Here is a 72089-nt window from a genome sequence, read left to right on the forward strand (position 1 = left end):
ACAGGTACAAACTCAGATATTTGTCACCGAGTCACAGTTCTGTGACTTTGTTGTTTGGACGACCAAAAGCCTTACAACTGTGCGTGTCATGCCTGATGTAGGACTTTGGGAGACACTTTTGCCAGCTGCACAGGATTTTTTTTACAAGGTTGTCCTACCTGAACTTGTAGCCCATCACTACCCTAATCCCCCACTACCTGTGTCTTCAGCTGAGTTACCTGTTCCATCACATGATCCCCATCCCACAGACAAACCAAAAAAGCGAGCACAGAAGAGCACCATCAGAAAAACACCCAAGCACAAGGTTATCCCACCAGCCTCTACCAGCACCCCACCTTCAGATGACCTACCTGTGCCTCCAGCTGACCTACCTGTGCCATTAGTGGACTCACAGGCCAGAGACAAAAACAAAAAAAGAGCACGAAAAAGCACAATCAAAACACCATTGGCCACAGTACAGCCAGGTAACACCGCCCATCCCAAAAGAAGGGCACCTGAAAAGGCTGTGTTGTGGTGCTTTTGCAGACAGCCTGAAGAGCTTGATGACATGGTCGCTTGCGATAACCAGAACTGTCCTATTGAGTGGTTCCATTTAGGTTGCGTGGGACTCAGCAGCGCACCGGCCAGAGAAGAGACATGGCAATGTGATGCTTGCTTGTCGGTGACTTATCAAATCCAGCCTACCTCATACACTTCCTGTGATCTTTTATGTTGATTCTTTATAAAGCACTTTTTATAGCACTTTTTATAATGTAAATGCGTTCATCCAAAGTTATTTACATGTTAAATATGTAAGGAAACTGAAATTAAGTTGGCTGTTAGTTCTGCTGACTAAGTTATGTACTAGTGACTTATGTAATTGTGTTTGCAACAAAAAAAATGATTTTGCACAATCATTCCTTAATACAGATAAAGGATGCAGAATTTCTTTCAGTCTGTGTGTATTTCATTTACAGGGATGGCAAAAAATCATTACATGTGATATGTGACATTGCATTTGAAAACTATTAACACATTTACAATATTTACAACATTTACATATTTGCTTCTAACACGAGGGCTTCACAACTATACTTGGACACATATTGGTCAACGCACAGCACACAACAACAATTTTGTCCAGCCGAGTCTTTTCCTCTCCCTCACAAGGCACCACAAATCCCAGGCGTATGGTGTCATTTAAGATGTTGAACTTTGACCGCATACACCCTATCACTCGCTCCACGTGGATCCTGACATGTGCCAACTTCCTCGTTTCCTCCACATCTTGTGCATTCAGTTGGCTGTGAACTCTGGTGAAGGCAGGTGTTTTCAGGGTAGCACCCACAAGAGCTACACTTTCTTTGATGTCGAAGCCACGGTCTGCCAACACTACGTCTCCAGGGGACAGCATCTGAATAAAGCCACTGTTCTCAGTGACTTGCTTGTCACTGGCACGTCCCCCCCAACCTTTGGAAATGAAAGAGATAGTACCTTGAGGTGTTATGCCTATGAGATATTTCATTGTGTACCTGCTTTTGTAGTTAGAATATGTCTGTGCCTTTGCACGTAGATTTTGTGCCCTTCAATGAAAAGCTCAAAACAGTCAATAATAACAGTAACACGATTCCCAAACATCTCTACATACTGATGTGGCATGCTTGCCTGTATACAAAGTCGCTTTGGCCAGTACACCAAAGGGCTGAGGTGTGCATGCAGTACATTGATAGTCTCAATGAAGACATTGGATGCTGTTTGTCGGCTAATGTCAAAGAGGTGTGCAACATGCTCAACAGGAAGATCAAGTCTTAAACGCATGAGGGTCAGGAGGAGCATTTGAAAATGGGAGAGTTTTCTTTCTTTAGATGTTGGTAGACTGGGAATGATTTGCATCAAAACTCCCATCAATAGACTGAAAGATGGGAGGCCAGTGTAGTACTTCACTTTTGAGTCATTGTCTTTGAGAGAATTCTCATCCAAGGCCCTTTTGGAGAGCTCTTCCTTCAGTTTTTGATTCTCCTCCTGCAAACGCATTATTTCTTGGAGTCTGAGGCCACACATGGTGCACTGTTCATCTGCATTCCCCATTACAGCACCCTCCCCTGATGTTTCACTTTCCATATATTCCTCTGTCCCAGGATTGTCTGGAGCTGGTGGTAGGGGATGAGTCGCTTGTCTTTCCTTCTCAGCCATAGGTGCAGAGTAATCTGAAAGTATTAACAAGAAGAAGCATAAACTGTTAATCTTTGTACTTGCCTGATGTTCAGGACACACTTTTTTCTAAATGAGATTTATCAATCTGAATTACTTTGATCGCAATGACACTTTTCAGGAACTGGTCCCAGGGATGAGACTTTCACACCGTTCTTTTGTTACTGATAGCTGCTCCAAGTATTTCAAGACGGTTACATCTGCATTCCAAATGCCTAATGACCTCTATTCCTACGGAATACAGACTAAGTATACACAGGGGGCAACATATATTATATTCTTTTACTAAGATATATAGGTAAATATACTTAATTAATCCTAAAGGAAATGAAGGTGTCCAGTAGCACACATCACGGTGCAAACAAGTGACATCTATACAAATAAGCATAGGCTACACATACTACCCTAAAATACCTTATGACATTCATACAACATACATACATACTACCCTAAAGCAAAGGAAAATTTAGATAATAGATTATGTATCATTGTGATATGTTACATGACGAGTAGTGTGGACATTAAGCAGCCAGGTGGAAGGGAATCATAGTGGAATGGTGTACTGAAAAAAACATAGCCAGTGCAAACTTACCCGGGAATAAGGGGGCTGCATTATCCAGCTCAGCCTCAGGACTAGTGTGGTCCGGTTCTGGTGCTTGTTGTGGTTGTGGTTGTTGTTGTTGTTGTTGTTGTCTTCTCCTAAGCCGCTTGAAACGGTCTGTCGTGGTAGCTTTCACCTCAGTATGGCCGAGGTGGAGAGAAGGGGCCCAGTCAGGATCACACTGCAGCATTTCATAGGCAGGTTTGCCTGCAAACATAGTCACCAAATAAATTGCTATGTAGCCTAGATGTACAACATTTAAAACTGATTAATGTACCCTTCGTACATTGGTAACACTCATGTTAACAGTTAACATTGGCATAACGCCGCCAAATCTAAGTCTGGTTAAGTCCAACAAAATAGGCGGGTTATTAGCAAAGTACATAACATTTACAGAGTTACTTACCTTTGTGAAAGTGCTTCGAACACACCATCATGTGTGGTGGAGTGTAATCAAAGGTGAGCTTTGACCTCCTCACTGCCGCTATCCATGCCATTCTTCTTCTTTTCGTAACCTCAGAGACATGGCTACAACTATTTTTTTTCCATGCTGGTAAACAAAAAAACGAAAGTCCATTGCGGATCTTTTTGCCCTGTCTATCGTGCGAACGACTGTTGCAATTCACAACACAGCAGGTTGACGGCATCTTCAAACCAGAGCAGTAAAACTGGCGTTCTTGCCTCCACAAATTCAAAGTCTGGCGCGTTTGTTTGTGCCATAGATTCCCACAATGCTTTGCGTTCCCCGCCGGGAATACGTCATGATGACGACACGCTGGCAATCTCTATTGAGATTTTACTACAAAATATTCAGGCGAGCTTTCCAAAATGTCAATTTTTGGCACAGCTTGGAACCACCTGCCACTATAAACCATTGTTTAATCTTTATTATCACACAATTTGCATAAACTATTAACTGAAAAAGAATCAACTTAACCAACTCCTTTCTTCATTGCCTAAACCCAACCAATGGTGGGACCGAAGGACTGTGGGAACATAGGGCCTAATTTTCAGTGACAACAAAAGTTAGAAATGAGGGAACATAGGGCTGAGGGAACATAGGGCTGTGGGAACATAGGAATGACCCCCTTTCTAGGCCCTCTGTGTCCCTCCAACTGCACTGACCTGCTGCAGTTACGCCTGGCTCTATCTCGCGGATTGGTTGATTCGAGTGATTGATGTGATTGTTGATGTGATTGACAGCACTGGCAGCCAATCAGAATCTGAATCAGAATTCCTCTCATGAGCCAATCAGAATCAGCAGAATCCACGTGCAGGCTGTTGTATGCGCGCTAAGGTTCCCCTGCTCCTAAAGCCCGTCCGGACCGATTTGTGTGAAATAGATGACGATCAAAGTCACATGACAGCTCATGATCTGGAAGTTTTTATCATAACTCAGCTTCTGCAAACGGAGTTCTGCATGTGGATGCAGCAGCTGCTCTGCTCTCACCTGCGCTGCTGCTCCAGCAGCAGCTCGAGCTGCTCGGAGCAGAAACAGGAAACTCTCAGCCCACAGTCCCGCCCGGTCTTCATCTGGAGCAACACCATGTCCTCCCCAAAGTCCTCCCGCGGTAAAATCTGATGGTCTCTGGACCAAAGCAGACCGGCATCACCGACCCGTACCACAGACGGACCACGAGCCGCTGTGGCCGACAGACCCTCACGTTCTGCGGCGAGAGGCTGTGGCACGGCATGGTGCGTCTGTGTTATTGTTGTTTAGTGGCGCCCCCCCGCCCCCGATGGTGGTTTTGTGAATAGAACAACAATTGTTGTATATATTTATCTTATACGAGCCCTTTGATCCAGAAATGCGAGTGTCAGAAGAACGACAGACACAAACAGAGCGTCACCAGACAAGAAGTTGAGCCCTGGTTAACTTTAGGGTAATTATGACGCGGTTTGGCGGCAACCTGTCAGAATAGAGATGTCTGTCGGCTCCCTTTTTTTTCTTCTTTTTTTTGTATGTCAGCTCCCAATGACCAGTGCGATCGAACTTTGATGTCAGTCACGTGACGAGCGGCCAAAGCAGCAGAAAATATTGCCGTTTTGGGAGCTGTCTTGTCTGAAGCCCACCCTCGAGCGTTTTTGACGCTTTGGAAGCGTTTGGTGTGAACGCACAGTAACACGCACTAAGGCTCCTGTAGATGTGAGGTTACAGTGTGTGTGTGTGTGTGTCAGCGCTGCACACAGACACACAGCGTCGGAGTGGTGAAATGTAACAATAACTTGCAGATCACCTGGGTGATGTGAACTCCGCTCGTAGTTACTGTGAGTCAGAGCAATAAAACAGTGAGGTTGTTGATGAATATTTAGCTTTTTACTCTGCTTTCAGACTTTAAGACTGACTGTGAGTGAGAAGTCAGAGCAGAGGTTAGCGCATCGCTGTCTGGCAAACCTGGAGTCTGGGGGGTAGGGGAGGGGAAACAACGCACTGCTGTGTTTTGAATTTGACTGCAGCAACAATTTTGGCCACATTCTTACATACCACTCCTTTAAGTGTGACAAATATGCAAAAAAATTAAGAAATCAGGAAGGGGGCGAATACTTTTTCATGGCACTGTATATCACATTACAGCCCCTCTGAAAGCATCTGCATGTCAACAAACCTGCTTCATTGGCATTCAGTCACACTCTCAAGGCCATTTTTAGATTTCAACTGTTTTCACTGGACAGTTTGGTATCAAAGGGAGTGGGGGGCATATAATGGCGCTTTTCCACTACACTTTCATGGCATGGAACGGCACGGCTTGGCTCAGCTCGGTAAAGGTGCTTTTCCACTACAGCTGAGTTCTTCTAGTACCTCCTCAGCAGGGGCGGGGTCGGCACGGGGGTGATCGCGGGGCCGCATTGTCCTTGTCTCATTTTTCGATCCGCTCGTCAGCTCCAAACTCAGGTGAAGGAATAACAACAGTCTCGGTACAGATCAGCTGGCACTGTTGCCGCCGTGTTTTTGAAATTTCCGAGTTTGATTCTCATGTCGGACGTAGCGCTCGCACTCTTCCAGTGACGACGCTCAGTGGTACCTGGTACCAGGTACTAGGGCTAGTGGAAAAGCAAAAAAAGCGGGCCGTGCTGCGCTGTGCCAGTGGAAAAGCGCTATAACATGTACTAAAGGTGCCCTATAGGAAATTGGATACCAATTCAGGTATTTGTCCTTCAAATTTGGTGTTTACTAAACTTATATTTTCTATACTGAATCATTCATTCCAACAGGTTGACATTTTAGCCTTTTGTTAGCCACTTGGCATGGTCTCTCGCTCTGTGTTCAGACTCATTCAGCTCATACACTTTCTTCTCATGTTCAGTTCAGTTTAGTTTATATAAAGTGTAAAATCATCATAGTGCAACATGGTCATGATACACTTTACAAAATCAACGACAATAATAACACGAACAACAAGATCACTCTACACAGACAGATCACGGTAAATGATCAGAAAAATACAGGCCAAATCAACAAAAACATACCGAGGAAGACAGCACATGTTAATTGTTTCTCATTTCTCTGCCTTGTAGCTAGTGTAAAAACTACTGCTAGCATAAAGGTTTAGTTGGTGACATAACAAAGCATTTGCTGATGCCACTTACAAAAATATATTTGACTACCGTTTAAGTTAATTTCTTTGTTTTACTTTACTTCAAGTGCTTATCAACACATACAATATTGCTTTATAAGAACAAAACAAAAGAAAGGCACATTTTTGACCTCACCCACTGAGTCCACAGTGTTGTAGTCATATTGTAGCAGTGGTCTGCTGGGATCCTCTCTTCTGATATAACAGAGCAGCTCAGTAGGTGACGGCTCCTTCAACAGTCATTGAGGGTGGGGGTTTGATGATTGGGTGAGTTTATGCTGCGTGTGATACTGTGTATGGTTAAATAATAAGATGTCCATGAATCTGTCTCAGTTTCAACACAATGTCTGTCAGTGGGACAAATGATTTTTGTGTGAAGGAGAAACATATTTTCTACACTGTTGTTTAGTCTTGTTAAACCAGAATGATGCTGAATTCAACTTTATCTTATTTCATCCTCGGAGCTTATTTTCATGTTGGAAACATAAGATACTTGTATTTTGTGTTAACTGCTTTGCTTCACTTTGTAATTATTTTTGCCAACTCCTCTCTGATTGTGGTGATCTGCATGAACAGGAGTTTACATGAGCCCATGTACCTGTTTCTGTGCAGCCTGTTTGTAAATGAACTGTATGGTAGTACAGGGCTGTTTCCATTACTGCTGGTTCAGATCCTCTCTGACATTCACACTGTGTCAGTACCTCTGTGCTACCTGCAGATTTTCTGTATTTATTCTTATGCCACTGTTGAATTTTTAAACTTAGCTGTCATGTCATATGACAGATACCTTGCTATCTGTCATCCTCTACAATATAACACATATATGACATCTAACAAAGCAGTTCTTTTTATTTCTGTAATATGGTTGTACTCTTTTGTTAAAGTTTTAACCACAATATCCTTAAACATCCGTTTGCCTCTTTGTGGAAACATCATCAACAGTTTGTATTGTCATAACTACCTTGTAGTGAAGTTGGCCTGTTCTGACACTGAAGTGAATAATATATATGGACTGTTTGGCGTCGTTCTCACCATCATAGTTCCTCTGCTTCCAATTGTCTTTTCTTACTTGAAGATTCTCATAGTATGTTTTTCTGGCTCTAAACAGACCAGACAGAAAGCTGTCAGTACCTGCACACCTCACCTTGTTTCTCTGCTCAACTTTTCTTTTGGTTGCTTCTTTGAAATAGTGCAGAGCAGGTTTGATATGACCAGTGTTCCCAGTGTCCTGCGGATTATCCTGTCTCTGTACTTCCTCATCATTCAACCACTTCTGACTCCTATCATGTACGGACTGCAAATGTCTAAATTAAGACAAACATACAAACATCTCTTCTGTTATAAAAATGTCACCTGGTTGTAGAGACACTGTCTAGATAAATAAAGTATTACTGGCTCACCCTGAAATCTGATGATTAAAAACATGCAGCTGAGTATGAGAAATCCTGAATGTTGAAATGTTAAAACCGCCACTAAACAACAATAACACAGACGCACCGTGCTGTGTCACAGCCTCTCGCCGCGGAATGTGATGGTCTCTCGGCCAAAGCAGGTCGGGAACACCGGGAACACCGGTGGTCGCGGCCCTTCTGTGGTACGGGTCGGTGGTGCCAGCCTGCTTTGGCCGAGAGACACACATTAGACATCACATTCTACCGCGGGAGGACACGGTGTTGCTCGAGATGAAGACCGGGCGGGACTCGCGGGTGAGAGCAGAGCAGCTGCTGCATCCACATGCATAACTCGGTTTGCAAAAGCCGAGTTATGAGGAAAACTTCCAGATCGTGAGCTGTCATGAGTTTTTGATCGTCATCTATTTCAGTTCTGCTCGTCGTAGAGTTGTCAACTTGTCAAGGGATTTTTTTCGTCGTCGACACACACACACAGAGCAGCGCACATGCATGACAGTCGTGCCCGGTAACCCCCCCCCCCGGACGTTATGATCGCAACCCCTGCCACAGTGTCCTTGCAATAAACCTGTGGGAAACACTGACTTGGCTGCATATCATTTATCATTTTAAGCTCAATAAATTCAGATAATATTTGACCAGAATTTCAAACATTTGTCTGGTATATTGAAAACCTGCCGGTCATGTTGTCCGGTGCCATTTTTTTCTAGCGGAAACACTGGGCTCAACACAGAGGGCCAACTCCTCAGGTCCAGTCTCAGCTGTCTCTTCACATCTAAAGGAGAATGAACACTCCTTTGAAGACAGTAATGTTAAGATTCTGGACAGGGAGGACAGATGGTTTGAAAGAAGAGTAAAATAAGCCATCTATGTGAAAGTGGAGAAACCATCCCTGAACAGAGGAGGAGGTCTGAGACCAGGGGCGGCTGGCCCATAGTGGGCGATAGTGCACCGCCCTCCTTAAGCCAAACGAAAAAAAAAAGAGAGAAAAGAGTTTATTTTGCCGGTCTAAGTCTTAATAGTATAGTCCAAACAGCAGCCTGAATATCGCTGCGACAATCAGCAGCCTGGATGTCACTGTCCAACCAGTAGCCCCGCCCCCTTGGGGCAATATCAGTCAGATTGAAAATCGCCCCGGGCGCTCTCATAGATTTACATGTTGAGACTCTTTTTTTCAAAATTGGAACGATACAATGCATTTCTATGGGCTCCGGGGGGGCTTGCCCTAACGTGATTTCGTCATACGCACTGATGCGTGCTCTGACGTACAGCGCGCGCGTCCGGCGGAGACCGCTGAATCATCATGGCTGGCAACTGCAACTCCATCGTTTCCCTGAGGGAATTACCGTTCAGTCGTCGAAGCAATACGGATAAATTGGCTGTTAAAGAATTGGGACCACCCAGACCAAATTTAAACATCAAGCAGGTGTCAACAAAAGCGGGGAAAACATACAGTCGTGGATTTTCCCGGAGCTGGTACGAGCGGAAAACATGGCTAGCAGGTTGTGAAGTGGCTAACGCTCTGTTTTGCTACCCCTGTGTGCTAATCCACCCGGATGCCAACACTGACACCGCCTGGACAAAGACGGGTGTTACTGATATGCACCACCTCTCAGAAAAGGTGAAGAAACACGAAGCATCGAAGATGCATATGGACAGCTGCCTAAAACTGTCGGCATTTGGGAGAGTGAACATTGCCACACAGCTGGATGAGAGCTACAGGATAGCCGTGCGCCGTCACAACGATGAGGTGAGCAAGAACCGGCACATCCTAGGCCGCCTTATCGACTGTGTGAAATTCTGTGGCGTGTTTGAGTTAGCTCTGCGAGGCAAGGATGAGAGTGAGGGGTCCAGCAACCCGGGGATTTTTCGTGGACTGGTTGATTTAGTGGCGTCGCTGGACGAGGTGTTTGAGGAGCACTTAAGAACGGCCACAGTCTTTAAGGGCACATCAAAGACGGTGCAGAATGAGCTGCTGGATTGCATGGCATCTGTCATCAGAGAGTGTATCGTGGAGGAGGTGAGATCAGCAAGATTCGTGGCAATCCAAGCAGATGAAACCACAGACGTCTCTACACAGACTCAGTTGGTGCTGGTGCTGAGATACGTTGATGGAAAACACGCTGTGCAAGAACGGTTCTTTGAATTTGTCCCCATCTCGTCAGCAACGGCCAGCTCCATTGCCGATGCAATTTTGGAGAGACTGAACAGCGTTTTCACTGATGATAAGTGTAAACTCATTGCGCAAGCCTACGTCGGCGCCAGTGTGATGAGAGGAGAGAGAGCTGGTGTGCAGCAAAAGGTACGAGAAGAGTACAAAAATGCCCATTATTTGCATTGTTATGCACACCAGCTGAATTTGATCATGCAGCAGGCCACTTCACACATCTCAGCAGTGAGAGTTTTTTTCTCTGACCTTGGTGGGATTTTTTTCCCAGTTTTTTTTACCCGGTCACCCAAACGCACAGCCCTTCTCGAACAGATTGTTGCACGAAGGCTGCCTAGAGCATCATCCACAAGATGGAACTTCAACAGCAGGATCGTGAGCACTGTCTATGAGAACCTGGGCGACCTCATAGAGTGTTTTGAGACCATCAGGTCAGACAGCAGCTTTGACAGCACCACGGTGAGGGAGGCGTCTGGCTTCCTGAGGATGCTGCAGGATGAAGATTTTGTTTTTTTCCTGCAGCAGTTTCATCAAATCATGCCTCATGTTGACATGATGTACCAACAGCTGCAGAAGAGGGACATTGACATGGTGTTCATCAAACGTGCCCTGCAGAACTTCACTAGCAGTATTCAGGCCATCAGGTAAGATAATACAATAGAGTAATTATAATAATAATTATGCACATGTTCATTACTAAATGTCAGCATGCTGTGATGGCAATAATGTATAGGAACTCAAAAGTAATGAGCCAATTTAGTCATCTGCATTTGTGTGCATAAGTAAGTTTAGCACATCCAGAAATAGTGATATTTTTTTCAGCCATTTCCAAAAAGTTGTGCAACACAAACTGTTTTTTTTTTTATTACTTACTGTTTTTTTTTTTAAAGATAGTAATTATTGATAATGACACTGATATACTGTCTCATTCATATTCTAACACTTTTGATCTGTCTCCCTTCAGGGACCAAAGCTCCTCTCAACAGCAGCAGCAAGAAGCCCCAGGTACCACAAGATCAAGGAGAGCCTTGGGAGAACAAGAGAAGCAGAGGCTGTCAAAAGAGGTATCTGCATTCATTACTGACCAATGATGTAGGCATACTCAAGTGTTGGAACCAAGTGATAAAGTCACAATCTCTGTTTTTACAGATGGATTCAGTAATTACTCACCCATTACTTGTCCATTATACGCACACAAGGATACAGTAATAAGTCTGCATGAATAACAAAATAAATACTTTGGAACTGTGAGACAGTAGATACAGTAGATCATGGCCACATTCATGCCATCACTAGTAGATTTTTTTCCCTTTTTTTTTTGAAAGGACCGCTGGAGAGAGAGAGGGAGGGGGAGAGAGAGTGAGAGCGGGGGTTGATACCGAGCAAAGGAGCCGCCAGGATCGCTGCAGCAGGGGTGATATGAAGCTCGAAGCTCAGTGTTTTTAATCAGAGATTTCATCCGGAGTTTCAGTGACGTGAGCGGCCTGACGCTGCTTCATTAACGCTGCATCGCCGCCGCTGTTCAGAGTCGGGGCAAACGCACAGTAACCAATAGACATACGGTAACAGTCACCTGTTACCAGCGTTACCATAGCGAGGAGCTAACGTGTCCTTTTTTTTTAACCTCCTCTCCTTCAGCCTCAAGTTCTCACTGCTGCAGATGGTGCCGCAACCCAACTACACAGCTGTTAGCTGATTGGCTGTTTGCCTGTCACTCATAGCATCCAGGGATGTTTCAATGTTCCACATTCTTTGACTTTTGAATATAAAATATCAAATTAATATCTAAAACTACTTGGTATGAGTGCAGACTGAGAATGGTGTTGTCATATAATAGATTTTATATTCTATTCTATTGTCTTCACTTTATTTAGATCAGATTCTGCGGGTGAAATTGCAATAATAAGGTGACTTGACTTGGACTTGACTTGACCTATGCAGGACTTGACTTGGACTTGACTTGACATAACCTGTGACTTGACTTGCCCAAAGAAAAATTACTTGGGACTTACTTGAGACTTGAAGGTTAAGACTTGAGACTTACTTGAGACTTGCACATGTGTGACTTGGTCCCATCTCTGACAGAAAGCACTGTGTTTTTTGTGTTTTTTCTGGTGTGCAGCCTTTCTATGAAATGATGGTGCCCCACCACTTTTTTACATGTAAAAACGCCACTGCACACAGCAACACGGGCTACACACCTTGTAACTTACTGCTCGTTAGGCTAATGATGTGGCTAACACCAGGCTGCTACATTCATAGCCGTGTTGCTTCTAGCAGCGGAGCGCTCTCCTCCTCCTTGTTGACGGAAGTGCAGCACAGCTGTTGTTCGGTACTGTAACCAGTTAAATCAGACACCATTTGGGCCATAACACCGGTATTTTTGAAGCAGCAGGGAGCAGTGTGTGTTTTTCTGCTTTGTCCTAACCAGCGGACAGCGGGGAAGTGGATTGTTTTGACCGCCAGGGGGGCGTTCCATACGGGCCGTGACGTCACATGAAAGCTATCAATAGGGTTTGAATGGAAAGTAGACGCTCAGAGCGCTAAAAACGCGTCTGGTGAACACGGCCCCTATATTACTACAAACATTCCGCTTACTTCTGCTTTAACAATGGAGACACCAGGTGGAGCGGATTGAGGTCCGGCCACAGTCACACATTATACGGAGCGCAGTCACGGCGTGGCCGCTCTGCTGCTGCTCACATCAGAGACATTGTGTTCACACTGATACAAACGCACCGCAACTGTTCAACTGTGCCAACCTAAACACTGGCTACTGGCGAAGCAAGCGCTAACCGCGGCGATTTCTCCTCTTTCTTTTTCAACCGGGTTTACGCTGAAAATTATCCCTAATTAGACGGACCACGTCAGGTCCGGGTTTTAAAGTTCAGGTCAGTTTATAACTGTAGCAGGCAGCAGAGAGATGGGGCAGCTCCTGTATGGAGAGCGTGGCTCTGATTTAACTCCTGTCTGATGTAATGCTGAAGAACGCCTGAACAGTGGAGTGATAATGTCTATAAAAAAGTCCCTGTTATGATGTATATCAGCACTCAAATTACTTGGTTGGAAGTAACTGTTGTATAATACCAATTTTATTTATCTGAAACTGTAATTACTCATTGCTGTTATTAGGCTATATCAGGGGTGCCCAAATTCTTCTCAGTGAAGGGCCAAAAACGAATCGGGGTGGAGGGTCGCGGGCCAAAATTAAACATTCAAATTAAATATGCCTATAACATGTTAATTGTGCAAAATAAACACTCATACAAAGTATTTTTTAAATAACACTATTGATTATTGTGTTTCACTGTTAAACAGGGCTCCAGACTGCCCCTAAATGGGGGCACAGTGGGGAAAAAATAGAAATTTCAAAAATTAAAAATTCGAGCATTGGCAGCGGGCCAAAAATAATTGGTCCGCGGGCCCCAAATTGGGCAGCCCTGGGCTATATGTTCATCATTACATCTGCAATGTTCAATTTTTGACGGAAAATAAATATTTAAATCAGAAATAACCTTCTGATATTTTCAAATCTCATTTGTGAGTATGATGGAATTGACAAAAATAGTGACTTGATAGGGCTGCAGCTATCGATTCTTTTTGTAATCGATTAATCTAGCACTTTATCGATCGATTTATCGATTACCGTATTTTCCGGACTACGGTATATGTCGCACCTGAGTATTAGTCGCATCAGTCCAAAAATACGTCATGAAGAGGAAAAAAACATATATAAGTCGCACCAGACTATAAGTCGCATTTATTTTTGGAACATTTTTTTTTATTTCATAGGAATCCAAAAACGAACATTTATCTGAATCTGGAAGGATTATTCAATTGGCCTGCACAATAGCCTGAAGAACATAGGCAAAAAATATAAATTTAACAGGTGAACAAGTTCATAAAGTTCTCGATCTCATTCTGCATCACTGAATCCGTTGAATTCTTCATCCTCGGTGTCGCTTCTAAACAACTCCGCCAACTCGGGAGGAAGATGAAGCGCCGTCTCCTCTTCTGCTCGGCTGTCATCAGACTCACCCTCAGCATCAGCTGTTGTCAGTCCGGCCTTTCGGAATCCCGACAGGATCGTTTCGGTTGTCACTGTATTCCACGCTGTTTCTATCCATTCAACGACTTGCAGGAAGGTTGCATGGCGCATCCGGCCGGTTGCCGTGAAGCTGTGCTCTCCATCCACCATCCAGGTCTCCAACATGCGACGCAAGACTGCCTTAAAACTCCGGTTCACGGCGATGTCGAGTGGCTTGAGCATTTTAGTTAAGCCTCCAGGGATGATAGCGGGGATGGAGTTGCAGGCTTTGATTTTGTCTTTGATGCGTGCCGTTATATGCGCTCGCATACTGTCCATCACAAGCAGGGCTTTGCGTGTTTTAAAGAAGCCATCTGGACGTTTAGCATAGCACTTTGTGAGCCAAAAGCTCATCATTTCTTCATCCATCCACCCTTTCACGTTTGTGGTCACGACAACAGCGGGGGGGAATTCGGCCTTCGGCATCGTCTTCCGTTTGAAAATGACCATTGGGGGCAGTTTTGAGCCATCTCCACAGCATGCGAGCACCACCGTGAAGTGTGATTTCTCATGACCAGTTGTCACTATGCTCACACTTTTCTGCCCTTTCTCTGCGACACTACGGCCCATGGGGATGTCAAACGTGAGGGGGACCTCATCCATATTTAATACGTGGTCCGGTGACACATTGTGTCCCGTCACCTGCTTTTCAATGAATGCACGGAAACTGTCGATCTTGTCTTGGAAGTCTGCTGGCAGTTTCTGACACACCGTGGTCCGTGCTCTGATTGACAGGTGGTTGCGTTGCATGAAGCGATAGCACCAGGAAGGCCCGCCAGCAACATCATTTATTTTCATCTCTTTGGCAACTACCTGGGCATGGAGACGTAACTGTACAGTTGATAAGCCACGTCCAGCAGCACGCTGTTCAATAACCCATCTGTGGACTCGAGCTCCGGCCATCGCGCTTTCAGCCCGCGGTTTGCCTTTTTTGATTTTTTCATAGAAGTAAGAGTTACCTCTGCTTTTCGCCAGTCCCTGACAAGTTTTTCACTCACTCCAAACTTTCTCTCTGCTGCTCGATTACCGTTTTCGGCTGCATACTTTATAATTTGCAGTTTAAAATCTGCAGTATAGCTTTTTCTTTTTGGCGGCATTTTTTCTGTGTTCTTTATGGTTTCATAGACTGTATGGTTTATGGTTTTTTCGGTGGTGCAGTGGCAGCGCTCAGTTGTTACAAGTGTGGACAGTGCCCTCTTGTGGTCATAGATGACATAGCGTATATTTTTCTTATATAAGTCGCTTCTGAATATAGGTCACATGGCCAGTCAAACTAGGAAAAAAAACGCGACTTATAGTCCGGAAAATACGGTAATCAGATTTTCTTTTTTGCGTTTTTAAACAACCAAAACAACAAAAATCATGAGGCTTTGAATGATCAAGCATTTGGTTTTTTTTTATTGGCTCCAAAAAGCCCATTTATTGCAAGTGCCAGCAAGTAGGAGGTATATGTTAAAGCAGAAGTAAGCGATCCGGTCGTTTTGGCTAACTTCGTGTCAGCCGATGGAGTTAGCAGTCCCCGCCCTCGTCCCTACGTCGGCACAGTCACGTGCATCCCTTGGCTGCACACACAGAGAGGACCGCCCCTTTATGCCGTTCTCTCTCCTCATTGGATAAAGGTTGTAGGATACAAGGAAAGTTTTCTCCTCGGCTTACAGCAGAGCAGAGTGACTGACAGACCTGTGTTTCAGACCAAACACTCTATATGTGATTGCTGTCGGAGATTAACACAAATATTCCGCTTACTTCTGCTTTAACTTACTGTAAATTTAAACATACAATATTACAAATAAGGATTGCATATTTGCACCTTCTGAAAATTACCTGAGACCAAAGAATATAAAATGTCAAGCCAAACAGGTTAACAATATAAAATTTATAAAAAAAAAAAAAAAATGTACAGTAAATAATACAATTATAAGTCAAGACTTGGCATAAAAAACAAATGTTTTCTATTATTAAAATTCTGATGATGCTGATGATGCTGTGGTGCTTACTGTGGGGGGAAGCGGGGGGGGGGTTACGGGTGCCGGCGCCGCTGCAGTAGACACACTGCACCTTGTTCTCTTCCTTTTTGAGTATGTAATGATCCCAAACTTAGATGATCTCTGCCGTTCACGGACATCCCGAATCTCCGCCATCACGCCAAGTGTATCACGCGCTAGTGGTGTGTTTCCTTAACAACGGTCCGTATGGAACAATATCCCTGCGCGTCATATAACGAGGCTTTGAGGCAGAGTTTTTGCCTCGAGCTATTTTTGTAAACGAGTTAATCGAGTAACTCGATGAATCGTTTCAGCCCTATATCGTGATATACATCGATATTGACTGATATGAAAAGAATTATCGTGATAGGATTTTTTCTCTTATCGTCCAGCCCTAGCCAGGAGTCAGTCATGTCACCAGGCCACTCTGGCCTTGCCCACACACGCACGTTCACACACCCACACATACATGGGCATGCATGCGTATGCAGGTAATAAATTGGTCAATTTAAGGCATTTGGCCGCGTCATCCTCCAGCGCCTTTCTTTTTTTCTCTCTCTCCCTCTCGGCACCGCCTTTCCTCTTTTTTTTTTTTACCTGGGTTGGGGTCCATCATCGACGAAGCCTCGTCTCCTCTCCCGGTCCACTGGCTACACACACACACACACACTGCAGCAGGTACACACGTCACACAACCCTTCCTCCACACACTGTCTGTGTGGTTGATACTGACTGTTGGGGCGGGTGTTAATTGAAACAAACCAATTGTCTTGTTTTCCTCACATGCTACTGGCCTGAATGGCCTCTGATTGGCCTGTCCTGCCTCTCTGACTTAGAAAAAAAAAATCAGATAGCTGCGACGCCGGCTGACCGGCAGCCTGAAAAAAAAAGAGAGAGAGACGCAGGCCAGCAGGCCAATCATAGGCCGGCGCCTTGGGAATACTCATGGTTCTCCCTATATGGCCAGTCGGGGCCTGGCCTGTGTCAATTTTAGTCGCGTTTTGCTCCCCCCAACACTGGGTGACCATTGGGAAAACAATTTAGGGGTCAAAAATGGCAGAAATTCTCCTTTAATTAAAGAGGATATGGGAAAAGGATGATGAACTTGGCCATATTGTGATTTCAATAGTATTTTGGTGAATTGCTCTGCCCAGATTTGTGGCCTAAGTAAAACTTTGGCTATTTCCCATCAGGTATGTGTTAAAGCAGTGAGTGAAGTGAATTCTCAGCATTGCTATAGTGATGATGACAGTCATATTGTAGCAGCTCTGCTGGGATCCTCTCTTGTGATATATAACAGAGCAGCTGCTGAAGTGACGGGAGTCTGCAGCTCAGTATAGGTGACGGTTCCTTCAACAGTCATTGAGGGTGGGGGTTTGATGGTTGGGTTGGTTCATGCTATGTGTGATACTGTGTATGGTTATCTATTCAAAATAAGATGTCCATGAATCTGTCTCAGTTTCAACACAATGTCTGTCAGTGGGACAAATGATTTTTGTGTGGAGGAGAAACATATTTTCTACACTGTTGTTTAGTCTTGTTAAACCAGAATGATGCTGAATTCAACTTTATCTTATTTAATCTTCGGAGCTTATTTTCATGTTGGAAACTTAAGATACTTGTATTTTGTGATAACTGCTTTACTTTACTTTGTAATTATTTTTGCCAACTCCTCTCTGATTGTGGTGATCTGCATGAACAGGAGTTTACATGAGCCCATGTACCTGTTTCTGTGCAGCCTGTTTGTAAATGAACTGTATGGTAGTACAGGGCTGTTTCCATTACTGCTGGTTCAGATCCTCTCTGACATTCACACTGTGTCAGTACCTCTGTGCTACCTGCAGATTTTCTGCATTCATTCTTATGCCAATGTTGAATTTTTAAACTTAGCTGTCATGTCATATGACAGATACCTTGCTATCTGTCATCCTCTACAATATAACACATATATGACATCTAACAAAGCAGTTCTTTTTATTTCTGTAATATGGTTGTACTCTTTTGTTAAAGTTTTAACCACAATATCCTTAAACATCCGTTTGCCTCTTTGTGGAAACATCATCAACAGTTTGTATTGTCAGAATTACGTTGTAGTGAAGTTGGCTTGTTCTGACACTGAAGTGAATAATATCTATGGACTGTTTGGCGTTGTTCTCACCATCATAGTTCCTCTGCTTCCAATTGTCTTTTCTTACTTGAAGATTCTCATAGTGTGTTTTTCTGGCTCTAAACAGACCAGACAGAAAGCTGTCAGTACCTGCACACCTCACCTTGCTGCTCTGCTCAACTTTTCTTTTGGTTGCTTCTTTGAAATAGTGCAGAGCAGGTTTGATATGACCAGTGTTCCCAGTGTGCTGCGGATTATCCTGTCTCTGTATTTCCTCATCATTCAACCACTTCTGACTCCTATCATGTACGGACTGCAAATGTCTAAATTAAGACAAACATACAAACATCTCTTCTGTTACAAAATGTCACCTTGTTAATAAAGTATTATTGGCTCACCCTGAAGTCTGATGATTAAAAACATGCAGCTGAGTATGAGAAAACCTGAATGTTGAAATGTTAAAACCATCTTTTGTTTTTGACCTGAGTTTACAGACACGTCACTAACTTTATTTTGAAGGGACAGATTAGATGTTGATTTTGTTAACAGTGACTTTGTTGCACCCAAACATTAAGCATATCAGACCCGGCTTGAGACCGGCTTTTATTTGCTCAAACCTAGAGACAGACCCGACCCAGTGCAACCGGCATCTCGAGACTCACCTTTTTTTTTTGAGAATTTACAGTAGCCTGGGCTTTTGAAAACAGTAGCCCCCCGGCAAATCGCACCCTGCAGACGGGCGACGGGTATACATGCGAGTGGAGTCGATGTTTGACCGGCGCGGACAGCGCAGGAGAAGCAGCTCCTTGTGCAGCCAGCCAAGCGCCTGTGAGGACGAGCGCTCCCGCTCCGCTTCCGCGGGCAGTGTCCGGGCTGTGAGTCGCGTCCATGTCGGTCAGTCTGTTGTCACCCTGCTTTGACTAGCGACGCAGGTGGGAAGTGACCAACACGTCCGGACAAGTTCTTCGGTGCTATGCTACCGTTACGTTCTACTGCCAAGTAGCCAAGGTCATTCAATGGGCCAAATTTAAAGTGCTCGCGCATTGAATTGCGACTCAGAATTAATTGCGTTAATTGGCCATATTGTGATTTCAATAGTATTTTGATGAATTGCTCTGCCCAGATTAGTGGCCTAAGTAAAACTTTGGCTATTTCCCATCAGGTAGGCTATGTGTTAAAGCAGTGAGTGAAGTGAATTCTCAGCATTGCTATAGTGATGATGACAGTCATATTGTAGCAGCTCTGCTGGGATCCTCTCTTGTGATATATAACAGAGCAGCTGCTGAAGTGACGGGAGTCTGCAGCTCAGTATAGGTGACGGTTCCTTCAACAGTCATTGAGGGTGGGGGTTTGATGGTTGGGTTGGTTCAAGCTATGTGTGATACTGTGTATGGTTATCTATTCAAAATAAGATGTCCATGAATCTGTCTCAGTTTCAACACAATGTCTGTCAGTGGGACAAATGATTTTTGTGTGGAGGAGAAACATATTTTCTACACTGTTGTTTTGTCTTGTTAAACCAGAATGATGCTGAATTCAACTTTATCTTATTTCATCCTCGGAGCTTATTTTCATGTTGGAAACTTAAGATACTTGTATTTTGTGGTAACTGTTTTGCTTTACTTTGTAATTATTTTTGCCAACTCCTCTCTGATTGTGGTGATCTGCATGAACAGGAGTTTACATGAGCCCATGTACCTGTTTCTGTGCAGCCTGTTTGTAAATGAACTGTATGGTAGTACAGGGCTGTTTCCATTACTGTTGGTTCAGATCCTCTCTGACATTCACACTGTGTCAGTACCTCTGTGCTACCTGCAGATTTTCTGTATTTATTCTTATGCCAATGTTGAATTTTTAGACTTAGCTGTCATGTCATATGACAGATACCTTGCTATCTGTCATCCTCTACAATATAACACATATATGACATCTAACAAGGCAGTTCTTTTTATTTCTGTAATATGGTTGTACTCTTTTGTTAAAGTTATAACCACAATATCCTTAAACATCCGTTTGCCTCTTTGTGGAAACATTATCAACAGTTTGTATTGTCAGAACTACCTTGTAGTGAAGTTGACCTGTTCTGACACTGAAGTGAATAATATCTATGGACTGTTTGGCGTTGTTCTCACCATCATAGTTCCTCTGCTTCCAATTGTCTTTTCTTACTTGGAGATTCTCAGAGTGTGTTTTTCTGGCTCTAAACAGACCAGACAGAAAGCTGTCAGTACCTGCACACCTCACCTTGCTTCTCTGCTCAACTTTTCTTTTGGTTGCTTCTTTGAAATAGTGCAGAGCAGGTTTGATATGACCAGTGTTCCCAGTGTGCTGCGGATTATCCTGTCTCTGTACTTCCTCATCATTCAACCACTTCTGACTCCTATCATGTACGGACTGCAAATGTCTAAATTAAGACAAACATACAAACATCTCTTCTGTTACAAAATGTCACCTGGTTATATAGACACTGTGTAGATAAATAAAGTATTACTGGCTCACCCTGATATCTAATGATTAAAAACATGCAGCTGAGTATGAGAAAACCTGAATGTTGAAATGTTAAAACCATCTTTTGTTTTTGATCTGAGTTTATAGAAGAAATGAGGCAACAGATAAACAAGGCTGACAAACTTGTGGAAACACCAGTGCAAAGGCTCCTGAGGTTCTCCAGAAGAAAAATACTTCTTATACCCCTTTCCCACTGGCCACAAAAAAAAAAACAGTTTAAACCTGCTATCAGCTTTTGGTGGCAGTGGGAAAGGCGCACCGGCAAGCATCGACACGACTCGGCAAGCAACGCGGGTTAAAATCGCCTTCAATCGGCTTGGCTCTGATCAGCTTGCAGTGGGAACGCCAGACCCGGGTCAACCCACTCATTTATGTGATGACGTTGAGCGTTACGTGACGCCATGTCAGAACATCATGCCAGTCGCGTCTCATATCACGTACCAAAACAAAGCTCTGCTCGCATTCGAGACTGGGATTTGATCAACATGTCGCAGCACTGGCAAGAAAAAAGTACAAAACAAGAAAGAACACTATTTACCGCCTGACTCGCCTCAATGTTGCTCTCCATTGTTCACTTCCCTGAATTCTGTCACACTTATGATATCATCAACGCGATCCCAGTGTGAAGACGTCACCAGACGCGCAGCGGTGGAAGCGGAGGCCGCGCAGCGGTGGAAGCGGAGGCCACGCAGCTTGCTAGTGGGGGTCAGACCCGGCTCGTTTTGGTCAATGGGAAAGGAGCCAAATGCTGATTGTTAGCGCGTCGACCCGCGTTTAAAAAACCCGCGTCAACCCGCTAATTTTAGTGGGAAAGTGGCTTTAGTTGTCAGTGTGTGGATTTTGGGGTTAGACCAACTGGCCACAAATCACACGTAGACTCCTTTGAGCTCCCAGTATTCTAGTAATGATAAACAGACTGAAGGTCCCTCCTTATGTCCAGTCTGAACTTTATATCTCAGTTATTGCTTCTCTGAGTTTAAGGATCTACCATTTGTTTTTAAAGCACTCAGTGGATCAACATCCCCATCATTTGCCTCGAAAACAACTCTGTTATACTGTACACTATATGAGTTCAGTGGTGTCTCGTAAGGATTCGAGTCATGTACCATAGATATTTGATTGTTTTTTGAGTGTTTGTTATTAGGGATGTCTGATATTGGAAATTTGCCGATATCTGATTTTGTCCAGAATTAGAATTTCCGATTCCAATGATAACCGATACCGATATGCAGGCTTTTTTCCCCAATAAACTAATTAACAACATACCTCCTGTCAGGAATTTACTGTATGACTACATCTATTGTGATGCTTCACTGGATGCATTCCACAAATTAACATTGTTTATTTGTTTACAGACACTTTTATTTATTTTAGCAGGCTTCTAGTTAATGTGTTAAATTGTTTTATTCATTATATTTGTATGTTTTTACTGTTGTATTTTATTGTGAAGCACTTTGTGATTTCCTTTCCATGGAAAGTGCTATATAAATAAACCTTACTTACTCACACACACACACACACACACACACACACACACACACACACACACACACACACACACAGAGAGAGAGAGACACAAAGCCTCTGACAGACGGACCAAACCGCCATTGCATATGTTGTGCACTGTACCGCAGCACACGCTGATTGACTTGAATGGGGGTGATGCATTACAACGTGTGCAAAGGCGACGATCGGAGCAGGGATGGATTATGAGGAAATCTGGGAGTGACCGAACAGACACGTGTGCTCTCTGTCTGGCTCATTGAAACAGCTTATCTTATCACTGGATGCTACGAGTGACAGGCGAACAGCCAATCATGTAACAGCTGTGTAGCTCGGTTGCAGCACCATCGCCATGTGTGTTTGTTTACAACAGAACAGCTGTAGTAAGAACATGTGGACTATTATTGTGCGTCTGAATCAGTGATGGCAATAGTTAAGTAGCGAATTAAGTAGCAACGATCCACCGCTACTTAATTCACTAGGAAGGCATTACGTTATCGGGTTTTCCTTATTGGCTGAAAAACTGATAACGATATGGACAGATATTACGCTAATAAAAGCATTATCGTGATAAGGTGTCTTTTTCATCACCTGACAGCGTCACAACTTCATCGCGCATAACGGGACACGTCACGGACATCATGCTCATCAGACCGCTGCTTCACCAGCTGACAGAGAGGGGACTGCACCAAGCCCACGTTAACGTGAGCCGAGCTGTGGCTCCAAAAGGCTCGGCCAGCTGCTGTAGCGGCTGTTAGCTGTTAGCTGTTAGCACGTCGTCCCTGCAGTGTCAGAGCTCCGGACTCCTGTGAGTCGAGACGCTTTCACCAGATGTGAAAATGACTCATTGATTTATTTTTCAGCTCGTAAGATTCTCATTTACACATGTTTGTTTTCATTCTGGTCCAAACAGTAGGTAGATGAGTTGATCCGTGACTGTCTCGTTTCCATGACGACTGACCGGAAAAAGATGCGTGTTACATCACGTTTAAGTGACTCCAGATTGAAAAAATCTCTGAAAGAAAAAATATCTCTGAGAAATAATGCTAGACTTTAAAAATACAGATATCAGGCAGTTGGTTTTTAGTTTTTAGTGCAGACAGTTGATATTATTTATTTAAATTGTATTTTTTATTTTTATTATTTATTTATTTGTTATTTTTTATTATTTATTTATTCTTGTGGTTGGTTGAACAGCATTTCAAGAGTGCAATTTGTGAGACTCTGCTATAGCCTAGCTGGTGTTTAAATATGTTACATAAATGTCTTATAATAAGACATGATAATGGTAATATTTTCACGTTTCTAGTCAACTTTTAACATTGATCTTAAGGCCTTATGAAATCACATCTTCTAAATTCTATTACTCCATTAATGAATCTGATACCAATAGGGCCCTGCCATCTGTCAATGGTCAGGGTCAGGCGGGCCCCTGACACAAAAAAACACGCTTGGGCACCGATGTGTCGCCGGTGCCACCCTTCCACCGGGCTTAACGAGTTTTCTGGGGGAAACCCTCGTTGAAAGAATCGCCCCCATAGGTTAGCATTGTAGCTATCCCGAGCGCCGGGGTAGCCATGGTGTAACCCGGTTCTGCCTGTATCAATTTTAGTCGCGTTTTTTGCTCCCCCCCAACACTGGGTGACCATCGGGAAAACAATTTAGGGGTAAAAAATGGCAGAAATTTCCTTTAATTAAAGAGGATATGGGAAAAGGATGATGCACTTGGCCATATTGTGATTTCAATAGTATTTTGGTGAATTGCTCTGCCCAGATTAGTGGCCTAAGTAAAACTTTGGCTATTTCCCATCAGGTAGGCTATGTGTTAAAGCAGTGAGTGAAGTGAATTCTCAGCATTGCTATAGTGATGATGACAGTCATATTGTAGCAGCTCTGCTGGGATCCTCTCTTGTGATATATAACAGAGCAGCTGCTGAAGTGACGGGAGTCTGCAGCTCAGTAGGTGACGGCTCCTTCAACAGTCATTGAGGGTGGGGGTTTGATGGTTGGGTTGTTTCAAGCTATGTGTGATACTGTGTATGGTTATTCAAAATAAGATGTCCATGAATCTGTCTCAGTTTCAACACAATGTCTGTCAGTGGGACAAATGATTTTTGTGTGGAGGAGAAACATATTTTCTACACTGTTGTTTAGTCTTGTTAAACCAGAATGATGCTGAATTCAACTTTATCTTATTTCATCCTCGGAGCTTATTTTCATGTTGGAAACTTAAGATACTTGTATTTTGTGATAACTGTTTTGCTTTACTTTGTAATTATTTTTGCCAACTCCTCTCTGATTGTGGTTATCTGCATGAACAGGAGTTTACATGAGCCCATGTACCTGTTTCTGTGCAGCCTGTTTGTAAATGAACTGTATGGTAGTACAGCGCTGTTTCCATTACTGCTGGTTCAGATCCTCTCTGACATTCACACTGTGTCAGTACCTCTGTGCTACCTGCAGATTTATTGTATTTTCACATATGGAGGTGTAGAATTTTTAAACTTAGCCATCATGTCCTATGACAGATACCTTGCTATCTGTCATCCTCTACAATACAACACATATATGACATCTAACAAAGCAGTTCTTTTTATCTCTGTAATATGGTTGTACACTTTTCTGAAGCTTGTAGTCACTTTATCCTTAAACATCCGTTTGCCTCTTTGTGGAAACATCATCAACAGTTTGTATTGTCATAACTACCTTGTAGTGAAGTTGGCTTGTTCTGACACTGAAGTGAATAATATCTATGGACTGTTTGGCGTCGTTCTCACCATCATAGTTCCTCTGCTTCCAATTGTCTTTTCTTACTTGAAGATTCTCAGAGTGTGTTTTTCTGGCTCTAAACAGACCAGACAGAAAGCTGTCAGTACCTGCACACCTCACCTTGCTTCTCTGCTCAACTTTTCTTTTGGTTGCTGCTTTGAAATAGTGCAGAGCAGGTTTGATATGACCAGTGTTCCCAGTGTGCTGCGGATTATCCTGTCTCTGTATTTCCTCATCATTCAACCACTTCTGACTCCTATCATGTACGGACTGCAAATGTCTAAATTAAGACAAACATACAAACATCTCTTCTGTTATAAAATGTCACCTGGTTATAGAGACACTGTGTAGATAAATAAAGTATTACTGGCTCACCCTGAAATCGGATGATTAAAAACATGCAGTTGAGTATGGGAAAACCTTAATGTTGAAATGTTAAAACCATCTATTGTGTCTTATCTAAATGTACAGAAGAAATTAGGTAACAGGTAAATAAGTCTGGCAGACTTGTGGAAACATCAGCGCAAAGTTTCCTAAAGTTCTCTTTTGACTTTTGGATTGGATTTGGATTTTGGAGTTAGGTTTCAGAGATCCCAGCTTGTTCTTGTAATAGAAGTGACATTATTACTGACACATGTCAGCTGTGAGAGCGGTAAAGAAGAAGTTAAAAGCAGAAGTAAGCGGAATGTTTGTGTTGGTTACACCCCGCCTTTCCGAAGCCCCGCCTTTCCGACAATAGACTTCCATTCATCGTAAAAGCGGGGTTTTCTATTTTTTCTAAAGACCCCGCTACTCCGAAAAGGCTATTGGGGGAAACCCCCAGTGCGCAGTGCGCATTGATCCTTTTTTCCTTTTTGGGGTCAAACGGATCATGTGCATAATTAATTGCAAAACAAGCAAATACTTCATATTAATGACATATAATGTTCATTATGCTTCTAGCCTGTCTAGCCTCTACCTGGTCTTTTTACTAAACTTAACCAACTCCTTTCTTCATTGCCTAAGCCCGACCAAAGCATCTCCCTCAGTCAGCTGTCAGCACGAGCGGCGGCTGCAGCAGCCTCGCGCCCGTGTGAGCTCAAAACGGGTTCAGCCGCGCTCGAGCGGGGGAGAAAAAAAGTGTATAAATATTACTGTGTGGAGATCTCCAACAACGGAGTAGGCTAGTGGAGAAAGCAAGTGGGACAGATCTGCCCAGTCCCTGAGCAGCGCACGTTTCACAGACAAGCCGCAACACAGAGTGTAAACAACGTCACGCGGTTCAGCACCTTGGACAGCTGTGGGCGGGGAGGGTATTTCGGAACAGCGGGGTGTCGAAGTGGAGGTGTGTCGGAATGGAGAGCTGTCCCCGTTTGTGTTAATATAAGTCTTAAATAGTTATATCTTCCGATCTATAGATCGATAGATAGATGCCTGCCTGCAGCAGGCAGGCACGGACGGATGGACGGACGGCGCACACACACACTCATCACACTCATTATTAATAATAGCTACTGCAGCGCAACTGAAAATATTGTAGCGACCCCGCAGTAATATTCTTGTTATGATGTTTAAGTTCTGTGATTTCCGACTGACTGTGAATGTGTCCGGGCAGGTATGGTGGTTGGATGAGAAGCTGAGGGGCCGGGGTGACTGTGAGGAAGACAGAGTCCTGTGTGTGTGTGTGTGTGTGTGTGTGTATGTAGGTGAGTGAGTGAGGAGGAGCAGAGGAAGAAGTGAGAGCTGTTAGATAAGTTTGTGTTATGTTGTTGTGTAGTAGTTGTAGTTACGTTGGGTCGGACGCTACAATATCAAAAGAAACGTGTGCTTAACATAGACGTCAGACGCGAAATAGCCGCGGAGCGAAGCCAGTTTCCTTTCGCGCTCAGCGATTTGTGTTCATTCATCATTTTAACAGAGCGCGAGAGAGATTAACACACACATTCACACAGGCTACACACACATATGGGCTACACATGATACACATACCCACAGACACACAGCTGAGGGGCCGAGGCGCGGCACGGAGAAATGCGCATCTGGTGGCGTGACCCCCAGGGTGCTCAACCTGGTCAGTGGGTGCTCGTGCACCGGAGCACCCACGGAATCAGCGCTGCACGGAAGACGGACAGACACACACACAGACACAAAGCCTCTGACTGCTGGATCAAACCACCACTGCATACGTTGTGCGTTGTGTCGCAGCGCACGCTGATTGACTTGAATGGGGCTGCTGCATTGCTACAACGTGCATGCCTGTTTGTTTACAACAGAAGGTGACAGGTTGGAGTTTTTCCTCAGTGGATGTGAGGGTCTAAGGACAGAGGATGTTGTTACGATGCCATGTAAAGCCCTTTGAGACAAACTGTTTGTAAAAACGGGCTATACAAATAAAATTGGCTTGCCTTGCCTTAACTTGACAAACAAACTGCAGCATAGTTCTGTTTGTTTATCATGTGTGTCAGTTTTGTGTGTGACTTGATAGTTTAGTTGTTGAGATTAAGAACATCGCTCCCTCATCAAACCGGTGATAGGCGGAAAGAAAAAAAGACACTTCTTCCTCTACCCCTCCTCCCTCCCTCACTCACCTACACACACACACACACACACACACAGGACATACAGTAGGCTACAGCGATGAAATCACATAACGGAATCATTAATCAGAAATATTTCATTTTGTTTGGGGGGGGGCTTCACATAATACAGAACTATAGTCTATGGAGGTTTTAATGGGTCGAAATACAGACGTTATGACGTGAACCCTATGTTGCGGTACAAAAAAAAGAAAAAAGATCGTTGACTCAAGGTTTATGTGTTTGCCTCTTTATTTTCTTTTTGCCACCGGCTTTCCTGTTTGTGTACAATTTAGTCCTCCCGTTTATGAGAGTGGCAGAGTTTGCCTAGAAATCTAGACGCACCCAAGCGGCAGCAAATATATTTGCTCCGTAGGTCAGTCTAGAAACGAGCCATAGAAACTTTTTGAGTCTCGAACACCGTTTGTGTTCACCAATCACAGCGCTCTTATCTGTTTAGAGAGTCGTTGGGCGGGTTTAACGATGACGACATACATTTTAATTGGCTTGTCAGGCTAACGCCATCCTGCTCTTTGCTCTTATTAGTCGTAGCGCTACCCTATTGCGTGCAGAGGCAGTTTGAAAGACAGCCTTCATCCCGCCCCCTGGATTGAGCTGAGGTCTACCGGTCGTTGCCAGACTATGCATTTTAATGATATAGTCTGGCTTGTCAGGCTATGGCAGAGTTGCATCGGACTTGAGAATTAGTGGGCGTAATGCATAACTGTGGTTACTATTGCACATTTCCTTTGGCTGCTGTAATACATATTTGCTTAGGATTGTGATACAAACAGGATGGAAACTGGTAAAAACAAACGTGTATCAAAATTACAGAAAGAAGTGGCAGGCAGGGAAGTAAGTTTTGCTCGGTGGCAGAGGGAGAGAGCGTGAGAGCGACATGAGCAGAGACATTTACTGCTCCACAAAATGTACACAAACAGGAAAGCCGGTGGCAAAAAGAGAAGATATAGGCAAACACATGAGCCGTGAGTCTCTTTCGCCCCGAGCCTTTCCAAGATGACCCAGTGCCGGTCGCCATGCATCATCGTGTAGGAAATGCATCCGCCGCGGGCAATCAGCACCAGGGAGAGCTCCCCACTAGCGCTATAGCCATGCTATGTTGCAGTTTGTTTGTCAAATTAACCTGTCACCTTCAGCACCATGGACAGCGCCACGGATAAGTCGTGGAGAAGCTGCAGCTGTGAGCGTCTGGGCTCTGGGCTTAGGGCCTGATGCGCAGCACCTGGATGACGCCACTGAGAGACAGCCACTCTCTCATCAGAGAGTAACTTTATTCCACCTCCCTTTTCCCCTGGTTTTAGAATTGTTAACTTATAAGTCTTTTTTTTTTTACTTGCAAAACCGACTCCTCCTGATATCTGCACCTCACATGCTCCACTGCCCGTAACATGACACTTACCTTCTTTTTGAAGAATACCAGTTGCTGCCATCCAATGGGAGATATAGTCCCTATAGCTAGATTAAAACTGAGGAACTCATTTATTCCTTAGTCAGTTAAAATGTTGAATCAGCGGGGCTCGCCAGGGCACTTAAGCGCTGTTTGTGGTACACATATTGCACTTTATATGTCTGATGTTTTGTTTTTACCTCTCTCTAATAGGCCTATGTATTTGTTTATATGTATTCTATGAGATACAGTGTCTAAGATGCCCCCCAAAAAAAAATCAGAAGGAAACGTCTGACAACAACTTAATCAGTCAATGTCAGAAAAGCAGAATGTTTGAAAAATAGTAAAGTGCCGCTACACCGACAATAAAATTTAAAAAAAGTCAAAATAGTGGGACGCTTGAAAAATAATGTTAATGCCGCTATTCCGACAATTAGAGTTCAATGTCTAAATAGCGGCATGTCGGAATAGCAGCATGTAACCAAATGAGGAGTTCTTTTCCAAAACACTATAAATCCATTTTAATCGTTTTCAAGAAAACAACATTTTTTACCTAGACCCACCCATTTTGGTAATATTCAATTTATCCTGTGATAATGATTTGTTGGGTCAGTCTGAACATGTTGAACAATGAATATTAAATAAAACAACAATATTGTTGATTATAAATTCAAAGTTTTTTTTTTTTTTCAAAACGCTATAAATCCACATTTTTTTTAAGAAACTGATGGTTTATGTCTTAAAAACAAACAAACAAGAGAAAATGCAACATATTATATAAGGGACTCATACTTAAACTGTATATAAATCAAATAAGTGCAAATGCATAAAATAAATAAAAGCCAAATAATAATATAAACTAAATAGTAATGAATTACATGTTTCAATATTGTCCACCACAAAAAGATAATTTAAAAATAGCATACAAAACCATTAATTAAATACAACAATATAAAAAATACATTTAAATACATTACTTAAAAACACATTTAGGCTAATAGACATTTAGTGCTGAACCTGTAAAGTAATGATAGTAATGATAACAATCTTCAATAGGCAGGTTAATTATTAATACATTCAAAGTCATTTTTTTAGTAAAGTGTCTAACGTGTAACAAGTAGGCCTAATTTGTCCACAACATACAGTATGTCTGAATAATTTTAAAAATTCAATAACACATTCATTATGTCATTCAGTAAAATGTAAATCGTAAAAAGTAGGACCAATGTCCGCTATTATACAAGTCACGTGTATGAGATGTACTTTGAGTGTGTGAGGACAGAGAGAGAGATAGTGAGACAGTCAGTGAGTGTGTGTATGTGTGTGTGTGTGTGTGTGTGTGTGTGTGTGAGTGAGAGAGAGACAGAGAGAGATCTTCACACTTTAGTATAAAAAGTAATGATAAAAATGATAACAATAAAGGCAAGTCATTCAGTTATACATTCAAAGTAATTTTAGTCAATCCAAAAACAGGTGTGGTTTGAGTGTGTGAGAGGACAGAGAGAGAGAGTGTGTGAGCGTGTGTGTGTGTGTGTGTGATACTACTGATGCAGGTGTGGCGAGGTGGAGTGGTGAGTAGTGGTGAGTGGTTGCCAACAACGCCACCTGGGGAGTTTCGCCCCAGGAAATAGTTACTGTTTGTTTATAAAAATGAAAAAGGTCACGCAGGCTCGAATCACCACAGGGGAGAGTTCATGTATCAAAAGGATAATAATTTATTGTCACAATATTGTTTTTATAAAACTTCAATAGTTGCCAAAAATATTTCACATTCACAACAGACTGGGCCAAAGAAAGGGGAATGGACAGGGCTGGGCCAGCCACGGCGACCCTAAATCAAACCAAGGGGAAGGAGAAACAAACCAAGAAAATAATATCACCCGTGACACTGCACACACACGCAATGGAGGAGTGAAGAAGCCACCACCAGGGATTGGGCCGCCGCGCTGGACTACAGCACCTGTCCACAGGGAGAGAGGGAAAAATTAAGATGGCCGCAGTCTAGCTGACCTCGCACACACACCACAAACAATTAAATACTATTTATAATACAAAACCAAATTAAACATAATATCTTCTTAAAATATTCAAATGCAAATTAGAAGAAAACAAACAATTATCAAACCCGCCCCCCCCCCACAAAAGAAAAAGGAAAACAAGAAAAAAAGAAATAAATTGTTAAATATCTCCGAGGTCACTGTCGTCGGCAACAACAATCATTTAATCAAAACCATGTAATCGAGCCAAACAAAACAGCAGCAAACATCATGGTGGCCGATGACCGGAACACACCAGGACGCAGGATAGTGTGCAGAACTAGGAGAGTGGGGGCCGCTGGTTACAGCGCCCCGCTGTAAAGCAAGAGAGAGACAGTGTCACAACTAGCGCAATGATGTAAAACTGCAACAGCAGACAATTAGAGCAGCCTACCTCTGAGCTCTACTGCACCCAACACGCGCCCACCAGAACCGCTCGCTCCCTCCGGCTCACTGCCGCTCCGAGCACTGCAACGGAGCGGGAGGATGAAGCCCCAGGGCCAATAAAAGTAAAACACCAAACAATAACTACACGGCATGCTTACCTTAGTGATATGACGGGGAGACTCGGGCATGCACGCCAGCCCGCTCACCGAACGCGCCGCACAGCAGAGGCAGAGAGGGAGAACAGCGACCAAACACACCTGTCCCAATCACACACACACAGCGTCGCTCCACCAGCTCGCCGTTGCTCCAACACTGCAACGGAGCGAAAGGATGAGGCCTCAGGCTCAATAACAGCAAACACAAACCAGCAAATATGCAGAATTCCTACCTTAATGATACGACGGGAGGACACAAACAAGCACGCCGGCCAGCTCACCGGACGCACCGCACAGCAGAAGCAGAGAGGGAAAATGTCGACCAACACAGCTGTTTTAATCACCTAACAGTGCCGTCCCCCCATTAACCTGCGCCAGGCTGACAACAGCGCCATGCAGTGACCAGGAGGGAGATGACTCACCCGGTCACACAGGCCAGATTACTCTTCATCACTCAGGCCTGCATTGTCAGTGACCTGACCGAGTGCATCATCATAATAAGCCTGCACGACATCAGAGACACCTATTGCTCCTAACAGTGACAGCACATCGCGCTTCTTTGCGGCCTTCACAGAGGTCTGCTTTGGAAGAACCACTGGCTTCAGGTTAGCCCGCCGCTTGCCCTGCTTTAGCACGCTGTGGAAACAATACTCGCCATTGTATGATGTCTTACAGCCAACCTTGTTGGTGCTCAAGTCAAGCATGCGTGCCTCACTGATTTTAAAGCCCCTCTGAGCCTTAACACACTCCTTTGTGGCTGACCTATAATCAAATGCCTCCCAGTCTTTGCCATAGACATGAACATGGCCGAATTGCTCCAGGATGGTGTGGTATTCCTGAGGTAGTAGAATTGTGTCCATTTTCTTGATCTTCTGCTCAATTCTGCCGAAGACATGGTCAGCAGGGAGGTAACTGTGGCCCTGTACAGGAAAGGTGTGCTCAATGCCCAGGTTGGGAAATAGCTGCCTAAGTTTCATGAGCTCATGTTTTTGTTCTGCCCATAACAAGAGTCACTGAACAGCCGAAGCCCTCTCGAACTGCTAACTCTGTCCTTAAGTTGAACCTTGAGGCAGTCACACACAGCAGACGCGATCATATTGCTGTCCTTTCTATTCTCGTTCTCCTGCCACACATACAGATGGACGTCATCTTTTACTTGCATACTGTTCTCTCTAGGGATGCAAACAATTAATCGACTATCGATTAATTGTCGATAAGAATTTAATCGATTAAATTAAATTACTTGCAATTAATCGTTCCTTTTCAATGGGAGTTTTACTGTGAAATGTAAACAAGCCGACATAATGTAGCGGATCTCTGTGTAAACGTGTGCAGCGCAGCGCACTGCAGCACTCAAGGGAGAGAGGGAGAGGAGGTGAAAAGAGACAACAACACCTGTTGTAGCTTTACGGGACTCAGGCTGTACCATCGCTAACACACAGACGACCAGTGAGTAACGAGTCAAAAAGCCGCCGACACGGAGCTGCCTGAGGAGTTGTAATGCAGCCTGACCGCAGCTCAAACCCACGGTGCCTCAGCACGGCGACCAAGCTTTGATAAACACACCGGATCCGCGCTGGTTTACAGTATCCTTCCGTAGTTTAGCCGGTCGCTACCGGAGCTTAATTTAAAAAAAAAAAAGAAAAAGAAAAAAAAAGCGCTCGTTGCGGAGCCGCGGAGAACAGCGCGTGTGTCCACGCTGTGTTGGTTTATGTAACTTGAGGGGACAAATGAACCACATATTTATTGTCATGCATTGCTGACCTGGGCATTGTTTCTCATTAAATTAGAAAACCCTTTCCTATCATTCCCCTTTTCCGTGCATGGTTGAAGGAGACTGGCTCGCCTCGCATCCACACTCCACACCCTCCTGCGCCGACATGTCACCTTAAGTCACATAAACCTGTACGGGTGTGTGGACACAACCACCTATATTGTTGTCAGCGCCTCATCACCGCTGGTGTTTAAAAGGCTCCGTTCTTTCTGCAGTCAGGTTAAAGCGCACATCCGCCGTGTTGGTAAACAAATAGTCCCTCTGTATCAACGGAGGAAACCGTGCTTGCAGGCTTGGGTTGGAGGTGGTGTGAGTGCGGGCCAGCGGGGGAGAGAGGAGGGGGCATTAGAGCTTCAGCGCGGTACAGAACAACTGGCCCTAGTGTGAGTGCGTCCTTATCTGTGGCCGCTGCAGCGCCACACGGGCTTTGCCTTTCAGCAATCAAGCGCTGTTTTTGTCAATGTTAAAAACAATAACAGCAACAGCTGTCGGCAGCTGAGATCGCTGTGCCGTCACCATAGAAACGCAAGACGCATTACGGCTCATTAGCAAAATACCTTTCAATGGAAACACCCGCAAATGGCAATTGCGCTTTTTCGAAGTTTCAGAAATATAGCTTTTATTTTGCAAAAATCTGTAATGGAAACGCAGCGGTGTCTCTCATCTCATCTCATTATGATAGGACTTCAACCTCAGAGCTCTATGTCCCAATAACGTGCTACTTAAACATTTTCATTGTGCTGTGCTCTTAAAATAAACTAACAAATACTAGTGTAAGTCCATAAGGAATGTTGATCTTAAATTTTCCCCTAAAATTTAGGTTCTCAGGAAAATCGCCGCTTATCAATTAATCGATCATCGATCGATAAGGTCTATCAACTATCGATTAATGAATTACTCGATAATTTGCATCCCTAGTTCTCTCCATTATGCACAACGACACCAAACAGGTAGAGGTACATCTGCCGCGAGTAATAGGCCTGTCCTACTGGGGTTTTTGGAAGGACCATGTTTTGCATCATATCAAAACAGAGGGTCAAATGATCTTCTGCAACCCTGCCTAACATGTCATAAAACACGCGTGCTCTGCGGCGATGCAACATGAAGAATGCAGATTCCCTCCTCTTCTCCGTCTCGGTTAGGTTTGGATCGGTAAACCTGATTTTGTACTGGGTACAATCGGAGCATGCGTCTGCAGCTGGGTGACCAAAGCCAAGGTTGAAATTTTGCGAGAAGACAGAGTAGTAGAGGGAGTAGCTGGTGTGTTCATGGTTCTGAGCCTCAAAGAGCTCATGCATCTTTCGCACATTCAAGTCACTGGGGAGATACTTGCGGCCTGGTGCTCCTCTCCGCCCATAATGGCTGGCCCTGCAGGTGAAAGACTTGATGTGCTCAACAATGAGCTCCCTTCTCCTTGCCTGCTCCTCACTGTGCCGTGCACCACCTCTTCTCTCTGGGCGAGCCTCAGCAGTTGATGCCTGTGAAAGTAAATTATTATTAGATCGTCACATACATTGTTTGGAGCCAGTATTAAATAAATAGAAATTACACACAACTATAACTACACATTACTCCTTCCCCCATTCCATTCTGCATCCCATTCTCCTTAGCAGTGGTTAGGAACCTCTTTTCCTTAACATATCACCTTACACAGCTCTATCTCTCTCTCTTTTTACATTCAACCTACAGTCTCTGGTCTATACAGATGCCTTACAGTTTGTTTGTTTTAACCTCAAAGCCATCAGGAGTCACACACACACACACACACACACACACACACACACACACACACACACACACACACACACACACACACACACACACACGCTTCCCTAGCCCTGTTCTAAAGGAATGACACCAGTAGACTAGTATAGCACTGTCACGTTAGCATGCTTGTTTACAGCAAAATCTTCGTCATATCACAAGGGAGAAACCTACAAGATGATATTCAATTCTTAAACGAAAGTTGTACTCACCAAAAACTTTGATGAAGGTCGCCTTACAAACAGGCACCTTCTCCGGGTGATTGTTACACAAGAGCCGGTACTTCACTGTCACACTCTGGTTCTTGTGTTTGTTAACGTCCTGGACCTTCGGACGTGTCCTTTTGACATGGCTGATGTCCAGGAGATCAAGTATTGCCTTGTCCTATGCTACTTTGTCTGGTTTTTTATAAAACGAATTAAAATTCCTCATCAGGTCCTCCGGCGACAGCTTCTCGGCCTGACAGAAACTTTCTGCTGTGGCTTTGTGCTGACATCCGACTGTCGGGAATAACGCCCCGCCGGAGTGACGCGCCTTCTTCTCCTGGTTTTTTTTGTGGCTTTCTCTGTCCAGTCGGCATTTTCGACCCGTCGGTGTCGGCCTCACTGGCTCTTCAAGGCCATCAAAATTGTTCAAAGAGCTAATTTTCGGAAAGACTGAATGAAAACAAACACCGGCTCAGAGCACCACCATGTTGGATTGCGTAGAGCGCTCATCGAATTCTGATTGGTCGAGAGAGGATATATCGCGTTTAGGCTAAAAATAGGTTTGGTGCTTGTCGCGGTTTGGAGGGAAACTGCATCTTGCAGTGCAGTTTAAACACGGAAATACAGAGATTTGACATGAAACCTTGATAGAGCAGTGAATAGGTTCAGTACACAACAAAATGGCGTGACAAACTCTTTTTTTTTTAAATTGGCGTTTATCGCGTTTTAGAAAGGAGCTCTTCAAATGTATTTTACAGCGGTGAGGCCCATGCGTGAAGGGCCTTTCACACCAAACACGCAAAGCGCAGGCGGGTGGCTACCACACCCTGTGCTGAGCTGAGCGGCGCGCGAGGGGGGCGCCTGCTGCCGTTGCACGCTGTGCCGAATTAAAAAATTTCGACTTGGGTTAGCAGCGCACTTTGACGACATCTCAACGCATCCAATAGGAGAGGATGTAGTGGAGTCTGAAAAAAAAACAGCTGCTATGCTGAGTGAAAACAAATGGCCAGATGTTCAGTTTAAGTGACGGGATGCATGCAAGTGAATTGTCATCCTCCTGACGCTTAGCCCAGCTCTCCCCAACAGGCTACACCTGGAAGTGGTCATCTTGTAGCTCCTTGCGAACATATATCCCCCCAAAAGCTTAGGCCATATGGTATGTGCGCGATGCATGTGTGTCTGCGCCTGTCCACGCCATAACCCGCGGTGGGCGCAGTGCAAACTGCGTTCAGTGTGAAAGCCCCTTAATCCTGCACCCATGGCACTGCTGGAGAATGCCAATGGGAGAATAAGGACGGAGAGGGTCTTCAGGGACTGTTAGCAGAGTTGTTTCAATTCCTAAATAATCCAGGGAGACAGAGAAGAAAGCGACCACACAGGTAAGTTGCGTTTGCCAATCATCAGATTCAGGACACCTGGGTTTATTAACTCATTGAGTGCCATTGACGTATATATACGTCAATCAAAATCCAACGCTTGAGTGCCATTGACGTATATATACGTCAAATGCAGTTTTCTGCGGCTGGTAAATGGGGACGCTGTTGCGCACACTGTGAGTAATTTTGGGGCTCCTGGGATGTGTAGAACGAAGAAGACTGTAGATCAGAGCAAGAAGTGAAGAGGAAGGAGAAGACGAGTGCGATCGGTACAGAGATAAAAAAGTTGGGAAAAGTTTCTATTTCTAGAGGAAAACGACGGGCAGAGCCTGGAACAAGTGTAACGTGGAGCTGGAGGAAAGCTTAGCCACGGATGCTATTAGCATAGCTCCAGCATGAAGTGATCGGAGGAGGCAGGAAAGGTAAACTCATCTAGATGATCAGCACCGAAATGCCGAAGCGAAAGCGGAGTCAGTTTCACCAGTTGCTGTAAACCGACGTTGTGACGACGAACCGAGAGATCAGCGCGGTGAGTCGCTGCCGCGGCCGCGTCCAGCAGAGAGGCTGAAGACGCCATGACGTCTCCCTCCCTACTTCAGAGACGAGGGGATGCAGCAGGAGGAGAAGTAGGAGAGGGGAGGGGCAGAGAGGGGGTGAGGGGAGGGGGGAGGAGGGGGTTAGGAGAGGGTGAGGGGGCAGCAACTGCAGGAGGAGTAGGAGAGCAGGCATCACTCTGCATAGTAGGACTCCTACTTGTTGTATTTTAGTTTTTTTTTTTTTTTGTACAATGAAAAAACATGTGAAATGAAATTTTCAGATGTCTTACATGTTTCTGAAGCCAAAATTAAAACGGATAAATCACTGTTTGTCTTGAGAGACTCTCTTTCACAAAAATGCATTTTTCTCAGCTTTCTAGAAAAAAAGTGGTCTTTTTGGTGCAGCCAGGCTCTATTCAACTTAAGATAAATTATGAATGGAACAAGGTACAAACAAATGGTTTTTCCCTAGTTAAATAGAGAGTCTCCTCTTTCCTTTGAGATATTTTGTGTTTTCAGAGTCATAATACAAAATATTCTCTTGGTCTTAAAATATTACTCAAAATGCCCCGAAACGCTGGCACATGGCACTGACCATTTTATAAAAGGGCTGGCACTCAATGAGTTAAATACATCCGCTTCAACAACAATAGTGACTTCCGGTGTCCTTCAAAATAAGAGCGCTACTCAATTAGAGAGCATACACCAACACCCCCACTTGCTCTCAAATGTTGGTAGTTGGTATATTCAAAACATAAACAGAAATACAATCTATACAATATTACAGATCTTCATGAAACATAAACATTTCTTTTCATGCTGCTAAACAGATTTTTTTTTTCCTTCATGTTGCTCTTTGCATACATTACATAAACATAAACATATTACTCTCCAAACATAAAAGTCATAAACTTCTTTAACTTAGATTTTGTTGGTGGTTTTGTCAGGATGTCTGCCACCATTTGCTCTGTTGGGCAATAGTCAAGCATGACTTTACCATTACTTACAGTTGACCTTACAAAATGATATTTTATGTCAACATGTTTGCATCTTTGCCTTTGTACAGGATTTTTAGCTAGGGCTATGGCACCTTGATTGTCCTCATATACCCTTGGCTGCCTGTACTGAGAGTTGTCAATACCTTGTAGCAGTTGAAGCAAATACATACATTCTTGTATAGTTGCAGCTAACGCCATGTATTCAGCTTCACAAGTTGAAAGAGCTACTGTGGCTTGTCTTTTGGTTTTCCATGAAATCAAAGGACCAACTTGGCTTAAGCTGATACAATAACCTGTGGTACTACGTCTGTCAGTTTCATGTTCAGCCCAATTTGCATCACTGAATGCTTCCAACCCAAGTAACACACTGTCACTCCTTTTATAACACAACAATTTTTCCTTTGTGCCCTTTAAGTATCTGAGTACATGTTTTACAGTAACCCATTGCTGTACAGTTGGCTTAGAAAGGTACTGTGAAAGTTTACTTACTACATAGCTCAGATCTGGTCTGGTACATGTTGACAAGTAGATCAAGCTGCCCACAGCCTCTCTGTACTTTCTGACATCACTCATTACCTCTGCATTGTCAGTATAGTTAAGCTTTGGCTCACAAGGTGTTGCTCGTGGCTTACAATCTTGCATATCAAATCTGTCAAGTATTTTCTCCACATATCTCTTCTGTGACATTTTTACACAGTGATCACTTTGCTGAAAATCAATACCCAGAAAGTTGTTTAATTTACCCAAGTCTTTCATTTTAAACTTAGCAGTAAGCATTTCTTTGACATTCATCATCACATTATCATCACTGGCTGCAATAACCAGGTCATCAACCCATATCACAATGATCACTTTCTGATCTTCTGTTTCTTTGGTGTATACACAGTGATCAGCAGGATTCTGAGTAAAGAGATTGTCACTCAAGTAATCATGCAACATTTTGTTCCAGTTTCTACCTGATTGTTTTAAACCATACAGTGACTTTTCCAGTTTACACACCAACATTTCACCTTTGTCAGATGTTACCTCATAACCTTCTGGTTGTGTCATATATATCTCAAAATCTATTGGATCATGCAGATAAGCGGGTTTGACATCCATCTGATGTAAAATCAGGTTCTCTTGTGCCGCTTTTTGCATTATAATAATAATAATAATAATAAACTTTATTTATATAGCACCTTTCAAAACAAATGTTACAAGGTACTGTACAACAAGGTAACAACAATTAAAATGACAACCAGAACAAGTAAATAAAATCAAATAAAATCAGGAAAGGCTTTCCGATAAAAATGAGTTTTGAGGAGTGATTTAAAACACAACACTGAAGAAGCTGACCTAATGTCCTCCGGTAGATCATTCCAGAGCTTTGGGGCCCGAACTGAGAATGCTTTTTCCCCCTTTGTCGTCAGTCGGGCCCCAGGGACAGCTAAAAAACCTTTATCTGAGGATCTCAGAGTGCGAGCATAAGTGTACACAGATAAAAGGTCAGTGATGTATGCAGGACTAAAACCGTTGAGTGCTTTAAAAGTGATTAATAAGATCTTAAAATCAATCCTAAAACTTACTGGAAGCCAGTGCAGGGAAGCTAAAACAGGCGTAATGTGCTCACGTTTCTTAGTTCTGGTTAAAAGCCTGGCAGCAGAATTCTGCACCGACTGGAGTCTGTCCAGGGATTTTTGATTAAGACAGGTAAAAAGACTGTTACAATAATCCAGTCGTGATGAAATAAAAGCATGTAAAATCGTTTCTGTGTCTTTAAAAGATAAAAAGGATTGAATCTTTGAAATATTTCTAAGATGATAAAAGCAAGACTGAACAAGTTTGGTCGTGTGCTGATCAAAGTTTAAGTTGCTATCAAACCAGACTCCAAGGTTTTTTGCGGAGGGTTTGATGCCATCTATTAATGGCCCAGCAGCTGACAGGATTTGTTTAGACATCTGCTGGGACCCAAAGACCAGAACCTCTGTTTTGTTGTCATTGAGTTGGAGAAAATTTTTTGACAACCAGTTTTTAACAGCAGTAATACAGTCTAAAAAAGCACTCAACTTCCCAGGGTCAGTGGCATTTACGGGCAGGTACAGCTGAGTGTCGTCAGCATAAAAGTGAAAAGACACATCATATTTTTGTATTATGTGCCCCAGGGGAAGCATGTATAATGAAAATAGGATTGGTCCTAAAACAGACCCCTGAGGCACGCCGTACTTCAGAGAGGAGGAGGAGGACTTGAAGTTATTTGCTGTGACACAGAACGTACGATTTAAAAATTAATTAACACTCGTACACTTGTCAGGTTAGCAGTGGGTGAAAAAGTCTCATCATAATCCACTCCCTGCTTCTGACTGTATCCTTTGGCTACATAACGTGCCTTGTATTTGGTGGACCCATCAGCATTGGTTTTGAGAGCATATACCCATCTACCCCCCACTGCTTTCTTACCCTCTGGGAGTGTGGTCAAGGTAAATGTGTTGTTGTCATTAAGTGATTCCATCTCCTCATCCATTGCACTGGACCATTCTTTTGAGTTAGGTGAGGTCACAGCTTCACTAAATGAGAGGGGTACATTAGACACCAACCTGTAACAGTAATCTATGGTCATCTGTACCTGGTCATCACTTGCCTCAGTTACATTATCACCATAGTAATCTGGTCTCCGCCTCACTCTAGAGGGGTAACGCCCGGTCTCCTGTTTGATTGGTTGTACCTGGCTCTCCTGAGGCCCAATTGTAGGGACCAGCTTCTGCTCCTGTGTCTGTCCTGTTGGTAAGAGAGGGAGAGTTCGTCTGGCCCTATCAACCCGCCTCAGTACCTCAAAATCATCATCGGCAGGCATTTCTGTCTGTGTCTGGTGCTCTGCAACGGTTGGGGTCACACACTTCACTAGCCTGTGTTTTTGAACTTTACCACTGCTAGGATAGTATACTAAATAGGCTGGGCTATTCTTGTCATACCCAACAAAAATCCCCTTGTCACATCTCGGGTCAAGTTTTCGTTTGTCTTGTCTGTAGGCGTAACACACCGACCCAAACTTTTGCATCTTCGCCAGGTTTGGTTGCTTTCCTGTTAGCATGAAATAAGGTGTCTGCTTTGTGCGGTTGTTAAAGCACCTGTTTCTCACCATAAATGCAGTCTGCACGGCATAGGTCCACAGCTCTTTTGGTAAGTGGCTTTCTATTATCATGCATCTCGCCATGGCGAAAGTAGAAAATCTCTTGCCAATGCATGCAATGATTTTGTCCACTGTGTCTTTTCTATGGCGACAGAAGGCTTCTGCAGTTATGTTAGAGTTTCTGATATCAACCCCATTGTATTGAAATCCCCCAGTGGTGGTGGTGGTGGTGAAGGATGCAAGGACGGGGCGGAGATAGGGACCTGGCTTCTGAGTTTGCTTACGTAACGCAGCCTGGGCAGCAAGGTTTCTGCTACGCACACAAGACAGGGGCAGCTGATCTCCTTGGAAATTAAGGGACAGTTCAGCAAGGTCAGACAAAAGATCCTGATACAGTGCCATATTGAGAACAAACTTTGGCGAGGTTAACTGCCGTAACATTGCCCTGATCTTCTCCCTCTCTGACGTGGCCTCGTCCTGTCTTTCCTGGAGGTGGGCGACAATTAGGGATGGGTACCGAAATTCGGTACTTTTTTGGTACCGACCAAATTCCCACCAAAGTACCGAGTATCGATTCACATAAAGTCAATCGGTACCTGAACGCACCTTCGTCGTGCGTCAGCGAGAGAGAGTGCAGTCTGCAGGAGCCCCGCACACTCACGCCCTCTCTCTCTCTCTCTCTCTCTCTCTCTCTCTCTCTGAAATGAGACGCAGAGAAGCGGTAGCGCCAGCCCGTTGTTTTAAAGCACTACCTGAAAAACAGCCGTCCGTCATTTAACGTGAAGAACGGACTGTTGTGACAATCCGTACCGAAGCGGTCCGGTCCGACTCCCGAGTCCCACTTCTCATCACAGCGGCGCCATTCAAGTCCTCGTCACGTAATGAGAGCACATCTAAACGAGGATGAAGTCTCCCTGCACTCTCCTCTCGTCAAAACGTCAAGTCCACATGTTGCAGAGTTTGCACTGCAGTTTCAGTTGTTTTTTTTATTTGACAAAGTTTCACACAGAGCTTTCTGTAGGAGTCTTTCCATGTTCCTCCTTTTCCCACAGTAAAAACGGACATTTTTTCAGACAAGATGACAGTCTCATAAACTTTTTCTTTTCTTTTTTTTTTTTTTCATTGAATGACTATTCCATTATATGAAAATCATTGCCCATCCCTAAAACATAAAATACTCTTAAAGGCTGAGGAGTTGTGATGTTGTTAAGAGGTACAATTTTAGACATTTTGATTTTTTTTTTTATTATTACACAAAAAGTACCGAAAACAGGTACCGATTGGTACCGATATCGGTTCCCAGGTACCGAGTATCAATACCGTATCGATTCAAATGCGAAAGGTACCCATCCCTAGCGACAATGCTCCTATAGTTCGTGGTTGCAAGACAGGAAACAGCCCTCCTCCTGTGGTCTATCCACCTTGTCCCCTGGGCGCGAGCTGGTTTCACGATGTGTTCCTCAAGTTCCTCTCCGATGGCCTTCAGCTCTCTCCATTTTTGGGGGGAACGATGATAGAGAGCGTACAGTTTCATCAGGAGGTCATCAATCTAGGTCAAGGAAAAACAGAAATGAAGGCATTTGTGAGACATTTTATTACACATTGTTATGGGAGAACTAGCCTGAGCCCTCTGCAACAGTTGCTTGTGAATAGAATCATTGCTGAAGGCCCAGAAGAAAAAAATCTGAAGAAAACCACATACTGGCATAAGCCTATCTGTTGAATAGTAAGTTAAAAAAAAAAAACTTGGCAACTCCTCAACATTTTTTTTTTTTTGCATTTTAGGTAAGAATATTATGTTATTAAAAAGTTGCTTCTATTGGCTGTTATCATGACTGGTTTTTGTAGGTTAAATGACATTCCAATAAACTTATCCCAACCAAGAACTTTTTTCCACCGAACTTGAGACAGGAATGTACAGGGATCTTCTTGAATTTCTCCCAACAGGTCATTATGATGAGCTCAGTTAATGCAGAATAAACATCAAAAAGGCATCACAAATTTTGGGAAGTATGAAGTATGGTGTGCTAAAGGAAAGTTTATGAATCAACAAAAAGTAACAAGGTTGATCCTGCATGATTATGCACACAGATTTGAAATGTGTTGCTAAAAAACAACAACTACTTGCATTGAAATTGTTATTTGCAGAAACAACAGTAAAGTACCTGTTCAAAGTAAGTGCCCTTGAAGGCATCCTTCAGACATAGTTCCAGTCTGTGGGCGACACAATGCACTTTGAGCATCCATGGCACAGATTCTTGCAGTTTGGTGAGGACACCATGGGCCCTAGTTTCCTAGACCGGGCGAAGTCTAACCTCAGCGCAGCTTCGCCACGTCAACTAGGCGTGTCCAGGTCCATTTCGCAAGTTTGCTGGGCCGCGCAGTCAGACTTACGCCAGCGCAAACCCTCCCCTCGTCCCTCCTACCGGCGCAAACGGTGAAGAGGGAGGAGACAGGGCGGGAGGGAGACAGGAGGAGGAGAGAAAGGCGTGGAGTGGGTTTGACACAGCCGAGTCAGATCTTCACCAATCAAATGAGCTCCTCTCCTCACCTTTAACTGCGCGGCGGGCGATGCGCGCTGCAAGTTTGTCATTTTATACTTGGACATGGACGGAGGAGACAGCGACGCCAGAGGCCGAACCTCTCCCAGGAGGAAACAGCTGTTTTGGTCCGGAGGTCCGAGCTCAGAGTGGCTAATAATGAGTTTACTAATATACTTAACCAGGATTGATCTGATACACTGAGAACGGCTGCCCAGTGTAAGAAACAACAACTAATAAACTGAAACTCACATTTATTCAAACCCTGTGTAAGCAAGATGAGAGGTGTACACTAATCACAACATAAACAAACACCATGCGGGATGAAATCAGCGTAAAGGACGCTCTCTCTCTCTCTCTCTCCTCCTCTCTTTTTTCTCTGTGATGAGAGATGCTGAGTATACTGTAGTAGGCTATATACTGACTATCTGATACCGAGGCTGTTGTGGTGGGCTAAGAGAGATGATGATTTGTGTTTAGTTTTTCATTACGGCCGCGTGACGAAGCAGTCGCCCTCTAATAAATTAATAAGTAAATAAATAAATAAATAAAGGGGATCATCAGGGCACAGTGCGTAGTCTCAACACGGCAGAGACATGCAGTCATCCACCCTCAGTCCTGCTTGGGACATCCACAGCTGCTTTTCAGTGCCAGTTCGTCCCTGCTGTGTTAATTCAGGTGGAGTTTCCATTACACTGCCGACAGCCTTTGATCTCTGCTTTGATCTGACGTCAGATGTGACGGGACAATCTATATAGATATAAATCCACGTGTTGATTCCGTTAGTTACATTAAATAGTGGTTATTGTGGATATTTATTGCATTGAAATGTGCCTGGAACTGTGGAGATCTGCCTGTGAGGTCTTGGTGACGTGTGTGCACTGCAGGTCAGTCAGCCAAACTTCCACTGCACCTGCTGCGCTCCGCCCTGCGCTGAGAGTAGACCTGGTTGGAGGTGGCGAGCTTTCAGCGCAACCTCGGCGGGACATTTTCGCACGAAACTTCCACTGCACCAAGCTGAATCTGTGACGCCTCCCCCTGCTGCGCGGCCACGCCTATCTCAGCACAGCGCGATCTGCCAATCTTCCAATCTGACTTTGCACTAGGCTGCGCTGGTCGAAACTTGCATTAGACCGGCTGCGTTACCTTGCGCCACCTGCACTGCGCCACCAAACTAGGGCCCCATTTGTCTTTCCAAAGTTGACGGCTGCTCCATCAGCTGCTGTTGCAGTCAAGCAGTCACTCAGATCCAGATCATTCTCTGCACACTTTTGCATTATGGCCTCAAAAACCCCATCAGCATCACATGTTGTTGGCTCTGCAATACTAAAACATGAAACAAAAAGAACAAAGCAAAAATAACCATGAATTTACATGTGGGGAAAAAAAACATATTCAACATCGACTATTAGTCTACATTTTCCTTACCCAAGTAGTCTGATTCTTGGGGAGCCATTTTCAATAAACTTTAAGCTTATGACTTCTTTATCTGATGTTCCTTTGTCTGTGCTTCCATCGAACAGTAAGGAGCAGTAGAAAGGCTCACATTTTGTAAGAGCTTGAAGTTTGTCTCTGATGTTTCCAGCAATGTGCTGGATAAATATGCGGCAGGACTTTGAGTTGTGGTAGGTGTACCCTAGCTCCACCCCATGCTTGCGCTCCACAGAAACTAAAGTCTTGTACAGACTAAAAGGCTGCTCAGTGTATGCAATATCAAATAATTTACACATTTTTGTTTGAGTTTTGTCACTTAGTTTCTGGAGCTGTGTAACTGTATTAGAATTAGCTGGAGCCTGGTTGGCTTGCTGGCATGCTGTGATGTGAGCTTTTGAGTTGACATGTGTTTTGGCAGTGCATTTTTTTTAACATTTGTGCTGCCAGTTAGGTATGTATCCGCATTATGGATGTATATGACTTGTGCAGTGCGCTTCTTATAGTGCTCCCTGCAGATGCAGCACCACACCTTTGTAACATAGCCTTCCTTATTCTTTTCAAAGTGCAGCCAGTCACCATAACCCCAGGACTCTACAGTGGTGGCAGTGGTTTTTCTTTTCCTGGCTCCATCTACCTCCTGCTCATCCCCTTGTCCCGGTCCTTCAATGTCTCCTCCCTGTTCTCTCCTTTCTTCGTTTCTGTATGTTGTCTCATCTTCTCCCGCCTTTTCTCTTTCTCTCAAATCACCGTTTCTTGGTCCTTCATTGTCCTCTCCTGCCTTCTCCCCTCCTCTCTCATCTCTCTCTCCTTCTTTAGCATCTCTGGGTCTTGGTACTTCAAACTCTCCTGTTTTTTCTCCTTCTCTCTCATTATTTGGTTCATCATTGTCTGCTCCTCCCTCATGTCTGTGCACTGGACTTCGTCTCTCTGCTCTTGTCTGTTGTCCTTCATGTGCAACTCTCTGTCGTTTGTTTTCTGGCTCTCCTGTGTCATCTAACTGGTCTGCCTTGCTCTGACTGAAAAATATTGACACAAGCAACTGGAGAAAATATTTACATATATATTTCATTGCATATGACATTTTCATTGAGTTGGATTACATTGTTTTAACAAACTAATAAGCTTAATGTGATACATATATATATATATATATTTTTAATAATCATGTGATGTAGTTAATAGCACTGATAAACCCAATGTTTTAAACAGAACAACCACGTTTATGTATTTATAAGCAAACAATCTTAAATATTAGGCCTAAATATTTGTTTCAGTGTACATGATGAACTGATTCATTGAACAATAGCCTATCTTATCTATAATACTTCTTCTGCTAAACAACAAACTACAGTAAAAAGTATAGCCTATTGTTAACTTACCTCTAAACATAATTTATTACTCACCTCTTAAACAAAACCTCGATGGTTTTGCAGTTTTTGGCTGCATCTGCAAAGCTTTTTTTAAGCCCCCTTTCCCTCCGTTGTTTGCTTGGCATGGTAACGTTAATTGCTGGGGGTAAATGAACAAAAGAACGGTAAATATAATGTAATGAAGCCAGCCACTGGCCTACCTGGCTACCACGTGTGCTAGGCAGCAAGCTAGCAAGCATAATTTATTACTCACCTCTTAAAAAAAAACCTTGATGGTTTTGCAGTTTTTAGCTGCATCTGCAAAGCTTTTTATAAGCCCCCTCTCCCTCCGTTGTTTGCTTGGCATGGTAACGTTAATTGCTGGGGGTAAATGAACAAAATAACAGTAAATATAATGTAATGAAGCCAGCCACTGGCTTACCTGGCTACCACGTGTGCTAGGCAGCAAGCTAGCAAGCTAGCAAGCAAGCTAACAAGCGTTTGTTAACAAAAAAATGTTACAGGCTGAGGCTACGCTACACTGGGTCAACGTTTTAACGATATACTGTACAAGCATCGCGTATTACGTAAATTTAACGTTAACTTCATATTCTTTTTTTTCGCTAATTTATCACACCGTCTTACCTCAGACTTGGCGAGTCCGGCAACTCCCCCCCCCACTCTTCAGACCATAGACTGTAGCTTCAGACCAGACCCAACGTCTCACACACGCGGACATTGCGGGGGTGCGTTTGATGAAGTCTCCTGGTTAGCCGGTGATAAATTGCTGTCAAACTGTCGTTGTAGCCCGCCTGAGCGGTTCATGCCAGGCTCGAATCAAACCTACAGTACCACTACGTACACACGTACGTACCGGTACGTACGTCTCATTTCATGTTGCCAGAATATCATAAAAATACGCTTTCCCCCCCCCTCAAAAGACATCGGTGTTCAAAGCCGTGTTTACAGGGAAGAGGCAGAGGAGAAACCCGCGATATCAACTAGGGCAGTGCGGGCGGGGCATCAAGGCCACTGTGGCCTCAGGGCAGATATATTTTTTAGGGGCACAAGGCCAAATTGCGAGGGCACGAGGGCCATGGCCCTCGTGAAAGTCCTGCGCTGGTTATATGTTATTAATATGAAGTGCTTGTTTTGCAGTTAATTATGCACATGATCCGTTTGATTCCAGAAAGGAAAAAAGGATCAATGCGCAGCCTCCCTTTCCTTTCTGATTGCGTCCGTCTGTCTGTTCGGAGTGGGAGAGAGAGAGAGAGAGAGAGAGAGAGAGAGAGAGAGAGAGAGAGAGAGAGAACCCTATCCACCTGTCTGTAATGTAAGTTTGATTTGATATGAGTGTCAAGGTTTGATTATGGACACTAATGAGCGCGCAGCAGTGCGTAAAAGTCGTGCGTAATGACAGCTCCTTGTTGGTGAAGGTTACATGCTGCTATTCCGACATGCCGCTATTTCGACATTGACTTCTAATTGTCGGAATAGCGGCATTAACATTATTTTTCAAACGTCCCACTATTCCGACATTTTTTTTTTCATTGTCGGAGTAGGGCACTTTACTATTTTTCAAACATTCCGCTTTTCCGACATTGATTACGTTATAGTCAGACTTGTCCTTCTGATTTTTTTTTTTTTCATCTGAGACACTGTTTCTCATACACAAATACATAGGCCTATTAGAGAAGAAAAAACAAACCCTTCAAGTTTAAAAACACACCGGCAGCTGAGATTTAGGAGGTTTTTGTTTTAATTGTAGCTTATTAAAATGCAAGATCATTTTTCTGACTGATTTATTGCCCGATGCCATGTATCTCGCTTTCTTTCCCCCACCCTCCGTCCGTTGTCTTCGTTGTCACTTTGTTGCTGCTCCACAGAGCGCACATGGCTAATTAATATGCACGTGCTGACCATATATGGTTGTGTAGGCATTCCGGGGCGGAGGTGTGTTCACGTGCGCAACTGCGCACCATTCTTGGATCCAGTTTGATTTATCAAAGAGAAATTGTGGAGAGTTGTGCACGCACAGTTTGATAGATCTGAAAAAGGTGTAAATATTGTGGGTGTCTTTTCGCCGTAGGCCTAAGCAAAACATTTAGTAGCAGCAGTTTTACACTGCTTACTTACAGTTTTGATAAATGAGGCCCCAGGCCCTAAGCCCAGAGGCTCCGTGGTGCTGAAGGTCACAGGTTAACTTGACAAACAAACTGCAGCATAGTTCTGTTTGTTTATCATGTGTGTCAGTTTTGTTTGTGACTTGATAGTTGAGTTGTTGAGATTAAGAACATCACTCCCTCATCAAACCAGTGATAGGCATGCTGAAAAGAAAAGAGAGAGAGAGAGACGTGCCTGCATATCGCAGCTGTAAAAAAAAAAAAAAAGACCATGTGTCGGAATAGCAGTATCAAAAAGTGTCGGACTACCGGCATGTCTAGATAGAGGGATGTCGTAATAGCGGGATGTCTGAATAGCGGGCGGACCCCGTTGGTGAAACACAATAAACTGCACCTCTTCTTCCACGTGTGTCTTATTGACAGGTGGAGCCTATATGAATAATCATATAAATGCATAGTGAACAGTAAGAGTGGAGAGTTGGACTAATGCTTACTAGTCCAGTTCGAACTAATGAGGACCTCCCATTAGTTCGAACTCTCATTACTCCGATTGTCGGACCAATGGGAGTTCGAACCAATGGGAGGTCGAACTAATGGGAAGTCGGACTAATGGGAGGTCGGACCAGTGCCATGGACAGCTGCAGCAACATGTTGTGTTGCCACTTTCACACCTACATCCAATTCACAACAACGACAGAAAAATAGCACTCCAGGCTTAATTATATTCAAACCGCATTCATAAGATGGTTTGCGTCAACCATCTATGGTTAAAAAAAGGGCGTGTACAGGGTGGGACGTGAAGCTGATTCAGGTGCGTGCACTTATAGGCACTCTGTTATTTTTAAGGGATGATTGCGAAAAAATGTCCGTACGCAGGGTTTTATAAATCTGAATTTTTTTGGTGCACGCAAACTTTGGCTTTTGGGCGTATGCACACTTCTAGTAAGTATCCTACATACAGTTTTATAAATGAGGCCCCAGGCCCTGTGCATCAGGGGACAAAGCAGTGTAAAGCTGTGTATCATCTGCATAACTGGAAATGTATACTGAGTCTCATGATGATGTTGTCGTGTGGCAGCATGTAATGATGAAAAATATTTGGACCCAAGATTGAGCCTTGGGGGACACCACAAATTACTTTATAGCTCATAAATGAACACGGGATTGGGGATCCTCTCTTGTGACAGGGTATAACAGAGCAGCTGCTGCAGTGACAGATAGGAGTCTGCAGCTCAGTAGGTGACGGCCGTTCATGCCATTTGTGATACTTAAAGCAGAAGTGAGTGATATATTTGTGTTAATATAAGTCTTAAATAGTTATATCTTCCGACAGCAATCACTTACATAGAGTGTTTGGACCGAAACACGGGTCTGTCAGTCACTCTGCTCTGCTCTGAGCCGAAGAGAAAACATTTATCGTATCCTACAGTTTTTATCCAATGAGGAGAGAGAACGGCATGCAGGGCTGTGTGTGCAGCCAAGGAACGCCGTGAATGTGGTGACGTAGCGACGAGGACTGTTATGGTGCGTTCAAGGAAACTCGTATTTTTCCGACCGTGAAGTGGTACCAGTTCGATCTGGTACGAGTTCACCGGTCAGAAGTTACGAGTGGCCGTTATAGTGACTTTCACCGGTAAAACAGGTCGGAAAAACACGAGTGGGTTGCCTGGAACGCTACAAAGTCGTAAGTTGTGACTTGAAGCTGTAATTTACGATTTCAAAAGCCTGCCTGGAACGCAGCATTAGCGAAAACGACCGGATCACTCACTTCTGCTTTAATGGTTTTCTATTTAAAGTAAGATGTCCATGAATCTGTCTCAGGTTCAACATGAGTGGGACAAAGGATTTTATTCAGGGGAAAATGTTGTTTTCTACACTATTGTTTTGTCTTGTTGAACCAGAATGATACTGAATTCAACTTCATCTCCTTTACCTTACTTCATCCTTGGAGCTTATTTTCATGTTGGAAACCTAAGATACTTGTATTTTGTGATAACTGCTTTGCTTATCTTTGTAATTATTTTTGCTAACTCCTCCCTGAGTGTGGTTATCTGTATGAACTAGGGCATTGACGAATACTGGATTTTAGGAATCGCCGAATACTTCTCAATAGTCGACGAATAGTCGAATATTCGCCAGATTTTTTTTTTCCTAATCCATAAGGCACCTCAGTTGCCAGCCATAACCCTAAGTTACACTGTTTGCTTCTGTCATAAATACACAATGTATTCGCTGTCATCCATTGTGGATAAGCATTTAGGCCTACATGTATTTAATATTTTATACATTTGAAGTCTCACTATTATTTGCTATTCATTTCAACACGTTATAAAATAAATATTTTGGTAACACTTTACACTAAGGTACACAAAATTAGAGTAGTTAATGAGTAACTAATGAAGAACTAATGAGGAACTAATGAGTAGTTAGTGAGGAATTGAGCTACACAAAATTACAGTAGTTACTGAGGAACTAAGGTACACAAAATTACAATAGTTACTGAGGAACTACTGATTAATTAACTATTAGTTAATGGTCAGTTCTTCAGGAACCCCTGATCAAATTTCAGAGGAGTAGTTAATGAGGAACTAATGCGTAGTTAGTTAGGGAACTGAGATACACAAAATTAGAGTAGTTACTGAGGAACTAATGATTAACTAACTATTAGTTAATGGTCAGTTCTTCAGGAACCCCTGATCAAATTTCAGAGGAGTAGTTAATGAGGAACTAATGAGGAACTATTAATGATCAGTTCTTCATTAACTCATGATCAAATTTCATAGAAAGTTAATCACAACTTGATGATTAGCGAACTAGTTACTTCATCAGTACAGAATCATTACTCAATAAAATGTCCAGTAGTTAACCCTTATGACCTAAAGTGACACATAATGAGTGGTTTTTCATTTCTTCATCTTCATCTTTACATTAGTAGTTCCTTAAAAAATCACAGACAGCAGGATTCTTTAGAAGATTTTATTCATTAATTTCAGACCACATACACATCAATATGACCATCCATGTTGCCTTTGAAATAAATATGATAGTTTGTCACATGTTTGGTAGGCTAAATGAATGTATCATGGGGCTGTGTAGTACTGTATACTGATCACACCGTGGTTCACAGTAAAGTTGTTTGAGGTGCACAAAATTTAGAGTAGTTATTTACTATGAAACAAATTTGGAATGAATGAGGAACTCAGTATTAGTTAATGGTGAGTTATTCAGTAACTCCTAATCAAATTACTGAGGAACTAACTATTACTTAATCATTAGTTACCCTTTTTGTGTACCTTAAGGTAAAGTGAGACATCAAAATGAGTAGGTAATGAGTACTGAATCATTACTTAGTCATTAGTTACCCTTTTTGTGTACCTTATAGTAAAGTGAGAAATCAAATTGAGTAGGTAATGAGTACTGAATCATTAGTTACTCTTTTTGTGTACCTTATAGTAAAGTGAGACATCAAAATGACTAGGTAATGAGTACTGAATCATTACTGAATCATTAGTTACTCTTTTTGTGCACCTTATAGTAAAGTGAGACATCAATATGAGTAGGTAATAAGTACTGAATCATTACCTAGTCATTAGTTACTATTTTTGTGTAAGGTACACAAACATTACAGTAGTTACTGATGAACTAATGAAGAACCAAAATAATCATTTGCCTCTATGTGCACCAAAATAACTTTTGTCTTCACGGGCACCAAAATAAGATTTTACCTGCACAGGTACACCAAAATAACATTTTTTTTATGTCCACACACAAGAAAATATGATAGAATGTAAAAAAAATAATAATAAAAAGAGAAAGAAAAGAAAAGAAAAACCTTTGTAGCTTTCTTGTTTTAATAATAGCCTAATAAAAAATAACAAGTGTGTAGCATCCCCAGCTAAATGATGGTCACAAATGATGAAACTGATGGTTCACATTCCTTCATTCCATGGACCGTATTCAGTTGCAGACACACCGTAAGAGCTATGAGAAGAAAATAAAATACAGTTACCTTTCCCTTTACATAAATGAAATTATTTTTAACTGCTTTTATCACATAAACAATCATAATAATAATAATAATAATAAATTTAATTTGTAATGCACTTTTCATCGGCACGATCTCAAAGTGCTACAATTGTTAAAACAAGGTAGGGAAAGTAGAGTTAAAAACAGGGTAGAAGGAAGAGTTAAAAATGTTAAAAACAGGGTAAAGGAAATAAAAACATGCTCAATGTAAGTTGACTCCCTTTTTATCTATTTAATCAAAAGACAATATCCAAATGGAGTGCTGTATTACCATGAAATACATATTTTTAACCGTTTGTTTTTAATCCAATAAACTGTTTTTAACCTTACCAGACCTCACATCAAACAGACAAAACAGTCCTGTTGCATTAATAAAACAATCAACGAGTTAGCTTAGCTTTATCTCACTTCAATGTATTGAAGTGAGATGGAGCTAAGCTAAGCTAACTAAGCCGAGCTGGCCAATGCTAATAGCTACCGCTAACCACAACATGTTCCATACATACATGAGACTATCAACGGCGACCAAACTCGAGCCGGACATAAATATAACATGAAAAGGTAACAAAAACAAACCTTGTGCCCCTTATTAGCCAGGTGCTAGGGCGTTTCATGTAAGTTAGGCACACTTTTAGCATTGAAGACACTCTGGCCTTGCAGAGTGCAGACACACTGCCGGTAAAATCCGTAGCACCGGAAGTTTATGAGGTCTCGGCGAGACGCTTTCAAAATAAAAGCACTGAATATAACGTCGGCTTAATATATAAGAAATAAAGCCCTGACCTTGACTAATGTTCAGAAACTAAATAAATAAACATAAAAACAACAAATGAAGTAATGTTCTTATCATAAAGGTTATTTACAAAGTGTCATTTGTCTTTTATTTTGGAAACGAGATCATCATTTCCTGTGCATCTTTACTGTGAGGAGCAGTGAATTCACTTGGCACAAGAGAAGCAATTGACCATGCCACAAGAGAAGCAATGGACCATGCAGGGAAAAGCAAAAGAAGGAAAATCCCATTTCGACGATATCTCGAGGATGAGGGTGTGACCGTACAGTGATATTTTAATGGTATCTGTCTTTTTTTTTTTTTTTTGGAAGATGTGTAAGATGACTCCTCAAATTTTACTATGCTAACTTTCTCCAAAGTGACCTAGCATAGCATCGATGCTATGGTCGGTTAACAGAATGTAGCATTGATGCTACACTTGCACACGTTGTACAAAACATTAAATAACCTGTTAACTGCATCTGAATCGCGGGATTCTTTGCTTTCCGAGGGTCCTTCAATGGTGCCTCTATGAAAGTATGCTCAAGTGTTGCATTGATGCTAGCTCGGTTTAGCTCTGTTCCCTTACCATGTGGTTACATGACGCATATCGTCCCTTGTTGTCATAGGTGCACCATTCAAAAAATCCAGTGATTCAGATGCTGTTCACAACTCGTCTCTATCATATACGGTTCATAAGTTATTAAATATTGACAAAAATGTGCAACCTCAGCATCAATGCTATGCTCGGTTTAGCTTCTCTTCCAGTGTCACGTGTTGTCGTAGAGGCACCATTCAAGGACCCTCGGAAAGCGGATAACCCCCCCGATTCAGATGCTGTTCACAGCTCGTCTCTATCATAAACGGTTCATAAGTTATTTAATGTTTTGTAAAACATGTGCAAGCGTAGCATCAATGTAACGTTCGGTTAACCAAACTACGGTCGGTTTTAGAGGGCTAAATTCACTTTGGACAAAGTTATCTTACAGTAAATTTGAGGAGCAATCTTACCGAATTTGTATATATATATAAAAAAAAGAGAGAGATACCATTAAAATGTACTTATACTGTACAGTCACATCCTCATCCTCGAGATATAGAACGTCTCTGATATAGTTGAGATGGGAGCTTCTGCTCTTCCTTGCTCTGTCCATTACTTCTCTCATCGTCGTCAAATGAATTCACTGCTCCTCACAGTAAAGCTGCACAGGTGAGCCACCGGAATTGAAGATCTTGTTTCCAAAATAAAAGACATGACTTTTTTTAAGCAAGTAAGTTACAAAGGTTTTTGTTGTTGTTTTACATTCTATGTCATTTTGGTGCACATGGAGGCAAATGATTATTTTGGTTCCTCATTAGTTCATCAGTAACTACTGTAATGTTTGTGTACCTTACACAAAAATAGTAACTAATGATTCAGTAATGATTCAGTACTTATTACCTACTCATTTTGATGTCTCACTTTACTATAAGGTACACAAAAAGAGTAACTAATGATTCAGTAATGATTCAGTACTCATTACCTAGTCATTTTGATGTCTCACTTTACTATAAGGTACACAAAAAGGGTAACTAATGATTCAGTACTCATTACCTACTCAATTTGATTTCTCACTTTACTATAAGGTACACAAAAAGGGTAACTAATGACTAAGTAATGATTCAGTACTCATTACCTACTCATTTTGATGTCTCACTTTACCTTAAGGTACACAAAAAGGGTAACTAATGATTAAGTAATAGTTAGTTCCTCAGTAATTTGATTAGGAGTTACTGAATAAATCACCATTAACTAATACTGAGTTCCTCATTCATTCCAAATTTGTTTCATAGTAAATAACTACTCTAAATTTTGTGCACCTCAAACAACTTTACTGTGAACCACGGTGTGATCAGTATACAGTACTACACAGCCCCATGATACATTCATTTAGCCTACCAAACATGTGACAAACTATCATATTTATTTCAAAGGCAAAATGGATGGTCATATTGATGTGTATGTGGTCTGAAATTAATGAATAAAATCTTCTAAAGAATCCTGCTGTCTGTGATTTTTTTAAGGAACTACTAATGTAAAGATGAAGATGAAGAAATGAAAAACCACTCATTATGTGTCACTTTAGGTCATAAAGGTTAACTACTGGACATGTTATTGAGTAATGATTCTGTACTGATGAAGTAACTAGTTCGCTAATCATCAAGTTGTGATTAACTTTCTATGAAATTATATCATGAGTTAATGAAGAACTGATCATTAATAGTTCCTCATTAGTTCCTCATTAACTACTCCTCGGAAATTTGATCAGGGGTTCCTGAAGAACTGACCATTAACTAATAGTTAGTTAATCATTAGTTCCTCAGTAACTACTGTAATTTTGTGTATCTCATTTCCCTAACTAACTACTCATTAGTTCCTCAGTAACTACTCCTCTGAAATTTGATCAGGGGTTCCTGAAGAACTGACCATTAACTAATAGTTAATTAATCAGTAGTTCCTCAGTAACTACTGTAATTTTGTGTAGCTTAGTTCCTCAGTAACTACTGTAATTTTGTGTAGCTTAGTTCCTCACTAACTACTCATTAGTTCCTCATTAGTTCTTCATTAGTTACTCATTAACTACTCTAATTTTGTGTACCTTAGTGTAAAGTGTTACCAATATTTTTTTATCTGCCGGTCATAAACAGAGCTGCGTCGGACACTTCGCCGCTCTAAATAGCAATATAGCCTAACTTAAGTTATATCCACCTTCGGTCGTTACATGCTATAGAATTAGAAATAAAATGTCATGTTGACTGATTGTAAAACATTTATTTATTAATGTAAATGTAAATGATTTTTGTACATACAGAGCCCATGTAAATGATTTTTGTACATACAGCCCCGAAGCTTCACTTTTCATTCAAACTAATGTTGCTAATACAGTTGTTAGATTTCATCTATTAGAACAACATTTATCTCATAAAATATAATTTAACTAGCCGGCGGTAACCCTCTAAAACCTGCGGGTACGTTAATCAGCGATCGTCGTCACGGACGTCAGGCGGCCGACCAGCTCTGCAGCCTGGGAAGGGTGACTGGCTGCTCCCGGGGGGCTGCTCACACAGGCGGAGCTTCACTGATCCGAAAAAAGTCGGAGTAAATGTCCAAACAGGCGTCATTTGGATAAACTAACCGCACATTAAGGATCGAAACGGTTACTTTCCCTCATGAAAAAATATTTAAAAAGTGACATATTAACAGTGCTACCACGGTAACTTTTTTAGCTGCTGTGATTTAGCAGCTTTTAGCTGCTTTAGCTACACCGGCCGCAATGCATTCTGGGAACCACAAGCACTACACTAGTCTCACACACGCCCACAGCGCCCCCTGCTGCATATCTGCTGTAGAGCATTAATGTCTATGCCAATCCACGGCTTTATTACAGCACCGGGCTTTTGAAAAAAGAAAAAAAAGGAAAAGGCGAATACTCGACTATGACTCACAGCGTCGAATAGTGGTTTTGATAGTCGAATATTCGAATATTCGACTATTCGGTGAAACCCCTAGTATGAACAGGAGTTTACATGAGCCCATGTACCTGTTTCTATGCAGCCTGTTTGTAAATGAACTGTATGGTAGTACAGGGCTGTTTCCATTACTGTTGGTTCAGATCCTCTCTGACATCCACACTGTGTCTGCTTCATTTTGCTTCTTGCAGATTTACTGTGTTTTTTCATATGGAGGAGTAGAATTCTTAAACTTAGCTGCTATGTCTTATGACAGATACCTTGCTATCTGTCATCCTTTACAATACAACACACATATATGACATCTAACAAAGCAGTTCTCTTTATCGCTGTAATATGGTTGTACCCTTTTATGAAACCTTTAATCACTTTATCCTTAAGCATCCGTTTGCCTCTTTGTGGAAACATCATCGACAGTTTGTGTTGTCATAACTACCTTATAGTGAAGTTGGCCTGTTCTGAAATTGTGGTGAATAATATCTATGGACTGTTTGGCGTCGTTCTCACCATCATAGTTCCTCTGGTTCCAATTGTCTTCTCTTACTTGAAGATCCTCAGAGTGTGTTTTTCTGGCTCTAAACAGACCAGACAGAAAGCTGTCAGTACCTGCACACCTCACCTTGTTTCTCTGCTCAACTTTTCTTTTGGTTGCTTCTTTGATATAGTGCAGAGCAGGTTTGATATGACCAGTGTTCCCAGTGTGCTGCGGATTATCCTGTCTCTGTATTTCCTCATCATTCAACCACTTCTGATTCCTATCATGTACGGACTGCAAATGTCTAAATTAAGACAAACATACAAACATCTCTTCTGCAAAATGTCACCTGGGCCCAGTATTTCAAACGTGATCTGACAGGATTATCCTGGTCGGATTGGATTAAATCTAGATCTGATCTGAAAACTGGGTATTTCAACACAGATCCAGAGAATCCTGATCCTGAAGATCAGGGTTTCAGCTCTGGTAATCCAATCCTCCCTTGAATCCAGATAAAAGGCTGATTTGGGTATTTCAAAAGTTAAGTCAGATATCAGGATCAACTTGATACCAAAATTTCAGGATCATTCTGATCCCACCTCAGAGTAGGGATGGGCATTTCGACTAATTTACTAATCGTGTAACCGAAGCTGGTACTAATCGGGTAATCGAGTACTGTAATAAAAAATAAAATGACGTCATGTCTGACGGACAGAGCGCAGCCGGTGCATAAATGCGCTCTGTCCGTCAGACAGTCCGCATTACTGACACACAGCGTCGTCACACACAATGTCAGGTGGATAATAAGAGTAGAGACTGGAGTTTAAGATGCACATACGAGGCAGATGTGCATCTTTATGCCGGGGAATAAATGCGCTGCATGCGCTCTGAGCGCTGAGTGCAGCGCTGAGTGCAGCGCATTTATGCCGCGGCTGCCACGGAGGAGAAAACTTTTTTTTTCTTTTCTTTTTTAAATCATTAGCGGTGCTTATTTATTAGTCCACACTACACATGTTGGTGCCTTCGGTCCTCTCTGCCTCGCATCGTTTCAGGAAATAACAGGGAAGGTTTCAGAGTGTTTGTAAAGTGAAAGTATATTTTCTACCAGACTTGAGACCTGTCGTCTCCCTCCCGACGGCGTACGTCGCCGAGGGAGGGAGGGAGAATTATTGTAAAAGGTTTGAAAGTCCGAGGCTCGATCCAAAAACGCTTTTACACAGCAGAAAATCACGTTGCTTGATCCGAAACTGTTTAACACTACAAAAAGCCGAACCAGGGCATGATAATGTAGTCTGATCCGACACTAGATTGCGCTCTGACGTGCCGTTTTTTTTAATCCTCGGGTACCCGAGTAATAAATTTCATAACCGAGTAGCAGATTGCTACTCGAGTACTCGAGTACCCGGGTAACCGTGCACATCCCTACCTCAGAGGTGGATTTGACTTGGATTGACAAAGTCTCAGCTCCACTTTCCTTGATTTTGTTACTCAATATGTTCATTACACTTAATCTAAATTGTTAGTGTTTAAGTTTTAACAAATAATTGAAGTAATTGAAGAAATTTAAAACATAGCAAAAAATATTGTTTGGCCATACATCCTGAAACTGCTGTATTTATTAATTTAAATCACATTCAAGCACTTTCCAAGCATTTACAAGGCATATTTTCATGCTTCTGATTTAATGAAGACAAATTTGACTTCAAAATAAACTTGAAAATGCATTTTTACAATGCTTGTAAAGTGAATATTTAAAAACATGCAGTAGCTAATGTATTTCAAAACGTGTTTGTATACAAACTGATTATTTTACTTCATCAAATGAAATGTTATTGTGCGATAAATGAACATACGGTAATCATGTTTAGTGAGAGGCTATAGGCTACATAAGGAAGACAAATTAAGAGGAAAGTGTTTCTAATCGGGTCACTGACCAAGCTATAGGCTTATGCTATGAAAAATAATGCAATCACAATTTCAAGCAGTTTCAATGGCTTTATTTCAAGTACAGTTTCCAAGGATTCCAAGGATTTCCAAGACTCTTGTTGCACTGTTGTCCTTATTAGCAGTGGTATTGCTGAGTGGTCTATGGCTGTGAGTGGGCTCTGAAAGTAAAAAGAGATGTATATGAGTATATCTTTGTCATAGTCAGAAATAAACAATAGTCACAGAAATGGTCAAAAACATGATATCACCAGCATTACTGACACTTCTGAATGAACTGTATTGTTCACGTGCTGTGTAAGTTAATGTTACGTTTCCTAATTAACTTACTGCAGCAGCCTGGTCTGTACACAGCACAGGTAGCCTGCTTTAAAAAGAAATAAAGTCCCCTGCATAACGTTAATAAACTCTGAACAGGTTGGTGTAAGTGTAAAACAGTTAAGGTATGATGTACGTCAGATTAATTCCCTTGTAAATTAAACCAAAGTCCGCAAAATTGATCAACATAGCAGCTACGTCGCTAGCCCGCTAGCTCCTTAACACACAAGTCAATGGAGCCGAGTTAGCTCCCGTTAGCACGGCCGTGGATCAATTAGGGATCGTTACGCTCTCGTTTCAAGTAGGTGACAAATCAAATAGTTGGCTTGCATGATGTGTTGGTTGGCGTTCGTATGCTCTTAAAACCGCTACACATTAGATGGCAGTAAACTTACACTTTTGACGTGAAAGTCGCGCTCCCAGCTGCTCCTTTGGTGAAGTAGTCCGCCATGTTTCAGATCCGGAGGCGGAGACTTGAGATTTGGAAATCCGTATCCGGCCAGGTATGGATCAAGGTGATCCACCCTGCCAGTGTTTTGAAATACTCAGATAAAGCCAGCAGGATCACCGTGATCCATGACTGAGAAAAGGAGGATTTCATTATCCGGATTATTCTGATCCAGATTACAAGTTTTGAAATACTGGGCCCTGGTAATAGAGACACTGTGTAGATAAATAAAGTATTACTGGCTCACCCTGAAATCTGATGATTAAAAACATGCTGTTGAGTATGAGAAAACCTGAATGTTGAAATGTTAAAACCATCTACTGTGTCTGATCTAAATTTACAGATGAAATCAGGCAACAGATAAATAAGTCTGGCAGACTTGCGGAAACATCAATGCAAAGGTTCCTTAGGTTCCTAAAGTTCTCTCCAGAAGAAAATTACTTCTTGGTTCTCAGCCTGAGACCAATTTACTGGATGGTATGTGTGTCTTTGATAGGTTTCAGAGATCCCAGCTTGTTGTGACATTATTACTGACTGTAAATGACCTTTAATATGAGCATAGTATTTTTATAAATGTGTTTTTATGTTTACTTAGTAACATTCTTTAAAGCCAGGCTTTTATTTTTTATACATTAAGCAGACGGATATTCAGGGCTTTTATTTTGAAAGCGTCTCGCCGAGACCTCGTACACATCCGGTGCTTCGGAGTTTACCGGCAGAAGGAAAAGTGTGTCTGCAAGGCTAAAAGAGTGTCTTCAATGCTAAAAGCAAGCAAAGTGTGTCTAACCCACATGAAACGCCCTAGCACCTGGCTAATAAGGGGCACAAGGTTTGTTTTGTTACCATTTCATGCTATATTTATGTCCGGCTCGAGTTTGGTTGCCGTGGATATTTTCATGCATAAAGCGTATTGTGGTTAGCGGTAGCTACTATTAGCATCGGCAAGCTGCCGTGTCGGTCTGTATTGAAGTGAGATGAAGCTATAAGCTAACTCGTAGGTTGTTTTAGTAATGCAACAGGACGTATTAAGGTCTGCTAAGGTTAAAAACTGTTTATTGGGTTAAAAACGAACGGTTAAAAATGCTAATTTCATGTCAAATATTGTTTTATATTGCACTCTATGTGAGGTTGTCTTTCAGTTAAAATGTGAATTTTCCCTCATGACTAACATCAATCGTAGCAGTTAAAATATATATTTAAATTCATGGAGTAAAACCTGTGAGTCTACAATAAGTTTATTAGATAAAAGGTCAACTTACATTATTGTGATAAAGGCAGTTAAAGGTAATTTCAAGTAAGAGTAAAGGTAACTATTTTGTTTTCTTCTTTTCATAGCTCTTACGGTGTGTTTACATTGAATACGGTCCAAGGAATAAAACATTGTGAACCATCAGTTTGAGAGTCCGACCATCATTTAGCCGGGGATGCTTCAGTAAGAGCTTCACCTCATCCGTCACATCACGCCGCTGACCAAGGACAACTGTAGAGGGACATGATGTGATGGTCAAGGATTGTGGTACCTGCTCACAACATGGAAGCATCAGTAAAGACGCCTCCAGACGACAGAGACTCCGAACAGATGAAGGATAAGGATACTGAAGAGGAGGATCTCCGTCGCTCTGGTCGCCTACGGAATCCCACGGAAAAGATGCTTGCATTTCATGAGGAGGAGGCCCACAAAAAGGAGAAAAGGTTGACTCACATTTATGAACAATGGAAGATCCAGGCACGTAAGGCTAGAAAACAGTTAAAGTTAAACATTCCTGAAAGTGACATTGCAACTCTTATAGACACACTAGAAGAAGGAAAAAACTGTGTTATAAACCTGTACATAGACATCAGAGCTCACCTCACTCCATCTAATGAGACAAGACGTCGTATTGATGCCTGTGAGGCAGTTACAAGGGACATTGTTAAAATTGCTCTTGAAAGGATATCAGGCATAGATGAAGAATTTGATAGTGAAGCAGTAAAGCAGCGTCTTCATGAGCTTCTTAACAGAGACTATGCTCACTCCATCTACGGATCCACAGCTTCACCTCCAAGTCAACACTCAAGTAAAGGTTCAAGTCAACACTCTGTTATAGCAGCAAAAAGAGCAGACGCTGCAGCAGAATTAGCAGCAAAGGAAGCAGAGTATGAAGTGTTATTGAAGGAGGAGAAACAAAAAGAAAAGATTCAAGTCTTAGAGGAGAAACAAAAAGAAAAGATTCAACTCCTAGAGGGACAACAAAGGAAAGAACTTGAAGCTCAAAAACGTGAGTTGGAAAGATTAAAGGCAGAGAAGGACATTAAAGCTGCACGAGCTAGGTTCACAACTTATGATCAGGAAGTAATGCAGGAAGCAAGTGTTCATTCTGTAGATCAGATGAGAACGAGAGAACATCAGTTTGTGTATCCTCCTCCTTCAGCTCTCATACAGCAGCCCACTGATATCACAATGACAGCATCACCTGCAAGGACAGATGTAAGTTATCTGGCTCAGGCAGTCCAAGATACAGTAGCATAGCTCTGAACAGGCTCCCAATGCCAGAACCGTCTGTATTTACTGGTGACCCTATCCAGTTCATTGAGTGGAAGGCTTCCTTCACATCCCTCATAGACAAAAAGAACATTGCTTCAGCTGACAAATTACATTATTTGAAAAAATATGTAGGAGGTCCAGCTCGAAAGACACTTGATGGCATATTTTATAGAAATGATGATGAAGCCTACAAAGATGGATGGAACCGTCTCAACCACAGGTATGGTCAGCCGTTTGTTATACAAAAAGCATTCAGGGAAAAACTAACAAACTGGCCAAAGGTCCATCCAAGAGATGCTGAGGGACTTAGAGCATTCGCTGATTTCTTACACTCATGTCTGGAAGCCATGCCTTATGTTAAAGGTCTGGACATTTTGAACGATTGTGAAGAAAACCAGAAATTGGTCCAAAAGCTACCTGATTGGGCAGCATCACAGTGGAACCGCAAGGTCACTCAAGTCATGAGAGTTGACCAGGAGTTTCCCAGCTTCCAGGAGTTTGTCTTCTTCATTGTAACGGAGGCAGAAATTGCATGTAATCCTATTACTTCATTCCACGCTCTCCACTCATCAGAGGCTAACTCATCACGTCATCTGAAAGAAAAGAAATGTAAATCCAGTGTTTATCACACACAGACAGTTACAGAGAATGAAACACAAGGACAGTTAAGAACAGGTTTAAAGCCACCATGTGTGTTTTGTCAAGACAGTAAACATCAACTTCATCGCTGTCCTGAGTTTAAAGGGAAAGCTCTGGAGGAACGACGGAAATATGTGAAAGAAAAGAAGCTTTGCTATGGCTGCTTGAGGACGGGCCATAACGCCAAGGACTGCCGCAATAGACATTCATGCGACAAATGTAAAGCAAGACATCCTACGCTTCTCCATGATGACACCTACACCAAGGCCAAGCCCACGTCAGTCTCAAATCAAAGTAACACAGAGGAAACAGCAACCACATTGGCTCTCAGTGTGGCAACTAAGGAGCCATCTACCAACACTTCAATGATAGTGCCAGTGTGGGTTTCTTCTGTCAGCAATCCAGGTACGGAAAGACTTGTTTATGCGCTGCTTGATACCCAAAGCGATACAGTCTTCATTGACCAAGAAGTCAGCAATAGTTTACAGACTGAAACTCATCCTGTAAGACTGAAACTAACAACCATGACAGGAAAGGATGCATTAATGCATAGTCAAAGAGTGTCAGGTTTGAGAGTGAGAGGTTACTGCTCTGCTATCCACATTGATCTCCCCCCTGCTTACACCAAGGACTGTATACCAGTGAATCGAACACACATTCCTACCTGTGACACGGCACGGAACTGGAATCATCTCATCAAAATAGCAGATGAAATCCCACCACAGCTGGAATGTGAAGTCGGTCTGCTGATCGGCTACAATTGCTCAAGGGCACTGGCACCACGGCAGGTAATCCTTGGAGGAGATAGCGAACCATATGCAGTTCAGACGGATTTGGGGTGGAGTATCGTAGGCTGTTCACCTCACCACAACTCACCAAGCATCACCAACATGTGTCACAGAGTTTCAGTCAGAGAGCTTCCTCCAGTGACCCCAGCTGAGGCACTCAGGGTTCTCGAGTCTGACTTTAAAGATGCCAATAAGGACGGAAAGACTGTGTCTCAGGATGACATCCGCTTCCTGGATGTGTTAAAGGAAGGGATCAAGAGGAACATTCATGGACATTACGAGATGCCACTCCCCTTTAAAGAGAGACCCTATCTCCCTGACAACAAACAACTGGCGATGGTACGGCTCAGTCACCTTAAAAGAAAGCTGGCGAAGGATGACAAGTACAAAGAACATTATGTGAAGTTTATGAATGAAATCATTGAAAAGGGTGAGGCAGAGGAAGTTCAGGATCAAGGGAAGGAAGGAGAGAAGTGGTACATTCCTCACCACGGAGTGTATCACTCGAAAAAACCTGATAACCCCGCAGACATCGCATCTAGGGGATCAAGCGCAAGTGAGATTCTCACATCAAGCTGGTTCAAAGGACCTCAGTTTCTATGGGAGAAAGAGATACCTCTAGCTACAGATGTTAGCGCAGAAATACAGATTGGAGATCCTGAAGTCAAGAGGATTCAGACTCTAAACACACAGACACGGGAACAGCTGAGTCTCTCAGACCGCCTGTCAAAGTTTTCTTCGTGGTCAAAAGCAACTCAGGCTGTCGCTCGTCTCATTCGTCGTGTCAGACATGATAAGTCAACAGACCACAGCACCGTCCAAGAACGAGAAGACGCACGCTGCATCATCATAAGAGACTTACAGAGACACGCATATCCAGAAGAGTTAAAGTTGCTCAGTAAGGTAACTCAACTTCCCTCTCAAAGTAAACTGTTTCAGATGGATGCTTTTCTTGATCAGGATGGACTCCTCAAGGTGGGAGGAAGACTGAAAAATGCATCACTCCCTACCTCACTGAAACATCCAGTGATCATACCAAAGAGTCATCCCATCACCAAGGCAATAATTGCTCACTGTCACGAGAAAGTCCAACATCAAGGAAAATGCTTGACTATTAATGAGATCAGATCAGATGGATTCTGGATTCCAGGAATCAACAGAGCTGTGGCAACGCATCTGCATCAATGTGTTACATGTCGAAAACTCAGAAGATTCACAGAGGAGCAGCGAATGGCAGATTTGCCGCCTGAGCGTGTGGATCCATCACCACCTTTCACCTATTGTGGAATGGACTGTTTCGGTCCGTTTTTCACCAAACAAGGACGCAAGGTACAAAAGAGATACGGACTGCTTTTCACCTGCCTTTGCTGTCGAGCTATCCACATTGAAATGTTAGACGACATGTCGACAGATGCCTTCATAAATGGACTTCGTTGTTTCATTGCAATAAGAGGAGCAGTATGTGACATAAAATGTGACCAAGGAACGAACTTCGTTGGAGCTAAAAACGAACTGAATGAAGCTCTCAAGCAATTGGATGCTGATCGTCTGACTACGTTTTTGGCTGAGAAACAGTGTGACTTCAGCATGAACGCTCCGCATGCAAGCCATGCTGGAGGCGTATGGGAGAGACAGATCCGAACGGTGAGGAATGTTCTTCGTTTAACTCTTTCACCCTCATCAGGCAGGCTGGACGATGCCTCTCTACGGACATTCTTTTATGAGGCAGCAGCTATTGTGAACAGTCGTCCACTCACTGTTGACAACTTAAATGATCCAGATAGTCCAGAGCCGCTAACGCCCAATCACCTACTCACCATGAAACCCACTGCAGCCTTACCACCTCCTGGCAGATTCATCAGAGAGGATATGTATGCTCGTAAGAGGTGGCGCCGTGTTCAGTACCTTGCAGAGCAGTTCTGGGGCCGGTGGAGAAGAGAGTATGTGTACAACATTGCTACCAGACAACGCTGGCATACTCCAAGGAGAAACCTCAAAGTCGGTGACATTGTGATGGAAAAGACAGAAGATCAACCTCGCAACGAGTGGAAATTGGCTAAAGTTGTAGAGACAGTGACTGATAAAGATGGACTAGTGAGGAGAGTGAAGATTCGTGTTGGAGATCAGAAGATGGGAAAGGAGGGACAGCGTTCTGGCAAGCCATCCATCGTTGAACGTCCAGTGCAGAAGCTGATCCTGCTCCTAGAGACTGTTTAATCACCCCCTTAACTCCACAACCTATCCTTTATAGTATGAAGAGTTTATGGACATTTTTGACTCAAGCACTAAAGGTTAAAGGTCACATGGTTTAGAAATCATTCATGCTTTACATCTAATAAGGGGATGAAAAACCAGTAATGATTTGGTGGGAGTGTAAATGACCTTTAATATGAGCATAGTATTTTTATAAATGTGTTTTTATGTTTACTTAGTAACATTCTTTAAAGCCAGGCTTTTATTTTTTATACATTAAGCAGACGGATATTCAGGGCTCTTATTTTGAAAGCGTCTCGCCGAGACCTCGTACACATCCGGTGCTTCGGAGTTTACCGGCAGAAGGAAAAGTATGTCTGCAAGGCTACAGGAGTGTCTTCAATGCTAAAAGCAAGCAAAGTGTGCCTAACCCACATGAAACGCCCTAGCACCTGGCTAATAAGGGGCACAAGGTTTGTTTTGTTACCATTTCATGCTATATTTATGTCCGGCTCGAGTTTGGTTGCCGTGGATATTTTCATGCATAAAGTGTATTGTGGTTAGCGGTAGCTACTATTAGCATCGGCGAGCTGCCGTGTCGGTCTGTATTGAAGTGAGATTAAGCTATAAGCTAACTGGTTGGTTGTTTTATTAATGCAACAGGACGTATTTTGTCTGTTTCATATAAGGTCTGCTAAGGTTAAAAACTGTTTATTGGGTTAAAAACGAACAGTTAAAAATGCTTATGTCATGTTAAATACTGTTTTATATTGCACTCTATGTGAGGTTGTCTTTCAGTTAAAATGTGAATTTTCCCTCATGACTGTAACATCAATCGTAGCAGTTAAAATATATATATTTAAATTCATGGAGTAAAACCTGTGAGTCTACAATAAGTTTATTAGATAAAAAGAGAGTCAACTTACATGATTGTTTGTGATAAAGGCAGTTAAATGTAATTTCAAGTAAGAGTAAAGGTAACTGTATTTTTGTTTTCTTCTTTTCATAGCTCTTACGGTGTGTTTGCATTGAATACGGTCCAAGGAATAAAACATTGTGAACCATCAGTTTGAGAGTCCGACCATCATTTAGCCGGGGATGCTACAAACGGGTCTGTGTCACTTTGGGGTTGGGCGATAAAACATAGGATAAATAACTTTCCCTCGATAGAAGACGCGGCCGATACAAAGTCGTTTCATTCATCCATTTTTTGACAGACAACACAAACAGCCAGTGATAATGAGAGTGGTGACACCGTCAGCCATGCAGCCGGCCTGGACTTTTTATTTTTAATTATGAAGGATCATCTGCGCAAGGCAAAGATGATAGCATCAACAAAACACGGCGTAACACACGCGGCTGTATGGGACAGGCTTTTATTTAATTCAGAACAAACCGCTTAGCAAAAATGGAAAATATAGTCTATAATAATTAATTGATCTGTTGTTTGGCCACTGTTTGAAAATAACCCGAATTATGAGCAAATAATCTGATCCAGAGCAGCAGTCATAATCAGACTTCTTCTAAATAAACCGCTCTAAATAACTTACTCTTCTTCTAAATAACCCTAAACCGCTCTGAGGCGAAACCAACTAACAGGGAGGAGTTGGAAGCAGCGATCCAGACATTTTGGATGGAGAAGCTGACCATCAGCGTCTGTAATAAGTACATCGATCATCTGGACAGTGTCATTGAGAAAGTTATAGAACTGAAGGGAGGAGCGACTGGCATGTGACCGTAATCGATATCCTGTCCTGGGGATGCTGTTTGTGTGCCTGCTGGTGACTGTAGCCTAATATAAAGCTGCTGTATATTTTAAATAGCCTAAAGCTAGAGAAAAAAAATCTGGCATGAGTCAGTTCTTTGTTCTAAAGTTGTGGGAAATATACTAGAGACAAAAGAAGGGACACGCACATTAGGGCAGGTGACGTTATGTAAACAAACATTTTTATCATGTGATCAACAACTCACATGTCTATTCTCTTAGTTACATAGGCTATAATTTAACACATATGTTGGATGATCGCGCTGTTTTATAACTTTAAACGTATGTTGTTATTTGTCTCAAACGTCCCGCCTATGCGGGTCGTTTGAGACACAGAGGAGGGGCGGTTGAAACAGCATGTTTTAAACAGAAACTACTGACATTAGGCTACTCCCGTTATGAAGCTTATCTGTGAAACGTGCGCTGCTCAGAGACTGGGCAGAACGGTCCCACTTGCTTTCTCCCCGGCTACGTTGGTGGAGATCTCCCACACAGTAAAAGATTTAGGAAACACATTCTTCCAGCTGGCTGTTTTTCTTCCAGTTACAGAAAGTAGCCTATGTGCAAAGTACCACATTAACATCTCTATTCATATAACGCCCATCGAAACAGCTGATTTACATGTCGGCCGTATGGCGATTGGCCATTCACGCGGCTTTGTTCTTGGTTTCGGCCAATCAGCTTATAAGCACATGGCTAATTATCAGCTTTCAACCAATCGCACTGTTTTAATGTGTGTGTGAAAGTTATTTTCTTTAGTTCATTTTCGTTTCTTTTGGATTTTTTTTACAACAATGTATCAATATAATATTGTTTTCGTTTCATTTCGTTATAAAAATCAATCCCTTTTCTTTGAAACAATGAGATTGAGCAGCTAAAAACCAGACCAGTTCAACTGTAGCGATTTTCATAACACTATCGCTCCGGATCAGAGGTACTAAGATGCTGATTATTAACTCAATAAACTCAACCATGGCTTGTCTTATTGTTAATCTGAACGCACATGTATAAAGGGCAGAGTCAAGGCAGCAGATAAATCACAAAACATCAACGCGTCCGTGAGCGCAGCGCACCTCATTTTCTCCTGTGAAGAAGAAGAGAAAAAAGAATGAATGTTTAGGTTTATTTAGAAGAAGTCTGATTATGACTGCTGCTCTGGATCAGATTATTTGCTCATAATTCGGGTTATTTTCAAACAGTGGCCAAACAACAGATCAATTAATTATTATAGACTATATTTTCCATTTTTGCTAAGCGGTTTGTTCTGAATTAAATAAAATCAGCAAACCTGGCGTGCTCAACTCAAGGTATGAACGGGTGAATCGGGTGCCAGTCCAAAAAAATTCAAAGTCAAAAAACGCTGAGGACGGCTGATTGCCGAAACGCGTCCGTTTCTCGCTGCCGAGCAGTTTTTATGAATTAAAAAGTGTTTAACTTAAAGTGAGTGCTGAATTAAATAAAAGCCTGTCCCATACAGCCGCGTGTGTTACGACGTGTTTTGTTGATGCTATAATCTTTGCCTTGCGCAGATGATCCTTCATAATTTGTGATACATAATCATCAAGTCATAAAGCAAGACAGGCTTTATCATATTACAATAAAATGTGATTTAGGCAGGGTATACAGTAGTTAGTTCTAGTTTAATAGCCTAGAGTTTAAGCTGTGGATTACTGCACAGATCACTGAGTCATCCGCCTGTCGTCCTCCGTTCTCACAGATGCCACCTGGCGGTTGTTTTGGCACATTGAGGCTTTTCATTAAAACCTCTTGTCTCGCCAAAGAAAAAAAATGCCTGAGCAGGGTTCATACACTTTTTTAGCAATGGTTTTCCATAACTTTTCAATGACTTTTCCATAACCTTTAAATTAATTTTCAAGACCCCCCCCCCATCGCTCCATTCATTCATCGGTCCTCGGTTTGCCGCCTATCTAAAGCACTTTAGCAGGGGGGTCTGGGGGCACTCCCCCAGAAAAATTCTGTGATTTTTAACACATAAATGAGGCATTCTGGTGTACTCTGAGGAGAAAATAAAGGCAAAAGACAACATTGCTTCAGATAAAAACAAACAGATTTAGTACTGACTGAGGTTCCTATCATTGTAATGGCAAGAATGGCTGGAGTGTATGAAAGTGAACTCAGAACTGGTCTAGTGGAGTTGTGGCTGGAGAGCAAAAACAAAACCCATTTGTTAAATCTTTTGGCTTCAACCAGCCTTTCAAAGGCTGTTTCCTCTTCTTCCACAACTTCTGCCCCATTCTCATCTCTATATATTAAATATGAAAGGAGGCTCCAACATGGTTGAGCTTTAAACATGTCCGAAGATTTTCAGCCAACTATGTTTATACAATTAAGCCTACATTTCACAGCAGGTAGCACCCGCACACACACGCGTGCACGCTGTCTCTCTCTGTTCCTCTGCTCTCTGGACTGGGCTGCCTGGCTGTTCTTTTGGGCTCATAAAGTGAACATGGACGGCCCAATCCGACCGGGCGCACTGGTTCGTGTCGATAATATGACTCGGTCTGGCCTGGCTGGGACTGGGGCGGATTCGGACCGAGAATAAATTAATTACGGTAGGCACTCCTCGCGCTCATAGACGTTGTAAACACAAATGTAAATGTAAATACACTAACGTCAGCGCGTCATTGCAGCACCACGTCGTACCGGGCCGGTCCACTGACCCACCGGCCCACCGGCCCACCGGTAAAACTCCCGGTACTCTCGGTGGCCAGTCCGCCCTGCCGCGAGCCACCACAACTGCAGAAACGTCTCCCCTTTTCCGTGTAAAAAACCGCCTGATGTCGTCCGTTTTTCCATTTTTCTGATGATTTGGGACCGCTCGGAACGCTAGAGTTCAGAATGTCACCTTGGTTACCTGACTGTTAGCCAATAAAACACGGAGGAGGATTCTCCGCTTCCACAACACTTCTCTCCGATTGGTCGTGGTGTCGTGCCTGAGTTGCATTCACTGTGACCGGGAAATTACAAAACTACCTTCTCAGTCAATGTGCACTTTCTGTTTAACTCGCTGAATAAGAAATGTTCGGGGCCAGAGCCAGGCGACGCGATTGCGTTACACTATATTATTTTTTTTAATAGGCCTATTACACATCCAAAATATTAACCACGCAATATTTCAATGACTTTTCCAAAACTTTACAGAGGATTTTATTTTTCCATAACTTTTCAAGGACCTAGAAATTGCATTTTCAATTTCCATAACTTTTCCAGGTTTTTCATGACCGTACAAACCCTGCCTGAGTCTTGTGCCGTCTCGCGTGGACCACGCGTGAAGTCCGCAATTTTGAACCAGTAACATCTGTACATAATCATATGTGATGAATGATGAGCCCAGTAGTTGTGTTCAGATGGTTAAATAGCTTTGTTGATCATGCGATCAAAGTCATTTAAGCGCCGTTACGCACGCCGCACCTCTCTCGTCCAGTGCGCTCCTCTCCTCTCCTCCCTCTCCAGCACCTGGCTGCTCAGCTCTGGGACCGGGACTGAGAGACGTCACCGCCGCCTTCACTCCGTCCGTGATCCCTCTGGTCAGCGCGTTTAGATCCGAGTGGCCTGAGTGTCCCACCTGAGCTCTGTGCCACAGCGCGCAGCTCCAGCTCAATGAATAACAGCAGGTCTCCCAGTTACCTGCTCAGATGCTGCTCAACACTGATCAGCTCTCCCTCGTTTGCTGAGGTTTTATTATAAACTAAAATCTTCTTTTGTTATTTGCCGCATAGGCCTATATCTCCCCATCTTCTCTTCACTTCTTGTTCTACCAACCACATTTTAACTTTCTCATAGATAATCTCCCACGTTTCTTATGCTGCAGCTCCACAATATGTTTATTTGTCCCTCTCTCTATTAAAGGGACAACGAGGAGTTTCTATTCGGTTATAAAAAAGTCTCACGTTAATGTGGATGAATCTCCGCTACCCACACTTGTTAATGGGCCCATTTTCGATAAATATATCGTTTTGTCTCTATCGTTATTTTGTTATTATTAGTGGTGGCGGAGATGCTGGTCGAGCCGACC

At 42.7% G+C, this 72089-nt stretch overlaps 4 protein-coding genes and 1 pseudogene across 5 annotated transcripts; all 5 read left to right on the forward strand.

The window, feature by feature from the left end:
- Positions 1-6790: 6790 nt before the first annotated feature.
- Positions 6791-7729, forward strand: LOC310995715 (olfactory receptor 11A1-like; the record flags this gene model as incomplete). The annotated part of the gene is made up of 1 exon (XM_083984839.1): positions 6791-7729. The coding sequence occupies one exon, from the start codon at positions 6791-6793 to the stop codon at positions 7727-7729; it is 939 nt and encodes a 312-aa protein (XP_083840965.1).
- A 9838-nt stretch (positions 7730-17567) lies between these two features.
- LOC310996258 (olfactory receptor 4B13-like) lies at positions 17568-18500 on the forward strand (the record flags this gene model as incomplete). The annotated part of the gene is made up of 1 exon (XM_083985638.1): positions 17568-18500. One exon carries the CDS (start codon positions 17568-17570, stop codon positions 18498-18500), a length of 933 nt encoding a protein of 310 aa, XP_083841764.1.
- A 1145-nt stretch (positions 18501-19645) lies between these two features.
- On the forward strand, positions 19646-20596 carry LOC310996259 (olfactory receptor 11A1-like; the record flags this gene model as incomplete). The annotated part of the gene is made up of 1 exon (XM_083985639.1): positions 19646-20596. One exon carries the CDS (start codon positions 19646-19648, stop codon positions 20594-20596), a length of 951 nt encoding a protein of 316 aa, XP_083841765.1.
- A 3705-nt stretch (positions 20597-24301) lies between these two features.
- Positions 24302-25252, forward strand: LOC310996261 (olfactory receptor 10A6-like; the record flags this gene model as incomplete). Its single annotated transcript, XM_083985640.1, has 1 exon — positions 24302-25252. One exon carries the CDS (start codon positions 24302-24304, stop codon positions 25250-25252), a length of 951 nt encoding a protein of 316 aa, XP_083841766.1.
- Positions 25253-57000: 31748 nt separating this feature from the next.
- On the forward strand, positions 57001-57812 carry LOC310996262 (olfactory receptor 10A6-like; annotated as a pseudogene). Its single transcript has one exon. The product of its transcript is annotated as an olfactory receptor 10A6-like (transcript).
- Positions 57813-72089: the final 14277 nt, after the last annotated feature.

The sequence above is a fragment of the Trachurus trachurus genome (assembly GCF_905171665.1).
Source record: "Trachurus trachurus genome assembly, chromosome: 13".
NCBI lineage: Eukaryota > Metazoa > Chordata > Actinopteri > Carangiformes > Carangidae > Trachurus > Trachurus trachurus.